The sequence below is a fragment of the Schistocerca nitens genome, chromosome 1 (genome assembly GCF_023898315.1).
Source record: "Schistocerca nitens isolate TAMUIC-IGC-003100 chromosome 1, iqSchNite1.1, whole genome shotgun sequence".
Lineage (NCBI taxonomy): Eukaryota > Metazoa > Arthropoda > Insecta > Orthoptera > Acrididae > Schistocerca > Schistocerca nitens.
In genome coordinates this window covers 236,545,229-236,617,317 of record NC_064614.1, presented here as the reverse complement: position 1 = coordinate 236,617,317, position 72,089 = coordinate 236,545,229, and positions in this window count along the sequence as shown.

Sequence of the window (72,089 nt, the reverse complement as noted above, 5' to 3'; positions counted from 1 at the left end):
CTGAGACTGATGAACAAGAGAGATTCAGCCACTGCGAACTGATTTTTTTTATAAATAAACAATATACCCTCTGCTATGTCACTGAATTTCCTGTCATGTGATCCTCCCTCTCCAGCGCAGAGACGTCAATTTTCACGTAGGGGAGGGGGAGATTGGAGGGGAGGGTTGATGGGATTACCAGAGAGGGAGGGGTTAATTAATTGATCAAATTAATTAAGTAATCAATCAAATTGATAGTGTGAGAGAGAGCTATTCGAATGAACAAAGTCTAAAAGTGTATCTGTATCAGCGAATGGGAGGGGGGAGAGTTGGTGGTTTCCTGAGGAGTTGATGGGCGGAGGGGGGAGGGGTGTGGGGAGGTTTCTCAGAAGCACAGATTATCCCCAGGGGGTCGTAATCCTGTTAGCAGAACAATAACTTAAGAACCTGTCCATCAAAAGAGAACAATAGGTTTGCCCCTGAGTGCATACTTGCCCCTGATGTAGGTAACCCAACTAACAAATTGTCCTTGGGCCACCCTTGCCCTAAAACTGTCGTTATCAGGAGAAACAAAACTGGCGTTCTACAGATCAGAGTGCGGAATGTCAGATCCCTGAATCAGGCAGCTAGATTGGAAAAAGGGAAAGGGATATGTTAAAGCAAGATATAGTGGGAGTTAGTGAAGTTTGGCTGCAGGGGGAACAGGACTTCTGGTCAGGTGAATACAGGTTTATAATTACAAAATCAGATAGGGGTAATGCAGGACTGGATTTAATAATGAATATAAAACCAGGAACGCAGATTAGCTGCTAGGAACAGCATAGTGAATGTATTATTGTAGCCAAGATAGACATGAAGCTCACCCCACAATTTTATGTGCTGACTAGCTCCGCAGATGAGGAGGAGGTAGAGGAAATGTATGATTAGATAAAAGAAATTAACAGGTAGATAAGAGAGACGAAAATTTAATAGTCATGGGTGACTGAAATTCAATAGTAGGAAAAGGAAGACAAGGAAAAGCAGTATGTGAATATGCACTGGCAGAAAGGAATGAAAGAGGAAGCCCCCTGGTGGAATTTTGCACAGAGCATAATTTAATCATAGCTAACACTTGGTTTAAGAAGCACCCCTGGAGACACCAGAAGGTTTCCGATTGATTACATTATGGTAAGACAGAGATTTCGGAACCAGGTTTTAAATTGTAAGACATTTCAAGGGGCAGATGTGGACTCTGACTACAATTTATTAGTTATGAACTGCAGATTAAAACTGAAGAAACTTCAAAAAGGCAGGAATTTAATGAGATGGGGCTTGGATAACCAGAATTTCTAGACAACCAGGAGTTCTAGACATTTTCAAAGTGAACATTAGGAAACGAATGACAAGAACAGGGGAAAGGAATACAGTAGAAGAAGAATGGGTATTTCTGAGAGCTTAAATAGTGAAGGCAGCAGAGGATAAAGTAGGTAAAAAGACTAGGGCTATTAGAAATCCTTAGGTAACAGAAGATATATTGAACTTAATCGATGAAAGGAGAAAATATAAAAGTTTGCTAAATGATGCAGGCGAAAGGGAATATAAGCATCTAAAAAATGAAATTGATTGGAAGTGTAAAATGGTTGTGCAGGAATGGTAGGGGACAAATGTAACGATGTAGAAGCATATGTCATCAGGGGTAAGATAGATGCTGCCTACAGGAAAATTACAGAGAGCTTTGGAGAAAACAGAACCACCTGTATGAATAACAAGAACTCAGATGGAAAACTAGTCCTAAGCAAAGAAGGGAAAGTAGGAAGGTGGTAGCAGTATATATAGATTCTATATAAGGGGCAATATTATGGGAACGGAAGAGGACGTAGATGAAGATGACAAGGGAGATATAACACTATGTGAAGAATTTGACAAAGCACTGAAAGACTTAAGTCAAAACAAGCCCTTGGGAGTAGACAACATTCCGTTACAGCTACTGACAGCCTTGGAAGAGACAGCCATGAAAAAGCTCTCCTAGCTGCTGAGCAAGATGTAAGAAGCAGGCGAAATACCCTAACACTTCAAGAAGAATGTAATAATTTCAAAGAAAGCAGATGTTGACAGGTGTGAAAATTACCGAACTATCAGTTTAATAAGTTACAGTTGCAAAATACTAACACAAATCCTTTACAGTAGAATGGAAGACTACAGGGAAGATCAGTTAAGATTCCAGAGAAATTCAGGAACATGCGAGGCAATACTGAGCCTACGACTTCTCACAGAAGTACAGGCAAACCTACATTTATAGCATTTGTAGACTTAGAGAAAGCTTTTGACAATGTTGACTGGAATATTCTCTTTCAAATTCTGACGGTGGCAGGAGTCAAATACAGGGAACGAAAGGATATTTACAATTTGTACAGAAACCGGATGGCAGCTGTAACAGTCGAGGGCCACGAAAGGGGAGCAGTGGTTGAGAAGGAAGTGAGACAGGGTTGTAGCCTATCCCCAATGTTATTCAGTCTGTCTATTGAGCTAGCAGTAAAGGAAACAAAAGAAGAATTTGGAGTAGGAATTAAATTCCATGGAGAAGAAACAGAAACTTTGAGGTTTGGCAATGACACTGTAATTTTGTCAGAGTCAGGAAAGGATTTCGAAGAGCAGTTGAACGGAATGGACAGTGTCTTGAAAGGAGGATATAAGATGGACATCAAAAAAAGCAAAACGAGGATAATGGAGTGTAGTCTAATTAAATCAGGTGATGCTGAGGGAATTAGACTAGGAAATGAGACACTTGAAGTAATAAATGAGTCTTACTATTTTGGAAGCAAAGTAAATGATGATAGTCGAAGTAGGGACGATACAAAATGCGGACTGGCAATGGCTCAGAAGGTTCAAATGGCTGTGAGCACTATGGGACTTAACATCTGAGGTCACCAGTCCCCTAGAACTTTAAGAACTACTTAAACCTAACTAACCTAAGGACATCACACACATCCATGCCCGAGGCAGGATTCGAACCTGCCACCGTAGCGGTCGCGCGGTTCCAGACTGAAGCGCCTAGAACCTCTCGGCCACACCGGCCGGCGACGGTAAACAGTTTAGACAAGAAGAGAATAGAAGTATCTAAAATGTGGTGCTACAGAAGAATTCTGAAGATTAGATGGGTAGACCATGTAACTAAATTGGAGGTACTGAATAGAATTGGGATGAAGAGAAATTTATGGTACAACCTGACTAGAAGAAGTAATCAGTTGATAGGACACTTTCTGAGGCATCAACGGATCACCAATTTAGTACTGGAGGTGAGCGTGTGGGGGGAGGTGGGGACGGGGGTAAAGATCTAGAGCGAGACCAAGAGATGGATACATAAGCGGATTAAGAAGAATGTAGGTTGCAGTAGTTACCTGGAGATGAAGAATTTGCACAGGATAGAGCAGAATAAAGAGCGTCATCAAACCAGTCTCTGAACTGAAGACCACTACAACACATGTTGATTGCATATTGTTTACTCTTGAGATATAAATATTTTCGATTTTTTTATTTTTGCCTCTGTGGCTGTAGATGTGGCAACATACAGTAAAACTCATTGTACTGAAGTAGGTAGTACATGAGGGGCTGAGAGTGCAACTGGTACACGTGCCCTCTAAAGCAAATTGCGTAAGTGGCTATGAAAGTTATAATGCCATTTATAAATTATGTGAGCTGCTATCGAAACATGAGGTTCTGATAGTTCGTGTATAGTTACATCTACAATTAGAGATTGTACTACCCCTGTGTTATTTTTTTAAAATGGATTAAAAATACTTACACACCTTGTGTCTTAAAAAGTTTTTGGAGTAAAACAATACAAGCACAAAAACATTTTATTTACTGCGCTTAATATGACACATGTACTACATTTCATGTACGTTATGACACAAGAGTGAATATAAAAAGAAAATAAAAACACCAAAACGAAAATGTATTGGTTAAGATCCATCATATACAAGAGATTATTCATAGTCGCTTTCTATCGTCCCCTTCTTCCACCACGTTCTCTTCTTTGTCCTCTCTCTCTTCTTGTATCCATGTTTACTACGGTCTGAGTGCGGAATACATCATTACAGAAGGTATGATAAACAGGAGAGATATAGTTCTTTATCTTCTGAAGATTATCCACTTCTTAAATTTTAATTCTGTGCCTTGTTCACGTAAAGGCTGCAGAAAAGCCATTGAAGGCCATACGTATTGTGCCTCCTAACATTCGTTTCTCGAAATCCATTGCTAGAAAATTTCCTTTGCTTCTTCGGATCCACCTCATATTCCTCCCCTGTATTTTGTTTCCTTCAGTATCTACAGCAACTTATTCCATGTAGGCTTTCACAGCCGGCGTCTTTATCAGTAAACACTTCCGGGCTAAGTTGCCGTGGTCGATCTGTAGAACTTCTTCTCCCTGACGTTTCGTTCTCAACTACGGAGAACATCTTCCGAGGTGAGTCGACGACTGGCTCCTAGGAGCTGGGGCCGCCGCTTATATAGAGATCGTAGGGGGCGCCACCACACGTCACGTGGCGTCGATGTGCAGCTATCTCTGGCTACCGTCTGTTCTCTCGATTGCAGGCAATCGATTGTCACGTGATTGATGCAACGTCGACCGCCATATCTTATCCAATTTTAATCCTTCTTCTTTACGATTAAAATTGTATTGATGTTTGTGGATTTCAATTGCCTCTCTACACATACGTGTATAATAGTGCGACGTCCTCGCTAGCACGCTTGTTTCACCAAATTTTATTTCGTGATCTCCATCCTTAAAAACATGTTCCGCTACTGCCGATTTGTCGATATGTCCCAAGCGACAGTTTCTTTTGTGCTCCGTCAACCGTGTATTGATGCTTCTTTTTGTAGTTCCTATGTAAACCCTGCCACAACTACACGGAATTTTATATACCCCTGGGGTGGCTAGGGGGTGACGAGCATCTTTTGTTGATCTTAGGCATTCACTTTCTTAGTAGGCCTAAAAATAGTCTCTACCTGAAACTTGGCTAGTACTTTTCCAATTCGATCCGTGATATTATGGATGAACGGAAGAAATACTTTTCCAGCTGATGGTTGTTGCTGTCTCCTATTTTTAGGCATTTTTCTATTTGGTTGAAGTGCTCGGTTAATCTCGTTTTTCGTATAACCATTTTTTGCAAAGGCCATTCGTAAATGATTTAGTTCTTCTTGTAAGTAGCCTGGTTCACAAATATTATTGGCCCTATCTACTAGTGTTTTAATGACCCCCCTCTTTTGCCTAGGGTGGTGGTTTGAGTTCTTATGGAGGTAGCGATCAGTATGTGTACCTTTCCTGTAGACCTTATGGTCTAAGGTCCCATCCGTCCGTTTGATAACTGATACATCCAAGACGTAGGTTGTCCATTCTTCTCCTTCTCCATAGTAAATTTAATCTTTGGGTTGACGCTATGTAAGTGTACCAGGAAATCATTCACGTCTTCTTCCCCATGATTCCATATTACAAAGGTATCATCCACATACCGATACCACTTCGAGGGGCTTTTTTTTGGCCGACTGCAGTGCTTGATGTTCAAAATATTCCATGAATAAATTTGCAATTGCGGAACTTAGGGGGCTTCCCATGGCTACCCCATCGATTTGTTCATAAAATTCACCATTGTACTGAAAATAGGTTGAGGATAGACAGTGTTGGAACAAGGCTACTATATCAGTAGGGAACATATCGGCTATATGGGAGAGAGCTTCATCAACTGGAACCATCGTGAACAAAGACACTATATCAAAACTGACAAGTATGTCATTAGGACCGACAGTAATTTCCCTCAATTTCTCAATGAAGTGTAGAGAGTTTTTAATATGACTCTCAGTTTTGCCTATGTAAGGTTGTAACAAAGAGGCAAGGTGTCTGGCTAGTTCTTGGGTAGGAGCTCCAATTGCGCTGACTTCTGGTCTCAAAGGAACATCAGGTTTATGTATCTTTGGTAATCCATATAATCTCGGAGGATAAGCCTCCGTTTTACAAAGATACTTTTTAACTTCTGTAGGAATGGAAGACTGTTTTATCAGACGATTGGTGGCATTCAGCACATTCGTTGTGGGATCCTTTTTCAACTTCTTGTATGTGCTGGATTCCAGGTGATCACTGATCTTCTTGTGATAATCCTCAGTATTCATTAAAACAGTAACATTTCCCTTGTCAGCGGCACCTATAATAACATTCTTGTCTGCATTGATCTCCCGCAATGCCTTCCTTTCCCCTTGAGACAGATTGCTGCTGGGTGGCTTAGCTTTGCGTAATATCCTGCAGGTTTCCATTCTAATTTCATCAGCAGAATATGATGGTAACTGACGAATTCCTGCCTCTATATTAGCAATAATGTCCTCCACAGGAATCTTGGATGGAGTTATTGCAAAATTCCCTCCTTTAGACGGAACAGAAAGTTCTTCCTTAGACAATTCTTTTACCGAGACCATTTTTAGACCTACTAAGAAAATTAGTGAATGCCTAAGATCAACAAAAGATGCTCGTCACCCCCTAGCCACCCCAGGGGTATATAAAATTCCGTGTAGTTGTGGCAGGGTTTACATAGGAACTACAAAAAGAAGCATCAATACACGGTTGACGGAGCACAAAAGAAACTGTCGCTTGGGACATATCGACAAATCGGCAGTAGCGGAACATGTTTTTAAGGATGGAGATCACGAAATAAAATTTGGTGAAACAAGCGTGCTAGCGAGGACGTCGCACTATTATACACGTATGTGTAGAGAGGCAATTGAAATCCACAAACATCAATACAATTTTAATCGTAAAGAAGAAGGATTAAAATTGGATAAGATATGGCGGTCGACGTTGCATCAATCACGTGACAATCGATTGCCTGCAATCGAGAGAACAGACGATAGCCAGAGATAGCTGCACATCGACGCCACGTGACGTGTGGTGGCGCCCCCTACGATCTCTATATAAGCGGCGGCCCCAGCTCCTAGGAGTCAGTCGTCGACTCACCTCGGAAGATGTTCTCCGTAGTTGAGAACGAAACGTCAGGGAGAAGAAGTTCTACAGATCGACCACGGCAACTTAGCCCGGAAGTGTTTACTGATATAGCAACTTAGTCCATTGCTACGGAATTCATAGCTGTTATTAAAAGAAGGCTTCCCATTTTCATTTCCACTACGGTAAAGTTCCTGCTAGCCTTCTTCACAGCTTCCGTCTTGTCTTGGGGAACAAGTTTAGATGTTCCTTTGCCTTTTCAGTTAGATAAAAATCTTGATCATGCTCCATATATGTATAGCCAGGTTCAAGATACTTGTGATCTATTGTCTCAATGTGTTGAATTTTCCTTAAGGTGTACATGTACGATGTTTTGACCATCGGAGCTGTCACTGTATGTAATGATATGCAATGATATGGGATACTTCACTGGCCAGTTGTTCCGAGTATCTGACCAGGCATGAACCAGTTTCTTGTGAATCCTACCCTGAGGGAAGATTCATACCACATGGACATTTTGACTTGCGAAATGGCCACCTTGTCGTCACAAGAAAATTACGATTTACTATGCAGATGATTAAAATTTAGACTCGAAATTCGAAGAATTAACCGAAGAGAGGTGCACATTTAATTGCACAACACCCTATCTGGCATTACTGGGTTCACGCAGCTATACAGTTAACTTGAGTGTGACCAGTTAGCCGGCTTTGTTGCCGAGAGGTTCTAGGCGCTTCAGTCCGGAACCGCTATGCTACTACGGTCGCAGGTTCGAATCCTGCCTCGGGCTTGGCTGTGTGTGATGTCCTTAGGTTAGTTAGGTTTAAGCAGTTCTAAGTCTAGGAGACTGATGGCCTTAGCTGTTAAGTCCCATAGTGCTTAGAGCCATTTGATCCATTTGTGATCAGTTTCCTCATATATGATCACGTAAATCTTTATTTTTTTAATAACCCTCCAAAATTAAAGATTGGTTGGGACCAAGCACTGAATATTCTGAACACATAGCTGCTAGGAGTACCAGAATCATTATTGAATTTATTCAGTTCAGCAAAGAAATGACACGAGAAATCAATATTGTTATTAAAACGTACTAATTAGTGAGAAGAGAATGGTTAATATCTACACAGTAAGGGTGGAAATAGCTTCTGTCATTCTCCCCACCCAGATGTAACGCAGAGAATTCTAATGATGTGTATCGTATCACAAGTCCATTGAAACAAATTACGTAAAGTGCTAACTGTTGATCAAATGCCGCGATTTCTATCGCGCTAGCAACATGGAGAAAGGCGCTAACCGGAGAATACGAGGCTAACCAAAGTGCGCCAGTGCTGCATATATTTACCAATAATAATTGCAGCTGTACCAGTGTTGTCGTCGATTGCCTGCATTGCTCGGCGGGTTACTGTGTAGGTCACACATAGAGCTGCAACTGCGACACTGCGCGATCGCGGTAAACAACGCGTTCCTGTCGATCCTACGGGACAGTTTAAACTACTATCTCTGTACTCTATAGCTGATAATACAAAGTAATGCGACTGCTCGCTAAGGCAGTCAGAACACGAATCTCCTTTTCCATATTACGTGTAGTGTCAGTTTCTCCAACACTGCACAAGCGGCTGCGCAAACATTCTCTTGCAACAAAGTTTCCGCCAAACTCCTGTTTTCCCCCCAAATATTGTGTACCTAGGAATCATCGCCTCAAGACACGCAATTTCAGGCAATGGCTCGCTTCTGGGAGGCGTTTTAAGTTGAAATGTTCTCGAGGTTTCTCCGTCGCTAATGGAATCGGAGTACGTCTGCAGAATCCCACACCAAGAGCAGGGTTGGAAGAGGTTTTTTAAGGAGCTCACATGGCCAACATGGCCCGTAGCGGCGCCCGACCCATCTTTTGGGTTAATACGGCGCCTTGGTCTCAAAAAACTGAGTCTGAGCCAGCTTTCCGTAATCGCTATACAAAGCCGGCTTGTCTGCTCGCTTTTTCTCCAGTCGCCTGCGGAGCCCGCTATAAACCGCCCCGACTCGGCCGTTCCCCTGCCTCATCGCGCAGGGCGCGTTGTGGCTCGCCCACAGAAGCCGAAGCTGACTAAATTATTTTCATCTACTACAAAATTTGCTATCTGCGTGAAATGCGACATTTCATCACCAATTCGCCCGCTCGATTTCTCCCGGGTGGAGATAACTAGAAATATTCAGAATGATTCCGCAAAACCATGTACAAGTTACGCAGTTCTGTATTAAAAACATAAAATGGGCAAGTGATGTGGGTCTTGCACTCATTGTGAACGGGATACATCGGTTGCCACCTTTCAGGCTTTTCCAGGTTTCATGCACACCTAGATTGTAGATCCACAGTACTCTCAGATAAAATATGTAGTTAGTAGTCAAATAAGGTGTCGGCAGTGTTTTCTGTAAATTAAATCTAAAAACAGCTGTAGTCTCGAGAAGTATTTTTAACTAACTTCTTTTCGTCCATTGCTTTCTACCCCTTTCTTAAATGAAGCTCCATCTGCCTTTCAGCTTCGGTAGCTAACGCTCTGTGTGAGGAGGCAATGTTAATCTTGAATTTGTCATACTTACTGTACGTATCACCGTGTGGATGTGAGTGCGTAGACTGAAGTCTCTATTAAAGAATTCACGCTAACACTATTCTGTAACTGCGGTATATTCAGTTCCATGCACATGGGACAATAAAGTGAATAGGCTTTGCTCAGATCCCTTTCTGAACTCAAATACTGTCTACGAGGACATTCTGCTCTACTGTAATAATTCCTGTATTTTTGGAAGGAGGCGATATGATTTGTAACTATTCTCTTTTCTCTGCTGGAATTTTTAATGCAAATTCTTTGCGACCGTTGAAATCCTGCTGTGGAATGCCTGATTCTTGCTTCTTTCTCGTAGCTGTTGTAAACCTTCCATTAATAATATCCAAAGTCTTTAGTTAAAATTCCTTACACACTCGTTTGTCCTTGAGGTGCATAATTTTATTATTTGATTTTGGATTAGGCGCACCTGGTTTATTAAGCTTGGACTGTTTTACTGCTCCACATGAACATATGAATGAAGTTTGTAAGTTCCAAGAACCAAGACCATGGAAGTCTTTAAAATAATATTTCTATCGGCTTCCGTTAAGTTTCCAGAGTAGCGGTACCTACAGCTGTGACTGAAATATTTCAGTGACCTTGCTTCCGCCGCCTTCCCCGTACGAGTAGTAGAGTGGTACACATTAGTGGTGTACATGTTCCGCTTTTAACCCGCCCATGCTTGCCCGGTGGCCAGGCGGGCAGGCCGCCGCGCGTTGTCAACAGAACGGGCAGGCTGCTTCACTCCCAGCCAAGCCAAGCAGAACCCAACCCGGGCAGGCTTCGGGAAACTTGCTTGCCTGCCCATGTTACTGCTGAGCTGCGCTACGCAGCCGTTTAGTCTGCGCGCGTCATTGTCGTATTATGAACGTTAATCAAAAGTTTTTATTTTACCTGAGCACCAAAAGACAAACCCCAACATTATATATATATATATATATATATATATATATATATATATATATTAATTTCAGGTAAAAAAATATTGGGTTTTATTTGTATATTCTTCCTTTACGCGTATATTTCGGGCTTCTTATCTATATAAATAAAAATTAATTGCCAAATGTGTTGATAAGCGTAAAACTCGAGAACGGCTGGCCCAATTCCGCTAATTTTCTTTTTTTTTTTTTTTTTGCTGTGTTCGTAATTCTCAGGACAAGGTTTTTATGAAATAAAATTTTTCGAAAATCGACCGAAAAATTGGAAAATTTGACAAAAACTGAAAGTGCGTTTTCATTGTGTCCGTGTGTTTGTATTGCATACAATCTTGATGAAATTTTGCACACTATACCTTGAAACCAAGAGGAAGGTCACAGTCTGCATAAAATTTTGTATGGTGCATGGCAGAGGTTCCTTTACATAACGGAATTCGACAAATTGTACGTATTTATTCCGATCTTGATGAAATTTGGCACACTTGATATTCAAAGCAGGATGAAGGGCGCTGTCTGTTTAAAATTCTGAATGGTGCATGGCGGAGGGTACTTTAATTACACACTTCTACGCCAACCTACAATTTTATTCCGATCTTGAAGAAATTTTGCACACTTGACCATCAAGAGGAACATCACTGCCTACATAATATTTCGGACAGTACATTGAATAGAGTACCTTACAAAAGATTTTGACATCGTTTGTGGGTTACCATGAAAGTTCACTATGTACGCATGTTTCCATGGAGAAGGTTTTTGAATATTTACATATATATATTAAACGAAATGTATATGATCTTTTTGAAATTTGAGAGCTGTCTGACACATTCACAGTCATCGTGTTTGACAATTCGCGCACAGCAAATGTCTTTTAACAGTTGCAAACCATTTTTGGTTGAGTGAACGTGTTATATTGGCTGCAAAAAACCTTGATGTTAACGAAATGAATTTTCAGATTCAAAATATGACACCTGGCGAATTGCTGACATACAAGTCGGTTTATTCCGTTACTAACCAAGATGATGTAGTCAACTATCTTACGGAATTTTTAAATTCGCTGGATTTCCCCGGATTACCGCCTCCCAATCTGTAATTAAGTCGGATCGGCAATCATTATGTTGCGAAAGGTAAACCAGCCACGTCTTTGTAATGGCACCCGGCTTGCGGGGAAGAAATTAAAGAACAACGTAATCGAAGCCACAATTTTAAAAGGAAAGTACAAAGGTGAAGACAGTTTGATTTCAGTATCACTAAGATTCCGACCGACATGCCATTCGACTTTAAACGGTTATAATTTCCAGTGCAGCTTACATTTTCCATGTCGATGGATTGTTATATGTTTGTGGCATCAATCTTGAAAACCATGTTTTTCACATGGCCATTTGTATGTCGCATATTCCCATGTCGTGACACCTTCAACTTCATTTGTTTACGCACCAGAAAACAAAACTATCAATGCTGCGTATCAAAAAGGTATTACAATAAATGCTACCTAGCAATTAACTTTGACACTGATTCACTGATTACCACAAAAGTTGACAGATATATATGAGTTTTCATAGATAGGTGAAGAGGAGATGAACTGAGGTGGCGGAATCCAACAGAGAGAGGACGAGGAGAAGGATAGAGGGTGTGGGGAGAAAAGGGGTCAAGGGATGGGTTCAAAAATGGTTCAAATGGCCCTGAGCAATATGGGACTTAACTTCTGAGGTCATCAGTCCCCTAGAACTTAGAACTACTTAAACCTAACGAACCTAAGGACATCACACACATCCATGCCCGAGGCAGGATTCGAACCTGCAACCGTAGCGGTCGCGCGGTTCCAGACTTTAGCGCCTAGAACTGCTTGGCCACTCCGGCCGGCCAAGGGATGGGGAGGGGGGGGGGAGGTGATCAGAGAGATAGTGGGAGAGGACTAAATGGATAAAGAGAAAATAGGGGAGGGAAGATGGACTACGAGAGTATGGAATAAATAAATGCCCAGGCAACACAATGCAGTCTGTGCTGCACTTTTCAACACCGAAACGGATGGATATTTATACTAAAGAAGTGAACCTCCACCCCCCAAAAAGAAGATTGGTCACCTCCCCAGAAGAATAAATTATCTACGCCCCTATTAACCACTGTACTGCAATGAGAACCAAATTAAGATTTTGGAAGTCTAGATTCTTTAACTTTAGTATGTTTCAGCCAAGTATGACACCAATTATATAAATATTTAACTACGTTTCCAGGATGTACTTTACTGGTTGTGTGAATTCATTCAAAGTTGGCAAAATCATTCTAAATTGCCAAAATGCATTTTAACAAAATCGAAGGACTTGTTTCGTATCCAGTTCGTCTAAAAACTATAGTACTGGGAATACAATGGCGACCCTGAGCCATTTTTCGCGGCGCCTACGTTTGCGTCATGAGAGTCCACACTTGTAGTCTAGGTCTGCGTCATGAGGGACCATATTTCGGACCATCATGATGCAGACTAAGACGACGAGTGTTTACTTGCATGATGCAAACCTAAACGACGACTGTAGACCCTCATAACACAGACCTAAACGACGAGTCTGAATCCTCATGACGCAGATGTAGACGCTGTGGAGAGTGGCTCAGAGTTTCCATTATATTCCTACTACAACACATTCATGGAAAAAGACGCTCTTCATTTTAGGAGCATTTGTAATGTCTAGGTCTTCAGCATCTTGACTCTGCATGTGGGATTCCCCTTAATGTAGAAATACAAGAATAAAATTACATTTTGCAATGTGTGTGGAACTCAACAAAATAAATTGTAATTTAAACTCATAATGTGTATTGCCTTAATCCACAAATGAATATTTTATTTTGCAGAACGCTTTTCAAAATAAAATATTTACAAATTTTCCTTCAGTTCCCCTGAAAGTATTATTTAGGCCAAACCAGATACTCCTAAAAATATTTGGCTACTTTTGCAAACACAAGTAACAGAAAATGGTTTACAAACAATAATAAATGTCACTTGGGATGATTGAAATCAAAAAGTTTAGTCTAAAATAAAAATGAACTGTATGCATTGCAAAATTTCTATCTCAGAAATTGACGCCCAGGAAGCACAAGAAAGAAATCTGCACTCTTAATTAGTATTATTTGCGCTCAAACTCATAGTTTCCTGTTTAAAGTTCTACTGTATTCTTAATGTGTCTGCTGATTAGTGTTTGAATTAATTATGACGAGATCATTAAGTCTGTCTGCATTAAGACGTGATCGTTTTTCGCTAATTAGGTTTCCAGCGCAACTAAAAATTCTCTCACTAGGGGCACTAGTGGCTGGTATATTTAATATTTTTCTTGCCACACACGCAAGTCGAGGAAGTCGTTGGGAGTTATTTTTCCACCCCTGTAGAATATCTCCCTCGTTCACACAGTGTTCTTGCAAGTATCTGCTGACTTCATCATGTAGGAGAGGAGGTTCTTCTGCCTAGTCCTCAAATTTCGCCATTTTCTACGGCCCTGGATTTGTTTCTTGGGTGCTTTTATTGGGCACTTTTACTGAAACTGTACAGGTTCCAATTAATATTTGCAGAATAATGTGGAGATCGTACTACAGATGGTTGAAATTATAATAGTTTTTAGATGATGCTATCATTTATCGTTCAGTAAAGTCACCAGAAGATCAAAACTAACTGCAGGACGATTTAAATAAGGTATATATTTTTGCTGTGAAAATTAGCAGTTGGCAATAAATAATGACAAGAGCGAGGTTATCCCTGTGTGTACTAAACTAAGTCCGTTAAACTTAGTTTACAAGATCAACCAGTCAAATCTAAAGGCTGTAGATTCTACTTAATGCCTCTGATTACAATTACGACCTACTTAAATAGGAATGGACACACAGAAAATGCTGTAGGCGTTTTAATGACAAAATACTCTTTTGGAGCATTGCTACGCAGTTGGAGAGCCTTACGATTGGCGGAAGAGGTCAAAAGAGTCTAAATAAGGGCAGATGGTTTGGTATTATCGTGAAACAGGGGAAAGAGTGTCGCGGAAATTACACAAGAGTTGGGGTGGGAATCATTACAACAATGGCGTTTTCTGACGTGGCGCGATCTATATATGAAATTTCGATCACCAACTTACACCTCCGAATTCGAAGATATATTGCTGAGTCCCATCTACATTGGAAGAAATGATCATCAGAATAAAGTACAACAAAGCACCGCTCAGACGGAGAGATGTAGGTGTTCTATCCCGCGCGAAATTCGAGAATAGGAGACAAATAAGTTGAAAGTGGTTCGATGAACCCTCAACCAAGCACTTGCGTGTGACTTGCAGAGTAACCATGTACATCTAGATGAAGAATATATGCATTATCTTAGGAGCTTACCTTCAGCACACATCTGTCGTGCTGCTTGGTAAACTTCAATTTTTTCATCCTCGGTTAACTTTCTTAATGTGCGGTAGTTAGCCACCATAAACGTTGCAATTTTATGCAACATACTAACGCACATTTTCTGTTCTAGGAAGGCATCGGCGGCTTGTTTCAAAGGTTTCATGTCCTGAAAATACATTTTCTCAACATACATATTTCACAAGTGGTTCTATAATATTCAGATGGAATAAAATTACAAACCTCTTCATCGTTATCCCGTACGGTACAGTGAGTTTTTAAGGCATAAAACCACGGTAGAACTAAATGTAGGGTTGGCTCCTTGTCACCCTCTAGATCAACTGTGGCTTCTTTAAACGGCTTAAGAAATTCTATAAGCTGGCCAGTTATATGGTGGTCATAACCAGCATCTTATCAGAGGCACCTTCATTATGTAAAACAGCCTTCACTGAATCAATCTGAGAATGGACTGACACAAGCATGTCAAAATAACTATTCCAACGAGTTGAAACCCACTGCTTTAAAGATGAGTTCAGTCTCACACAGAGACCTCTTCTCTTGAAGTACGAAACCGTAGCCCGCACTGTTTTAAGAATGGCTAATATATTTGGAACATTTTCTTTCAAAAACTGTTCGCTCAGAACAGACTGTGTTTATACTATGAGACATGCATGGAAGACGCTGATATATTTCGAGAGCTTTAACAATGTCACTGCCCTGGTCTGTGACAAACGTAATTTTGGCAATGTCTTCACGAGAAACACCCATAGTTTCTAAACCATCTTCCAACTCGTTTCGAATATTCGAGTCAGTTTTTGGGCAGTCAGGAAACGCAGAGCACATCAGTACATATTTATTCAAACGCCAGTCTGAATTTATGTAATGCATTGTCACGGACATGTAATGCACCCCTTTGTAATTGTCTGTCCATAGATCAATTGTACTGGCACATATACCAGAACGAATCGCATGCACTATATCTGGGAGCATTTTGCTGCGCACTTTATCAGCTAAGGTTTGAACTTTCCTAGCTACTGTCACTCGGGAAGGCATAACATTTTTAATATCAACTGAGCCATATTTTTTACCTATGTCGATCAGTGTCTGCCCTAACTTAAGAAATCCTTCTCCCTCTATATTGCTAAATGGTCTCAGGTCCTCAGCACACATTTCGACGCACTTTTCGGCCACTAAATCTTTGTCCTCTTTCAAGATATTTACGGAGTGAGGGAACTGCTTGTCAAACTTGCACACATGTCGTAACATACTCGAGGTTCCCGAATAAGTACTTAAGAGCTTTTTATATAGTTGCATTGAGACACACCTACCGATTTATTTGAAGCGGCCTCATAAACACACGAAAACGTTTCCCATGCGGCACTTGTGCTCTGTTTCGTTACCAGCATGTATTCGCCAGTTGTCAAATTTTTTTCAATCTCACTAAAGTTCGACCTATTCATTGTGCTGCCTCCACCGTTGCGATAAATGAACTGCGGGCTAACTACCTGGCTGCTCTAGTCACGGTAGCTTGACAGCGCAACCTGTTGTCAGGCGCAGCAAGCTGAGCGGGTCCCGTGAAGCTTGGCAAGCTTGCGGGAACCCAGGTACCCCGGGCTTTCGGGAGCCCGTATCGGCCGCATTACCCACTATGCCTCAGTACACGCGCACTCTTGTGTTTATGTCGCGGCAGGCTGACCTGCATGAATGGTTGCAGAGGAGCTAGGGGCAAGCAGGCTGCAAGGGGAATTTGTACACCTCTAGTACACATCTCCCCTAAATTTCTTCACTTCTCCGTAAACTCCTGTTTTCTGTACTGCTGATTTCTTGTCTACTTCCGTCCTCTATTTACATCTTCCAGTATTAAGGGCGATGGATTGGTCTTGTCTTTCAGATGTTTGTCAGGAGCATTCTCAACTACTTCCTTTCCTGCATAGATAGTTGTAACGCACTACAGCCACGTTTTTCTTAATAAACGTGTGGAATTTACTAATCATGGCTTTGATCTCACAATTTGTAAGTAGGCTGTTTAGGTTTTTGTATTGGTAACGCCACGTAGCGCTCTGTATGAAAATCACTGGCTGTGCTCTGTGCAGTCTGTGGCTAGTTTGCATTGTTGTCTGCCATTGTAGTGTTGGGCAGCTGGATGTTAACAGCGCGTAGCGTTACGCAGTTGGAGGTGAGCCGCCAGCAGTGGCGGATGTGAGGAGAGAAATGGCGGAGTTTTGAAATTTGTAAGACTGGATGTCATGAACTGCTATGTATATTATGATTTTTTGACACTATTAAGGTAAATACATTGTTTGTTCTCTATTAAAATCTTTCATTTGCTAACTATGCCTATCAGTAGTTAGTGCTTTCCGTAGTTTGAATCTTTTATTTAGCTGGCAGTAGTGGCGCTCGCTGTATTGCAGTAGTTCGAGTAACGAAGATTTTTGGTGAGGTAAGTGATTTGTGAAAGGTATAGGTTAATGTTAGTCAGGGCCATTCTTTTGTAGGGATTTTTGAAAGTCAGATTGCGTTGCGCTAAAAAATATTGTGTGTCAGTTTAAGCACAGTCTTGTATAATTTTTCTAAGGGGACGTTTCATAAATTAGAATGGAAAGACAAATTGAATGGTCCTTGTCAAATTAGTACACTTACTTCTTTTTCACTGGGGCCTGTGATTGTGGAAGTTGAACCCAATTCTGAAGGCACATAATCGTTATCACTCTAGAGTATATCATAATTCGAACTAGCATGTAGAAAAAAATTATAATATATTCCATAAAATGTGATTAAACCAACATTAAATGTACATCATACTAAATGAATTTTGTGAAATAAGCTATGATTTAACAGTATTAAATAAATTGGACTGGTGAGAAATTTTGTTAAAAGTAAACAGACCAACTGTAGTACACCGTGTTACCAGACGTCTGCGATAGTGTAGTGTTGTAGGAACTGTGACTATGGTGTATTCGAACTCTGAAAAGGCGGAGATGATACTCATCTATGGCGAGTGTCGACGAAATGCAGCTGAAGCCTGCAGGGTGTATGCAGAACGGTACCCGGACAGAGAGCATCCAACGTGCCGCACATTGCAAAACATCTACCGCCAACTGTATACAACAGGTATGGTCGTAGCACGCAAACTGGTCCGTAACAGGCCCGTCAGAGGAGAAGCGGGTGCAGTTGGTGTGTTAGCTGCTGTTGCCATGAACCCACACATGAGTACACGGGACATTGCGAGAGCCGGTGGACTGAGTCAAAGTAGTGTCATGCGCATACTGCATCGTCACCGCTTTCACCCGTTTCATGTGTCGCAACAACAGCAATTACATGGTGATGACTTTAATCATCGAGTGCAATTCTGTCAATGGGCATTAACAGAGAATGCGCTGCAGTTCTACCTGTTTACCGATGAAGCGGGTTTCACAAACCACGGGGCAGTGAATCTACGGAACATGCATTACTGGTCCGTGGACAATCCTCGCTGGCTCAGACAGGTAGAGCGACAGCGACCGTGGACTGTAAATGTATGGTGCGGAATCATTGGTGACCACCTCATTGGTCCTCACTTCATTGCAGGGGCCCAAACAGCTGCAACATACATCGCGTTTCTACAGAATGATCTGCCAACGTTGCTCGAAAATGTCCCACTTGAAACGCGTCGACGTATGTGGTATCAGCATGATGGTGCACCTGCACATTCCGCAATTAACACTAGGCTGACGCTTGACAGTATGTTCGACGTCATAGGACGTGGAGGACGCATAAATTGGCCAGCCCGTTCTCCTGATCTTACACCTCTGGACTTCTTTCTGTGGGGTACGTTAAAGGAGAATGTGTACCGTGATGTGCCTACAACCCCAGAGGATATGAAACAACGTATTGTGGCAGCCTGCAGCGACATTACACCACATGTACTGCGGCGTGTACGACATTCATTACGCCAGAGATTGCAACTGTGTGCAGCAAATGATGGCCACCACATTGAACATCTATTGGCCTGACATGTCGGGACACACTCTATTCCACTCCGTAATTGAAAACGGAAACCACGTGTGTACGTGTACCTCACCCCTCATGGTAATGTACATGTGCGTCAGTGAAAAAGACCAATAAAAAGGTGTTAGCACGTGGACGTAATGTACTGTTCCAGTCTCTTCTGTACCTAAGGTCCATCACCGTTCCCTTTGGATCCCTACGTAATTCGGTGCTCTCCGATACACACGATCGAACAGCGGAGGAGTGGTACTCAAGCGTCAACTTTAGATATCTCCGGATTTAATCAACATTTTACAGTGCAACAAACGGCACTCAAAAATGGTTCAAATGGCTCTGAGCACTATGGGACTCAACTGCTGTGGTCATTAGTCCCCTAGAACTTAGAACTACTTAAACCTAACTAACCTAAGGACATCACACACATCCATGCCCGGGGCAGGATTTGAACCTGCGACCGTAGCAGTCGCACGGTTCCTGACTGCGCGCCTAGAACCGCGAGACCACCGCGGCCGGCCAAACGGCACTGATTACGTATTTGTTTATATGTTCAGATGTGCTAACAAAACTAACGGGGTTCCATTTAAAAAACCGTAGGTTTGTGTTAAAAAAAACATACTTCCGTGCATTTTTTTATGGTTTGTATTAATCAATTACACTAGCCCCTCTCCTCACGTTCGGTCTGTGGAGTCGATTCGTCAGTATTTGATGTGGTTTACGAAATATATCCAGCGGTAATGTTAGGTGACTCACCCTGTATATATGGTCGTAGGTTGTGTTCCTAAAATGAACAGCATAGAGACAGAAGTGATGACACTTTCTGCAGGACCTAACCATCATTTTGCAGTGCAAGCTGTTACTGATTTGTTTGACTGATGGGGCTGCAAAGTGCTATACCTCCTACTGCACCCCCCTGACTTAAGCCCTCGTAAGTTCAACTCGATTTCTAAACTGAGGGAAACACCTCACGGCCTTCGCTTCAGGACTGCTACAAATTCGTCGGGTAATACACCGCGCCGCTCGAACTTTCAACACAACTGGCACTGCTAAGAGTATCCTATGACTTCTACATTGCTGGCAGCGGGTTATACACAATACTGGTGACTACTCTGAAGGTCAAAAATTTTGAAACTCGTATCTATTCTGTACGAGCTATAAGTAAATAGCTGCCATTATTAAAGTTCTATCCCTCGTATTATCACTAAAGAACTATCAATATCTTTACATTTGAAGGCGACGTAACCTGCTAAACCAAAATTTTCGCTGGAACACTCTCGCCCTTCAACGTCGATGTCCAAAAGTGGATATTCTTCCTTTCTAGTACCAGAATCAACAAAATCAATTTTTTGACGGACTTGGAAGTGCGCTGAAACAGAGCTCGCTTGAAATAAAATTGCCAGTCTCTCCTTCGGCTCCGATCATCATCTTAGCAGATGTAAGTTCACACCTTTCGTCAGCTACGGAACAACAAAAGGCGAAAAGTATTTCATTGGCATATCCTGTTAGTATTAAGAGATGCATTCTGTTCTTCTCTTCCAAAGCCTTAGGATTATTGTAGTCTACGCCGAGGCTCCGGACTAAGCAGACATTATTATCTAGCTTGGCTATCACTTTAAATGTAATAAAAAGACCAATAAGTGAATTTACTGATATTGCAAATCCTTTCCGTTCCTCTTTTATGCTCGAAATTAAATAGGTTTAAAAAAGTATTTGTGTACCTATCCGACTTTCACGATTGAGTCCATAAGCGCTGCTAAGAGGATCATTATCATCCCTTAGGAATCTCGAGTTTAGGTGACTGTGCTTTTGGCTACGTTCAGTCACCTTCAGGCTGCTGCCTCCGGGTTAAGCGGTGGCGGAGAATCTGGCGTCGTGTGGAGTACCTCAGGTGTCGCTTGTTTTGCTCACGGGCTCTGCTACTGAGGCACCCCCTAGGGCACGCGGTGGATCCCCCCTCACAGCAAGGTGAGAGGCGGGTGGTAACTCGTTCGCGTCGCTTGAGGTGGAGGGCCAGTGTGGAGACTGGGTGCCTGGCCTTGCCCATTCACCCTGTGAACGAACAGGTGGCCGCTCTTTCAGCAGGGTCCGAGCAGGCACTTGGAAGGGAGGGGTTTACTAGTTATTAGAAGCTCCAACGTTAGGCGAGTTGTAGAGTTCCTTAAGCGGATACAGTTCAGGACTGGAAAGGAAGCGAACGTGCGCTCGGTATTTCTGCCGAGAGTCTTATCCGAGATGTGGAGGCGGCCTTGCCTGTGGCTATCGAGGGTGCAGGGTGCAGTCGTCTGCATGTTATGGCTTAAGTCGGCACCAATGATGTCTGCCGCATAGGTCCTAAGGGGATCCTCAGTTCGTAGAGGCGGTTGGTGGAGGCGGTCACATGCATGGGGTGCAAGCCGAGCTCGCAATTTGAGCATCGTTCCGAGGGTTGATCGATTCCTTTGGTTTGGAGTCGAGTGGAGGGTCTCAAGCAAAGGCTTCGTCGCCTCTGTGACGGTCTTGGCTGCAAATTTCTAAAACTGTGGTACTGTGTGGGGATTTCCAAGACTCTCCGTGATAGATCAGGGGTGCATTACACAAAGGAGGCAGCTGCTGGGGTAGCAGAGTACCTGTGAAGTGCACATTATGGTGCTTTAGGTCAGACGATAATTCGACATGCTCTGGTAAACTTTCGCCAGACGATATGCAGCAACAGAAGTCAAACGGCTTTCAGAGTAAGGGCACTTCAACTGTCACAATTTTATCAGCAAACTGTCGAAGTATTCGTAATAAATTTCCAGAATTTGCTGACCTCCAGGAAAGTTTTCACGCTCGAATTATTCTTGGGATCGAGCACTTGCTGAAATCCGAAGTGAAAAGCTCTGAGATATTTAATGAGTCGTGGAATGTGTATTTTAAAGGCAGATTAGAGGCCATAGGAGGGGGACTGTTCATTGCAGTTGACAATAATATTGTCTCTATTGAGCTCGAAGTTGACTGTGACAGTAAAGTTATCCGGTCGCTTAGAACAGGTGTAGGTGAAACCAAGTTAATTGTTGGATATTTTTACCGGCAACCCGATTCTGCTGTGACAGTTATAGAATCATCAAAAGAAAGTATACGGTCAATAGCGCGTGAATACGCAGATCATGCAATACTGGTTGGAGACTTTTACCTGTCGAGTACAGACTGTCTGTCTATGCATTCATTTTGGGGAGTACAGAAGATAGTGAAGCGAAATACTTTTGGCACACGTTTTCTGAAAACTGTCATGAACAGCTAGCTCGGCAAGCCATACGCAATGGAAATATCTTAGACCTTGTAGCTGCAACTAGGCCGAATCATATCGACAATGTCAGTATAGAGAGGGGGATTGGCGATCATGATGTCATTACGGCAACTATGATTACGAAAATCAATAAATCAGTTAAGAAGGATGGGAGAGTGTTTCTGCTAGATAGGATCAATAAGCAGTTATTAGCATCTCACTTAGACAGTGAACTGGCATCACTTCTTTCCAGTAAGATGGATGTGTCGTCGTAACTGCCGCCTGCTTCACGTCTGCTGTGCAGCGAGCTACTTTAATTTAAGTATTAACTGTATTTTTCTTACTTGTCACTTCTTCTTCCGTGTGTTTTTGCTTTTAGGAAGCTTTAATTGTCGAGTGCTAGTAATTGTGTTCCATAGATTTCGTGTTTGTTTTGAATACAGCCAGAGAGAGTCCCTTTAGTTAACCACAGTGCCAGTAGTTTTCAATACAGTCCAGAGACAGGTAGTGCTATTTTCATTGTTTTCTACAAGAAGTGGCTAGCAATCACAGTTTAGTCAACAATCAGCCGCCTTTAGTGAATTAGCAGTCTAGTTAAAAGTTGATTAACTCTGTACAGTAAATTGATTCCTTAGGATGGATAGGATGTGTGACTGCTGTGTACGGACGCAGGAGGAGCTGGCCACTGTTCGCGAACAGCTGAGCGTGTTAATGGCCGCGGTCAGCCGTCTTCAGGCTGCTGCCTCGGAGTGTAGCTACAGTGGGGAGTCTGGTGCGTCGCATGGTACACTCCAGGTGTTACATGCTTCACCCACTGTCCCTGCTGTCGAGACATCTTCGCGGGTACCGGGCGCGGTTGGGCCGCCCTCTCCCCAAGGGGAGTGCCGGGTTCAGCGGCGTTCGCGGCGCACGAGGCGGAGGGTAAATGTGGAGGCTGACCGTGTGGCATCGCCCGCTCTGCCTGTGAGTGGACATGTGGCTGCTCCTTCAGCAAGGTCCGAGCAGGCACACGGGGGGAGGGGTTTATTAGTTATTGGGAGCTCCAACGTTAGGCGGGTGATGGAGCCCCTTAGGGAAATAGCGGAAAGGCCAGTGTTCACTCTGTCTGCTTGCCGGGTGGTTTCATCCGAGATGTGGAGAGGCCCTGCCGGCGGCGATAGAGAGCACTGGGTGCACCCGACTGTAAATTGTTGCTCATGTCGACACCAATGACTCCTGCCGTCTGGGTTCAGAGGTCATCCTCAGTTCGTACAGGCGGTTGGCGGAATTGGTGATGGCGGAAAGCCTCGCTCGCGGGGTGGAATCAGAGCTAACTATTTGTAACATCGTTCCCAGAACCGATCGCGGTCCTCTGGTTTGGAGCCGAGTGGAAGGCTTAAACCAGAGGCTCAGACGATTCTGCGGAGATCTGGGGTGCAAATTTCTCGACCTCCGCTATCGGGTGGAGAAATGTAGGGTCCCCCTGAATAGGTCAGGCGTGCACTACACGCCGGAAGCGGCTACAAGGGTAGCGGAGTACGTGTGGAGTGCACATGGGGGTTTTTTAGGTTAGAGAATTCCCTCCCTAGGCCCGACAAGACGCCTCCTGAGACGCGGCAAGGTAGGAGTAGGCAAAATGCAACAGGGAATAACAATATTAATGTGCTAATAGTAAACTGGGGGAGCGTCTATAGAAAGGTCCCAGAACTGCTCTTATTAATAAACGGTCACAACGCCAATATAGTACTAGGGACAGAAAGTTGGCTGAAACCAGACGTAAACAATAATGAAATCCTAAACTCAGATTGGAATGTACACCGAAGAGACAGGCTGGACAGTGAAGGGGGAGCCGTGTTTATAGCGATCAGAAGTGCAATAGTATCGAAGGAAATTGACGGAGATCCGAAATGTGAAATGATCTGGGTGAAGGTCACGGTTAAAGCAGGCTCAGACATGGTAATTGGATGTCTTTATAGGCCCCCTGGCTCAGCAGCTGTTGTGGCTGAGCACCTGAAGGATAATTTGGAAAATATTTCGAGTAGATTTCCCCACCATGTTATAGTTCTGGGTGGAGATTTTAATTTGCCGGATATAGACTGGGAGGCAGGGACAAAGGATCCAGTGAATTTTTTTTTAAGTGCTTTATCTGAAAACTACCTTGATCAGTTAAACAGGGAACCGACTCGTGGCGATAACATATTAGACCTTCTGGTGACAAACAGACCCGAACTATTTGAAGCAGTTAACGCAGAACAGGGAATCAGCTATCATAAAGCGGTTACGGCATCGATGATTTCAGCCGTAAATAGAAATATTAAAAAAGGTAGGAAGATTTTTCTGTTTAGCAAAAGGGACAAAAAGCAGATTACAGAGTACCTGACGGCTCAACACAAAAGTTTTGCCTGAAGTACAGATAGTGTTGAGGATCAGTGGACAAAGTTCAGAACCATCGTACAATATGCATTAGATGAGTATATGTCAAGCAAGATCGTAACAGATGGAAAAGAGCCATCGTGGTACAACAACCGAGTTAGAAATTTGCTGCAGAAGCAAAGGGAACTTCAGAGCAAACATAAACATAGCCAAAGCCTTGCAGACAAACAAAAATTACGTGAAGCGAAATGTAGTGTGAGGAGAGCTATGCGAAAGGCGTCTCTAAATTCGAAAGTAAAGTTCTATGTACTGACTTGGCAGAAAATCCTAAGAAATTTTGGTCTTATGTCAAAGCGGTAGGTGGATCAAAACAAAATGTCCAGACACACTGTGACCAAAATGGTACTGAAACAGAGGATGACAGACTAAAGGCCGAAATACTAAATGTCTTTTTCCAAAGCTGTTTCACAGAGGAAGACTGCACTGTAGTTCCTTCTCTAGATTGTCGCCCAGATGACAAAATGGTAGATATCGAAATAGAAGACAGAGGGATAGAGAAACAATTAAAATCGCTCAAAAGAGGAAAGGCCGCTGGACCTGATGGGATACCAGTTCGATTTTACACAGAGAACGCGAAGGAACTTGCACCCCTTCTTGCAGCGGTGTACCGTAGGTCTCTAGAAGAGCGTAGCGTTCCAAAAGAATTGGAAAAGGGCACAGGTCATCTCAATTTTCAAGAAGGGACGTCGAACAGATGTGCAGAACTATAGACCTATATCTCTAACGTCGATCAGTTGTAGAATTTTGGAACACGTATTATGTTCGAGTATAATGACTTTTTTGGAGACTAGAACTCTACTCTGTAGGAATCAGCATGGGTTTCGAAAACGACGGTCGTGCGAAACCCAGCTCGCGCTATTCGTCCACGAGACTCAGAGGGCCATAGACACGGGTTCACAGGTAGATGCCGTGTTTCTTGACTTCCGCAAGGCGTTCGGTACAGTTCCCCACAGTCGTTTAATGAACAAAGTAAGAGCATATGGACTATCAGACCAATTGTGTGATTGGATTGAAGTGTTCCTAGATAACAGAACGCAGCATGTCATTCTCAATGGAGAGAAGCCTTCCGAAGTGAGAGTGATTTCAGGTGTGCCGCAGGGGAGTGTCATAGGACCGTTGCTATTTACAATATACATAAATCACCTTGTGGATGACATCGGAAGTTCACTGAGGATTTTTGCAGATGATGCTGTGGTGTATCGAGAGGTTGTAACAATGGAAAATTGTACTGAAATACAGGAGGATCTGCAGCGAATTGACGCATGGTGCAGGGAATGGCAATTGAATCTCAATGTAGACAAGTGTAATGTGCTGCGAATACATAGAAAGATAGATCCCTTATCATTTAGCTACAAAATAGCAGGTCAGCAACTGGAAGCAGTTAATTCCATAAATTATCTGCGAGTACGCATTAGGAGTGATTTAAAATGGAATGATCATATAAAGTTGATCGTCGGTAAAGCAGATGCCAGACTGAGATTCATAGGAAGAATCCTAAGGAAATGCAATCCGAAAACAAAGGAAGTAGGTTACAGTACACTTGTTCGCCCACTGCTTGAATACTGCTCAGCAGTGTGGGATCCGTACCAGACAAGGCTGATAGAAGAGATAGAGAAGATCCAACGGAGAGCAGCGCGGTTCGTTGCAGGATCATTTAGTAATCGCGAAAGCCTTACGGAGATGATAGATAAACTCCAGTGGAAGACTCTGCAGGAGAGACGCTCAGTAGCTAGGTACGGGCTTTTGTTAAAGTTTCGAGAACATACCTTCACCGAAGAGTCAAGCAGTATATTGCTCCCTCCTACGGATATCTCGCGAAGAGACCATGAGGATATAATCAGAGAGATTAGAGCCCACACAGAAGCATACCGATAATCCTTCTTTCCACGAACAATACGAGACTGGAATAGAAAGGAGAACCGATAGAGATACTCAGGGTACCCTCCGCCACACACCGTCAGGTGGCTTGCGGAGTATGGATGTAGATGTAGATGTAGAGGAATTCTGAGCAAAGTTTAAGGAGATTGTAAATCGTGGTCTAGAGAGTTACGTGCATCCAAATGGATAAAGGATGGAAAAGACCCATAATAATTTAATAATGAAATTCGTCGTATGCTAACAAGGGGAGGCCGCCAATTGTGAAATTCATATTCAATTTATACTGCGCATAAAAAAAGCTCATGGCCAGAGGTGTATTGTGGTAAAGCACCAAGATGCACTTCTCAGCCGTTGTCGAGAAAATCGACAGTTAAAATAAACCGTTGCCGTGAAATACTCTCTACGATTAACAATTTCCTACAGCGTCGTGGTGCAGCGTAAGCGCTCGGGTTCGTAATCCGAAGGTCGGCGGATCGAATCTCGCGCCATGCAATCTTTCTTTTTTTTTAGTATTTGTTTTTTGTAATTCAAATATGTACACACACACACACACACACACCCGGCAATCAGTTGCAACAATTATGCATATAATAACTTGTTGAAAGTCGTTTCTCGTGGAAAAACTGGCGATTTCGAACATCATTATGTTTTCCGCAAACAAAGTTGTATTTCACAAATGTTATTAATTGTCTTCATAATGTTAACCCCGTATAGTTAACGGAAGACGAAGAAACGATATTCCGCAACGAATACGTATAGCGTAAGTCAAACGTTCGAATTAGAATAGAAACCCCACGAACACAAATTTGCTATGGCAGGTATGAAATATAAACTCCGTTACTCGCTCGTTACACTTGAAGAACAGACGTTGAATGGGCCGAAACGAGCCGCCGCATAACAGCGTAGTTGCCTGCTAACTTCGATAGAAGGTAGATGCGGTCCCTAGCGCTACTTATAATATCGCCGAAAATCAGTGCGGACGTGAGAGCTTTGGTACACCCTGTTAAACAAACGGAAAAATGGAGGCGGTACAATTGGAGAGCGATCCGCCTTCACCAACACGCAAAAGCAATTCATTAATAGTATATATATATATATATATATATATATATATATATATATATATATATATATGAATTACAATAAACTAATACTAAAAAAAATGTTCCATGGCGCGAGATTCGATCCGGCGACCTTCGGATTACGAACCCGAGCGCGTACCGCTGCGCCACGACGCTGTAGAAAATCAATGATCGTAGAGAGTATTTCACGGCAACGGTTTGTTTAACTGTCCATTTTCTCGACAACGGCTGAGAAGTGCATCTTGGTGCTTTGCCACATTACACCTCTGGCCATGAGCTTTTATTATGCGCAGTATGAATCGAATCTGAATTTCACAATTGGCGGCCTCCCCTCGTAAGTAAATCGGGCTTTTGCACTCTCGTTTCAAAATCGGACGCAGAAATGACGACAAGCAAATGTTCGTAGACATTCGTGCGACTGTGAATACATCTATGGGCGAGGCCACACAACAACTTCCACCGTCACACCTTAGCAAAAGATCTCACACAGAACACGAGAAATTCTGGTCTTACGTAGTCACTGAGGAGGTTTAAGTCTTCCATTCAGTCCCTTATTGACCTGTCTGGTGCGGTAGGTTGAAGATAGCAACGCGAAAGACAAATTTTTAAATTTCACGTTCAAGAAATCGTTCAGGCAGTAGAATCGTACAAATATAACACCATTTTACCATTGGACAGACTCCCATATGAACAACATAATAATAAGCATACGAGGCCTAGAGAATCAACTGAAGGATTAGAACGCAAACAAATCTCTGTTCGATTTTACAAAGAGTACTCTATGGCAGTTATAAGAGTCGAGGAGCATGAAAAGGAAGCAGTAGTTGGGAAGGGAGTGAGACAGGGTTATAGCCTCTCCCCGATGTTATTCAATATGTATATTGAGCAAGCAGTAAAGGAAACAAAAGAAAAATTCGGAGTAGGAATTAAATTCCATGGAGAAGAAATAAAAACTTGGAGGTTCGTCGATGACATTGTAATTCTGTCAGAGACAGCAAAGGACCTGGAAGAGCAGGTGAACGGAATGGACAGCGTCTTGAAAGGAGGATATAAGATGAAAATCAACAAAAGCAAAACAAGGATAATGGAATGTAGTCGAATTAAATCGGGTGATGCTGCGGGAATTAGATTAGGAAATGAGACGCTTAAAGTAGTAAATGAGTTTTGCTATTAGGGGAGCAAAATAACTGATGGTGGTCGAAGTAGAGAGGATATAAAATGTAGACTGGCAATGGCAAGGAAAGCGTTTCTGAAGAAAAGAAATTTGTTAACATCGAGTATAGATTTAAGTGTCAGGAACTCGTTTCTGAAAGTATTTGTATGGAGTGTAGCAATGTATGGAAGTGAAACGTGGACGATAAATAGTTTAGACAAGAAGAGAATAGAAGCTTTCGGAATATGGTGCTAGAGAAGAATGCTGAAGATTAGGTGGGTAGATCACATAACTAACGAGGAGGTATTAAATAGAATAGGAGAGAAGAGAAATTTGTGGCACAACTTGAGTAGACGAAGGGATCGGTTGGTAGAGCACATTCTGAGGCATCAAGTGATCCGCAATTTAGTATTGGAGGGCAGCGTGGGGGGTAAAAATCGAAGAGGGAGACCAAGAGATGAATACACTAAGCAGATTCAGAAGGATGTAGGTTGCAGTAGGTACTGGGAGATGAAGAAGCTTTCACAGGGTAGAGTAGCATGGAGAGCTGCATCAAACCAGTCTATGGACTGAAGATCACAACAACAACAACAACAACAACAACTCTATGGCATTGGCCCCTTACCTAGCTTGCATTTGTCATGAATCTCTCGCCCAGCGCAAAGTCCCAGACGACTGGAAAAATTCGCACTTGACTCCAGTAAATAAGAAGGGTAAAATAAAGGATCCGTAAAATTTAAGAACAAAATCCCTAGCTTCGGTTTGGCGCAGAACCCTTGAACATATTCTCAGTTCAAATATAATAAGTTTTTTTTCAGACTGAGAAACTTATGTCCACGAATCAGCATGATTTTAGAAAGCATCGCTCGTGGGAAACTCAGCTTACCTTTTTCTCACATGATATACTGAGAACTGTTGATAAAGGTCAACATGTAGATGCCACATTTCTAGATTTCCGGAACGCATCTGACACGGTGCCAAACTGCAGGCCGTTAACCAAAGTACGAGTGTATGGAATAAGTTCACCGATATGTGAGTGGCTCGAAGACATCTTAAATAATAGAACGCAGAAAGTTATCCTCGGCGGCGAGCTTTCATCGGAGACAAGGATATCGTCAGGAGTGCTCCAGCGAAGAGTGATAGGACCGCCATTGTTCTCTATAAACATTAATGATTTGGTGGACAGGGTGGGCAGTAACGTGAGGTTGTTTGCTGATCACGCCGGAGTCTACGAAAAGGTGCCGAAGTTGAGTCACTGTGAAACGGAACTTCTTGTCCCGTTCCATATTTTTCTCAATAAATTCCGGTGCAGGAGAATTATAGCGAGAGTGTTTTTACTCTGCAGAAGTAAATCGGTGGGTAACAAACAGGAGAGAATGGACCAAGCGGTGTTTATTTATTTATTCACTGATTTTTTTATTTCGTGTGTGCCACGTTACCTTGCATCCTTTCCCTTATGCGACCTTGGGCTGTGTGAATGAGATATTATGTTAAGTAGCAGGAAGTTTTGGTCAGACGTCGTAGCACTGCATGAGTAGAGTGGTTCTGTGGCAGTATAGTACCAACCCTCTGAACGAGAACAAGTTTGGCAAACATAGTGTGCAAGTCAGGTCAGAGAGGTCGCGAAGGCGCGAGTATTGGCTCTGTCAGGTTGGCTAACCGTTCCCTCCACCACCTTTTGAACGAACAACGGTTAGGCGAGGTGTTCGCAGGTCCACCTTGTACCTGGGTAGCGGCGGTGGACAGATGTGGAGACGCAGCTCTCGATTTTGGTAATGTTAACAAAGGTATCAGAATGTCTCAAAAGTGCTCGTTCATATGGTCCAGATGTCGAAATCAGGTGTGATATTACCACGAAAACCCCATAAGGGAGTTTATTTTCATAATTTAGTCAAATTTCAGTAGAACTTTGCGTTTGTGCCTTGGTCAGGCTACACACCATGGGCCTTAAGCTCACGGTCGCTTTATTGCTCTGCGTTTAACGGAAGTTCTCTTATTTAATGTATTTTAACGTGGTCTTCCTGTTACGCTAATATTTTGGGGGATTTTTATTTATGTTTCATATGTTTTCTTTGTGTACTTGCTTTCCCGCCACGTGGTCGGTTGGAGCTACCACCACATTGATAAACTGCAGTTTTGGTCTGAGAATGTATAGCAGTCGAGTGAATAACCATACGGTAGTGGGTGAGTTTAAGATAGAAAAGGAATAATCTTTTGTGTCCGTATTTTTTGCATTTCTGTTGGCTACCGCTTCTAGGATACGTGTGTGGAATGGTATTGATGTGATAGTAAATGTTTCTTGTGCCCCCCCCCCCCCCCCTAGCTATATGATTCGCCTACAATGAAGTGCGTTACGTAAAATACAGGGTTTAAACTCTTGTACCTAGGAAAGTTCAGATTTTAATGCCCATTGAAGGAATAAAGACTTGCAAAATTTTCCAGCCATGTTCTTCCCCCCCCCCCCCCCCCCAGCTCAGTAACGTGGTGTTGTTTCTGAAAGCAAGATTAAACCAAAATTGGCAGTTATAGTTAAGTCCACCGCTTGCTACCCTTTCTTCAGCATACGTTCTAACGAAAATTGAAATATTTAGGCAAATGCTCTTCCGCCCTGACCTAGTTCGCTTGTAGTGTCTTTGCTGAACTTGTTCTGCGTGACCTATAGTAATTGATTGTAATAAGCATGGGTTTAGGTATAATTGGATGCCTGCATAAAATTACACTGAAGCCAGGGCTGCGCTCCCCTCTCCCTTCCATAATTACCTGGCGAAAATGTGAATCGTGATAACTATAGAGACCAGTCGTGATGATATATATTCCAACAGACACACACGGCTAGTTATTGAAATGTCATCGGTATTAAATAAATGCCAATTAACCTATACGCTCGGCTGATTATTTCCTCCCTTCATCAGTACCACAGTTGGATGCTGGGTCATGCTCCCTATTAAGCCGTGCATAGGTGCTTTCTGTAGTGGTTCTAGAAAATATTGCGTTATCCGTTGCGTTCAAGTTTTTACCGGTTGGTTGAATCTTCCCGCTAGAAATTATTAATACCCGGCAATAACTCGCAGGGACCTGTAATTTCGTGGACCACACGAATTTATTAAACCAGTACTACAGAGGGTGGCTTGCAGGAGCTGTAGAACATGACAAGCGACGGTAATCTTTCTACCAGGTCGAGTTATAACGTTAACTATACCACCGCTAGTAGAAGGTTACGTTGCAACTGTAAGAAGATACAAGACGACTTAGATAAAATTTCCAATCGGTGTGATGAATGGCAGCTAGCCCTAAAAGTATAAAAATGTAAGTTAAAATGGATGAGTAGGAAGGTAAGGCACGTAATGTTCAGATGCACTATTACTAGTACCCTGCTTGACACAGTCAAGTCGTTTAAATATCTGAGCGTAACGTCGCAAAGCGATATGAGGTGGAAAGAACATGTGAGAACCGTGGTTGGGAAGGCGAATGATCGATTTCAGTTTATTGGGCAAATTTCAGGAAGGAATGGTTCACCTGTAAAGGAGACCGCATGGAGGATACCGAGAAGAACGGGCGTAGGTTAGATGTTTTAGAGGAATTGGAGATTTTCCAACATCTATCTCGTCACGATGGCCTCATTCTCAACGAACAGCTGCAGCTGCGATATAAAAAGTTTTTCGACTGTATAAAGCCGTTGCTTGATCTTTGATTCAGATTTCCTCATGCAGTTTGCCGAAATGTTATTTTCCTGTTACGTCTCTGCTAATTTCTTGTATGTCATAGCTGAGGTTTTTTACGTTACAAAATGTATCTCTGTTTAAAGCAGATAAATATGTAACTTCATCTTATTATTATTAGTGCTTACGTAATGCCTGAATCAGCTTCATTACAATTTCGTGTGTCTAATTTTGAATGTACAGTAGCCTAGTTGTTTCTGCGGCTACTAGATGGCGCTCGTAGCAACACCATGTTTACTTGCCCACACTTTCTTACGTGGGCACCTCAGTTTTGTTGCAACCCGTGTTCACTCAGGTACGAGCAGCCCTTAGCGGCTCGTCATCTTATCCTGTTTACAACTTTTCATGACGTCGCCTTTCCGGCTTACATTTTTTTTAGAATGTGGCTTGTAAGTACTGCATCTCCTTCAAGTCAGTACACACTTTAGTTTATTAATGTCTTATATACCTATTGTGTTTTAGAACAGTTAGTTTAGTTCTAAAGACGCTCATAGTAGCGTCGAAACCTGGTCAATTTTGACTTAATATTTGTGACCGAGGGCTTATTTGTTCTAATATAATTCTGACACGGTAACTGAACCTTAGCAGCTATGTTCAAAGTTTTACGATTTTTGCCTGCCCCGGTATCAAAGGCTGCTTCGAAATATATATAACTAAAAAAGAAAAATTGAAATACAAGTATGGCTATCTACTTTAACTAGCAGTGTGAAAAAAGGGGCGGTCGCAGAGGGTGGGCTTACTAGTAGTTGGGAGCTCCAACGTCAGGCGCGTAATGGGGCCCCTTAGGGATATGGCAGCAAGAGAGGGGAAGAAAACCGATGTGCACTCCGTGTGCATACCGGGGGGAGTCATTCCAGATGTGGAAAGGGTCCTTCCGGATGCCATGAAGGGTACAGGGTGCACCCATCTGCAGGTGGTCGCTCATGTCGGCACCAATGATGTGTGTCGCTATGGATCGGAGGAAATCCTCTCTGGCTTCCGGCGGCTATCTGATTTGGTGAAGACTGCCAGTCTCGCTAGTGGGATGAAAGCAGAGCTCACCATCTGCAGCATCGTCGACAGGACTGACTGCGGACCTTTGGTACAGAGCCGAGTGGAGGGTCTGAATCAGAGGCTGAGACGGTTATGCGACCGTGTGGGCTGCAGATTCCTCAACTTGCGCCATAGGGTGGTGGGGTATCGGGTTCCGCTGGATAGGGCAGGAGTCCACTACACGCAGCAAGCGGCTACACGGGTAGCAGGGGTTGTGTGGCGTGCGCTGGGCGGTTTTTTAGGTTAGATGGCCTTGGGCAAGTACAGAAAGGGTAACAGCCTCAACGGGTGCGGGGCAAAGTCAGGACTTGCGGGGGCCAAGCAGCAATCGGTATTGTAATTGTAAACTGTCGAAGCTGCGTTGGTAAAGTACCGGAACTTCAAGCGCTGATAGAAAGCACCGAAGCTGAAATCGTACAAAGGTACAGACGGTGTGTATAAAGGATAGATTGCATGCAACCGGTGGTGGAGTGTTCGTCGCTGTTAGTAGTAGTTTATGCTGTAGTGAAGTAGAAGTGGATAGTTCCTGTGAATTATTATGGGTGGAGGTTACACTCAACAACCGAGCTAGGTTAATAATTGGCTCCTTTTACCAACCTCCCGACTCAGCAGCATTAGTGACAGAACAACTGAGAGAAAATTTGGAATACATTTCACATAAATTTTCTCAGCATATTATAGTCTTAGGTGGAGATTTCAATTTACCAGATATAGACTGGGACACTCAGACGTTTAGGACGGGTGGTAGGGACAGAGCATCGAGTGACATTATACTGAGTGCACTATCTGAAAATTACCTCGAGCAATTAAACAGAGAACCGACTCGTGGAGATAACATCTTGGACCTACTGATAACAAACAGACCCGAACTTTTCGACTCTGTATGTGCAGAACAGGGAATCAGTGATCATAAGGCCGTTGCAGCATCCCTGAATATGGAAGTTAATAGGAATATAAAAAAAGGGAGGAGGGTTTGTCTGTTTGGCAAGAGTGATAGAAGGCTGCTTTCAGACTACCTAACAGATCAAAACGAAAGTTTCTGTTCCGACACTGACAATGTTGAGTGTTTATGGGAAAAGTTCAAGGCAATCGTGAAATGCGTTTTAGACAGGTACGTGCAGAGTAAAACTGTGAGGGACGGGAAGAACCCACCGTGGTACAACGGCAGAGTTGGGAAACTGCTGCAAAAGCAAAGAGAGCTTCACTCCAAGTTTAAACGCAGCCAAAACCTCTCAGACAAACAGAAGCTAAACGATGTCAAAGTTAGCGTAAGGAGGGCTATGCGTGAAGCGTTCAGTGAATTCGAAAGTGAAGTTCTGTGTATCGATTTGACAGAAGATCCTAGGAAGTTCTGGTCTTACGTTAAATCAGTAAGTGGCTCGAAGCAGCATGTCCAGACACTCTGGGATGATGATGGCATTGAAACAGAGGATGACACGCGTAAGGCTGAAATGCTAAACACCTTTTTCCAAAGCTGTTTCACAGAGGAAGACCGCACTGCAGTTCCTTCTCTAAATCCTCGCACAAACGAAAGAATGGCTGACATCGAAATAAGTGTCCAAGGAATAGAATAGCAACTGGAATCACTCAACAGAGGAAAGTCCACTGGACCTGACGGGATACCAATTCGATTCTACAAAGAGTACGCGAAAGAACTTGCCCCCCCTTCTAACAGCCGTGTACCGCAAGTGTCTAGAGGAACGGAAGGTTCCAAATGATTGGGAAAGAGCACAGGTAGTCCCAGTCTTCAAGAAGGGTCGTCGAGCAGATGCCCAAAACTATAGACCTATATCTCTGACGTCGATCTGTTGTAGAATTTTGGAACACGTTTTTTGCTCGAGTATCATGCCGTTTTTGGAAACCCAGAATCTTCTATGTAGGAATCAGCATGGATTCCGGAAACAGCGATCGTGTGAGACCCGACTCGCTTTACTTGTTCATGAGACCCAGAAAATATTAGATACAGGCTCCCAGGTAGATGCTATTTGCCGGCCGAAGTGGCCGTGCGGTTAAAGGCGCTGCAGTCTGGAACCGCAAGACCGCTACGGTCGCAGGTTCGAATCCTGCCTCGGGCATGGATGTTTGTGATGTCCTTAGGTTAGTTAGGTTTAACTAGTTCTAAGTTCTAGGGGACTAATGACCTCAGCAGTTGAGTCCCATAGTGCTCAGAGCCATTTGAACCATTTTTAGATGCTATTTTTCTTGACTTCCGGAAGGCGTTCGATACAGTTCGGCACTGTCGCCTGATAAACAAAGTAAGAGCCTACGGAATGTCAGACCAGCTGTGTGCTGGATTGAGGAGTTTTTAGCAAGCAGAGCGCAGCATGTTGTTATCAATGGAGAGACGTCTACTGACGTTAAAGTGACCTCTGGCGTGCCATAGGGGAGTGTTATAGGACCGTTGCTTTTCACAATATATATGGGTGACCTAGTGGATAGTGTCGAAAGTTCCATGCGGCTTTTCGCGGATGATGCTGTGGTATACAGAGAAGTTGCAGCATTAGAAAATTGTAGCGAAATGCAGGAGGATATGCAGCGGATGGGCACTTGGTGCAGGGATTGGCCACTGACCCTTAACATAGACAAGTGAAATGTATTGCGAATACATATAAAGAAGGATCCTTTATTGTATGATTATATGATAGCGGAACAAACACTGGTAGCAGTTACTTCTGCAAAATATCTGGGAGTATGCGTGCGGAACGATGTGAAGTGGAATGATCATATAAAGTTGATTGTTGGTGGGGCGGGTACCAGGTTGAGATTCATTGGGAGAGCCCTTAGAAAATGTAGTCAATCAACAAGGGAGGTGGCTTACAAAACACTCGTTCGACCTATACTTGAGTACTGCTCATCAGTGTGGGATCCGTGCCAGATCGGGTTGACGGAGGAGATGGAGAGGATCCAAAGAAGAGCGGCGCGTTTCGTCACAGGGTTATTTGGTAAGCGTGATACCATTACGGAGATGTTTAACAAACTCAAGTGGCAGACTCTGCAAGAGAGGCGCTCTGCATCGCGGTGTAGCTTGCTAGCCAGGTTTCGAGAGGGTGCGTTTCTGGATGAGGTATCGAATATATTGCTTCCCCCTACTTATACCTCCCGAGGAGATCACGAAGGTAAAATTAGATTAGAGCGCGCACGGAGGCTTTCAGACAGTCGTTCTTCCCGCGAACCATACGAGACTGGAACAGGAAAGGGAGGTAATGACAGTGGCACGTAAAGTGCCCTCCGCCACACACCGTTGGGTGGCTTGCGGAGTATAAATGTAGATGTAGATGTAGATGTAGACTTATACAAAAGCCACATCAATTTTTCTGTTTGTAATAAAATCCAAAATCCTTCGACCTATCATTGAGAATATTATTTGGAATAAGATAAAAGAGCTGTATGCTAAAAAAGACCGTCTTAACGAAGAAGCATACCATCTGTACTTAAATATCAGAAACACTTATCATGTTAACTATAGTTTTAATATTGACATGTGGACGCAAATTAACGAACATCTAGAGATTTCTAAAATAGGTATAATGCAGAAACACGAGAAGAAACTCAGCAATCTTTTTTGTCTACTTTCTAACGAAAAATGCCCTCAGAATACATTTCAAAAAAGCAGTCACGTCTTTCATGAAAGAATTTTAAAGAAAACTAACATCGTCTTTACTCAGAATGAAAAAGTCCTGTTAGGAAAAGGACTAAAATACAACGTCATGCCTAACCTGTCAGACAGAAATGTCAGAGAAAATATGCTTGTTAATTTAAAAATCGGTCTCGATTATGATAAGATAATGCTTCTCAAGCCAGAATTGCGAATGATGTAACACGCATGCTAGAAAAAAATACAGCTACTTTGCCAAATGCTACACATAACGACAGAATTTTAGTAACTTCCATTAATAATAAACTTAAAGCAGCAAATGCTTTAATAACTAAATCCGATAAAGGTTGTTGTCTAGTCATTGCTTATATTTTTGAGTATATTTCTAAAACTGAAAATTTCTTCATTGAAAACAACATATCGGAGCTGCATGAGGATCCGACTCCTAAATTACAGAAAGAAGTGAGGTCAGCCATTAACAATGCAAAATTTCTTATAAAACCTTTCCAAAAGAAACTACTCATTAATATGAACCCTCAGCCCCCTAAACGTCGGTCCCAGTTCAAAATTCATAAACCTAATCATCCAATACGTCCAATTTCCAATAGCATGAATAGCGCATATCACGATTTGGCCCGATTTCTACACGAAACTTTGAAAAAATCTTTCGTTTTCGAAAATAATTATTCCGTTCCCAACAGCTACGTTTTGGCCCAAAATATTAAAAACCTAGTATGCAATTCAGACACCAAGCTCTTTTCCTTAGATATTAAAAATCTTTATACCAATGTCCCAGTACATGAGACGCTCATAATTGTGGATGAAAATTTACGTCAATTTAAAAAAAAAATCTATCAGATGAACATATTACCGATTTTATGAATCTCATTAATGTCGTTGTCAAGTACAACTACTTTGAATTCAAGGGACAACTGTACCAGCAATCTGATGGCCTCGCTATGGGCAACCCTTTAGCCGGCATCCTTGCCGACATCTTTATCAATTCCTTGGAAAAAAAGCTGTTTAACCGTTTCTCAGCCGCTTCACTAGGTATCCTTCCTTACACAAGATACGTTGATGATATTCTAATCATCGGGTCCCGCCGATAGCATTGATCTTATATTTAAACTTTTAACGACCTCCACGAAAAAATTTCTTTCACTATTGAACTCGAAAACGAAAACCGCCAATTACATTATTTAGACTTGACGCTTACAATAGAAGACAATAACATCACTTTTAATATTTTTTGAAAAGAAACGAATACTAACCAAATCGTGCCTCCTTCCTCTTTTCATCCAAGTCACAAAAAATGGCCTCTTTTCATTCTGCCGTCCTCCGAGCCACCTCTATAACACTTTCAGCAGAAAAGTTTAATGAGGAGATTAATTTACTTAAAGCCATATCAGTCAATAATGAATAAACGCCTAACATAGTGGACGATATCCTCAAAAAGAAAACTGCAAGAACTACTACGCTCAACGCCTCACGCGCTGAAGTTAACCCAAAAAAACATGTTTCTGTTCCTTTCATAGGACCCATTTCCTATCAGATTCAGCGCATGCTTCGCAACAAATACAATTGCCATGTTGCCTTGTCTACTAATAACAATCTGAAGAGAAACTTCATTCATAATTTGAAATCCATTCGCTGCTCTACAGAAAGTTCAGGCGGTTATAAGATTATCTGTGATACCTGCTCCTCCTATTATATAGGGCAAGCTGGACGTGCTTTCACCATCAGATATAAGGAACATCTTTTGAAAGAAGAAACTGCACGAGTCCCCTAAATTCATCCTTTGCCGATCATCTATTAATTACTGGAGACGTGCCTAAAGCCATTGGCGATAGCAGTATTCTGCATACCGAAAAGAAGTGGCGTAGGTTAGATGTTTTAGAGGAATTGGAGATTTTGCAACATCTATCTCGTCATGATGGCCTCATTCTCAACGAACAGCTGCAGCTGCGATATAAAAACTTCTTCGACTGTATAACGCCGTTGCTTGTTCTTTGATTCAGATTTCCTCATGCAGTTTGCCGAAATGTTATTTTCCTGTTACGTCTCTGCTAATTTCTTGTATGTCATAGCTGAGGTTTTTTTACGTTACAAAATGTATCTCTGTTTAAAGCAGATAAATATGTAACTTCATCTTATTATTATTAGTGCTTACGTAATGCCTGAACAGCTTCATTACAATTTCATGTGTCTAATTTTGAATGTACAGTAGCCTAGTTGTTTCTGCGGCTACTAGATGGCGCTCGTAGCAACACCATGTTTACTTGCCCACACTTTCTTACGTGGGAACCTCAGTTCTTTTGCAACCCGTGTTCACTCAGGTACGAGCAGCCCTTAACGGCTCGTCATCTTATCTTATTTACAACTTTTCATGACGTCGCCTTTCCGGCTTACATTTTTTTTAGAATGTGGCTTGTAAGTACTGCATCTCCTTCCAGTCAGTACACACTTAAGTTCATTAATGTCTTATATACCTATTGTGTTTTAGAACAGTTAGTTTAGTTCTAAAGACGAAGCTCATAGTAGCGTCGAAACCTGGTCAATTTTGACTTAATATTTGTGAACGAGGGCTTATGTGTTCTAATATAAGATTAGATTATCTTTCGTGTCGAACCATCACTTACTTCAGATACAGTTCGAATAGTAAAAAGGGCAGCATTAAGTCTTTGAACAAGATCCTGAATGTGAGCTTTCCACGACAGTTTACTATCTATTTGAATACCTAGAAATTTGAACTGTTCAGTTTAACTAATCATGTGTCCAGTGTTTGAAATTAAAACGTAGGATTTTGTTGAATTATGTGTTAGAAACTGTAAAAACTGAGTCTTACTGTGATTTAGCATTTATTTTCTACAAGCCATGAAGTTATGCCACGAACTGTACTACTTGAAACAGAACACGTGTTGCACACAACATCCTTTACTACCGAGCTAGAGTCATCAGCAAACAGTAATATTTTAGAATTACCTATAATACTTGAGGACATATAATTTATATAAATAAGGAACAGTAGTGGCTCCACCACTGACCCCTGTGGCACCCCCCATTTGAGTGTGCCCCCCTCTGTCCCCACATCATAGCCATTCTCAAGACTGTGTATAATAACCTTTGGCTGATTTTTCTTGAACTAAGAGGTGAACCAGTTGTGAGCTTCTCCCCATATTCCATAATGGTCCAACATCTGGAGCAATATTTTGTGATCAACACAATCAAATGTCTTAGTTAAATTGAAAAAGACGCCTAGCGTTCGAAATGTTTTGCTTAATCCATCCAGTACCTCACAGAAAAAAGAGAATATAGCATTTTCAGCTGTTAAACCATTTCTAAAACCAAACCGTACAGCACAGTACTTTAACATTCTGCTAGGCACTCTGTCATATCCATGAGAGTCCTTAGTGGTCAGTGATTTAATTACTGACTAAATTTCCCCCTTTTCAGTATCACAGAGGAGTATTTCAGACTTTAATCTCGGAAACGTGTTTTCCAAGGGAGTTATATGAGTCACTGTGTAAATTAAGTTTTTATTTAATTCACTAGCAGTGCTCAGAAAATGATTGTTAAATACTGTACATAAATCTGACTTACGAGTAACAGAAATATTCTTACTACGAATTGACTTTATGTTGTCGACCTTGTGCTGCTGACCTGACACTTCCTTCACAACTAACGTTATGGTTTTAATTTTATCCTGTGAATTAGCTATTCTATTTTCGTATCGCATACTCTTTGCCTCCCTAATAACATTTTTAAGCACCTTACAATACTGTTTATAATGAGCTACTGCACTTTGATTGTGACTACTTCCAACGTTTTGATGTGATTCCCACTTTGTTCTACATGATATCCTTATCCCACTAGTCAGCCACCCAAACTGCCTTTTACTGCTGGTACCCTGTTTAGAGCGTCCTATTAGAAGGCAACTTTCAAAGAGCGTAAGAAACGTGTTAAAGAAAGCATATATCTGTCATCTATGTTATCTCCACTATATACATCCTGCCACTATTGCTCCTTAACGAAGTTTAAAAAACTCACTATTACGGCTGGATTAACTCTTCTACGTAGTTTTTGATCATGTATAACATTTGTTTGAGTACAAAAAACTTTTAGCGTTAAAATTTGTGCATCATTCACCCTTTTAATAACAAAATGCCCATGTAGTAAAGAAGCCTGAATAAAAATACTGTCTATGGCTGTACTACTGCCCACCTGTACCCTGGTTAGAAAAAGCACAGTCTGCATCAGATCATATGAATTTAGGAGATGTTGAAGCATCCATTTTCTTGAAAAACCACATACAAAATTAATATTGAAGTCACCTCATGTAACTAATTTTTGGTACTTCCTAGAAAGCGAAACAAGAACAGTCTCTCGCTCTGAAGTCAGAGTTAGATGACCCATAAGCAAAAACAATTACAAATTTAGTTCCACAAAATTCAGCTGCCCCTGCACAAATTTCAAATACCTGTTCAATGCAGTGCCGTGATACGTCTACGGAATCAAAAGGAATACTGTTTTTTTACGTACATGGCTACTCCCGCAATCACCAAAGAACTCCTCGAAAAACAGTCAGCTAATCTGAATCATGGTAAAGGAAGCCTCAGAACTGTCAAATTATTTAAGTGGTGCTCCGGTACACCAATAAAGTCAGAGTCAACATCTATAAGCAGTTCACTAACTGTATCTCTAATACCTCTTATATTTTGATAAAATATGCTAATTTCTTCTCCACGTCGATACCTGACCTCCTCTGAAGGTGATTCCTATGTTAGGACTTCCTTTAGGCAGGGATACCTATCAGTTGACTTCAATCTAAAGAAGGTGCAGCTTTAACACCAACTACAACAGGAATTTGTTCATGAGTGTTCCCACTACGCTGTGACATATAAGCTTTTCTAGTCTCCACTTCCCATACCTATTGAGTTGCACGCCATGCCTAGTGAAGCCTGAAGGACAGACTCAACGATACTACTGCAATGTGAGCCATGCCATCCGCCATCACTACCTTCTCCAGCCCCATGTTAACACGCCGAACAACAGTGTTAAGATGAGGCCAATCATGACGCTGAAACAGTTGCACGAGGGGCACATTAGAGCCACCAGTTTACCAGGTCACCACCTACATCATACTCCCCGTCCCTATCAAGACTACTCTCTGCTCCACCCACAATCACTACCTGATTCTCTTCCGTAAGATTCCTATTTAAATCCCCCATGTTAACAATCACCTGAGCCAATCCTGCACTAGGCTTCACAATGATGGTAACCTGGTACCCACTCCTAAACACTTCCTGCAACTGTTTGGCCACACCTCTGGCGGACTACCTAGCAGCAGAACCTTCTTTTTTCTGTTATTCTTCTCACTCACTAGAACAGCAATATCATCAGTGAATTTTATCATTGATATCCTTTCGCCTTGAATTTTGGTCCCAATAATGACGTCCGTCATTCCTTTTTCGATGTGTGGACTGAGCAGTATGGGCGAAAGATTTGCACCCCTGTCTTACAACCTTTTAATCCGAGCATTTTGTACTTGTTCTTCCACTCTTATTGTGACCTCTTCGCTCTTGTATATATTGTAAATTATCCGTGTTTCCCTATGGCTTATCCTGATTTCTCGGAATTTCGAACATTTTGCTCCATTTGCATTGAATATCGCCTTTTTGAGGCCAACAAATTCTATGGAATTGTCTTGATTTTTCTTTATTCTTGCTTCCACAGTCTCTCTGGGGCCTTTACCTTTCCTAAAGTCCAACTGGTCGCCATCGAACACATCCTTAATTTTCGTTTCCATTCTTCGTATGACTCATCTAATCTGCACACCAAAGCGATTAGTCGTGTAGTTAACACTACCTCCATGAGTTTAGAAATTGTGATGGAATGTTATCTTTCCCTTCTGCCTTACCTGATCTTCAGTCTTCCAAAGCTCTTTTAAATTCTGATTCGAATTCTGGAATATCGGTTCCTGTTTCTTTTTCTATCACGACATCAGACTAGTCTTTCCCCTCACATAGGCTTTCCATGTACTCTTACCACCATCTGCCTCTCCGTATTTAACAGTGGAATTCACAGTGTAGTCTTAATTTTACCACCATTGCTTTTAATTTCACCGAAGGTTGTTTTGGCTTATCTGTATGTTGAGTCAGTCCTTCGAACAATCATTTACTTTCGTTTACTTTCACATTTTCCATGCAGCCATGTAACTCTAGCTTACCTGACTTCCAATTTATTTCATTCTTAAGTGATTGGTATTTCTGTATTCTGGAATTTCCGTGAACATACCTGCACTTCCTCCTTCCATCGATCAACTGAAGTATTTCTTCTGATACCCACGCTTGCTTGGCAGTTGCCTTCTTTGTACCTACGTTTTTCTTTCCAACTTCAGTAATTACGTTTTCTAGAGATGTCCATTCCTCTTACCGACAGCCTTAGAGAACGTCAAGCGTATCTCTTCCTTTCCTTAGTTCTTCCATGTCCACTTCCTTGTGCACTGATTCTTGTGACTAGTCTCTTAAACTTCAGGTTACTCCTCATCATTACTAAATTGTGATCTGAGTCTGTATCTGCCACTGGGTATACCTTACAATCCAGTATCTTCTTCAGGAATCTCTGTGTGACCATAATGTAATCTAACTGAAATCTTTCCTTATCTCCCGGCCTTTTCGAAGTTTACCACCTCCTCTGGTGATTATTGAACATATTAGTCGGTATTACTAGCTGAATTCAGTTTTGTATTTTATTATTTCACAAATTCAGAACACAGTACAAACAGGAGTGATTGCGACTTGCTAGTTGAGAGCGCAGACCGGCATAGTTCAAGTCATCCGCAACAGCACTTAGGAACGAACTGTCCACACGGATTCAGATGTAGACCCATATAAACAGCGCTTTGCTTTTTCAGTTGTTAGTAATTTTTCAAAAACCTGATGCAAAATAGAACATTTTGAATTTTTGAGAAATATAGTTAAAAATGTCAGAAAAAAGTCAGAAAAATGTATGAGGGAAGTGAGAGTTGTGTGAAAGTGGGGAGGGAACGTACTGCATGGTTCAAGCTGGAAAATGGGCTGCGACAGGGAAGTGCACTTTCGCCTTTATTGTTTATTATTGTTATGGATGAAATCCTGCAGCAAGTATCAGATGCAATTGGAGATCATAAAATGAAAGCAGTGCTTTTTGCCGATGACCTGATGTTATGGGGAAATTGCGAGAAGGAGGTGCAAGAGCAGTTAGATGTATGGGAGGCAACGGCAGCACAATATGGAATGCATTTCTCTGCAAAGAAAAGTGAAATAATTGTCACAACAAGGAAGAAGAATAGGCCAAATGTGGATATAACTTGTGGAGGGGAAAAACTACAAGTGGTAGAGAACTTCAAGTACCTGGGAAGCATGATTGAAAGTAAGGGGGGAAACGCAACGGAAATAAATGAAAGGTGCAGAAAAGCAGGGCAGTTCTACAAATGCATTAGGGGGCTTATTTGGAGCAAGGAGGTGCCACAGAAATCCAAGGGAATTATATACCGAACCTACTTTGTCCCCATATTGACATACGGAAGTGAGACATGGGTAATGCACAAAAGCGACAACAGTAGAATACAGGCTAGTGAAATGAAGTTCCAGAGGAGCAGGTTGAGTGTAACAAGACGAGACAGATTGCGAAATGTGTATGTGAGGAAAAGACTAAAGGAGGAACCAGTACAGGACAGGATAGAAAAATCAAGACTGCAGTGGTATGGACACATGAAGAGAATGGATGAGGGAAGAATTCCAAAGAGGATGTTTGATCTGCAACTGGAGGGGAAGAGGCCCAGAGGAAGACCAAGAGATAGATGGGTGAAGGGAGTGAAGGAATGTGTGACGAGAAGAGGAGAGAATTGGACGAAGGTGGAAGAGGGGGAATGGTGGAAAGACAGAACACGATGGAGAGGCTTGTGTTCCCGACAGACCCACCCAGTGGCTGGAAACTGTCCAAGATGATGAGAAATATAGTTAACGGTGTTTTCTGCCGATAGTTCATTGCCACAAAAAGGGATATTTTGGTGTCCCGTCCTACCCTACAAAAAAGGTGGGATTGAGACTAAAAAAAAGGGACTGTCCCATCTAATATGGGGAGTCTGCTCAGCTTAAACATGAAATCCGATCGGGATTCGAATCTCGACGGCTCAGTCGGATAGAGCGTCTGACGTGTAAGCAGGAGATCCAGGCTTCGAATTCTGGTCGGGGCACACATTTCCAACTGTCTCCGTTGATATTTATCAACGCCTGTAAGCAGATCATGATCTGGATTTCACTGTAGTTTCATTCTTAGAGAGGTGCTAGATCACAAATGGTATCTGTTCTTTCGGACATATTGGAAACACACAGCTATCAGCTCTGCTGGGACATAATAGATTTGAGATCATCATGAAGGGAGCTATTCCACTGGGGTATACAAATTCTGATGAGCCAAAATTCAGATAAAATCCAGTTCCACATTTACGTTCCCCTTCCTAGAGAGAGTTCGAAACAGGGAGTCGAAGCTTGAAAATGGGGGATCTGAGTCGGGATACGCTGAACTTATAGTAAGCAGGTCTGTGGGCAGTAGCCCGGAGAGCTAGAATGACGATACAACAGAATTTAGTGAGAGGTAGTAGACATCGATCGGCATCCGAGACTTCGCAAAGCTGCAGGCAGCTCATCGGCATTTGAGACCACAAAACCGCAGTCATCGCGCCAGCAGCACAAGGCAATGCGTACTGCCGTCAACTCTGCGAGACTCCATGTTGGTTCGGGTTTGCAGCATCCCGCGAAGAAGTCACGCCTCACTGACCCAGCTCTGTGACCTGTCCAACGCGCGAGTCCGATGGGTTTCCTTGGCGCCCACCGTAGGCGACCTCGAGAACTTACATACAGTTGATGCTTTACAGCAAGCACTCACATTCTGGTATTACGCTACTTTATTTAAAAAGCACCGTTATCGGTTTCAAATTTTTCTCAGTTCATCAACATACTGTTCTTTCCCTCTTTCATCAAAACAGTCTGATGATGTGTTGTGAAAAATTCGAAACTGGTAACGGTATCTCTTAAATAAAGCAAACTAAAACCAATTTATGGCTGGTTGCTGTAAACCATTTCATGTAGCAGCCACGGTCTTCAACCATGTTTTTGACTAAATTGCACAAACAGAGCTCAGCACAAGCAGGGGCTGCATATTGTGTTTTCTGAATTTTTGATGTCAGAGATGGCAGAGCAGATTAAACAATCACCAAGCTTTTATTCGTTTGTTTATTTACAAACATGTTCCATTGCTTTATATGCAATGCTGCAAGTATGTATTGTGTGGGTTAGTGTAGTGTAGTTTAATGTTTGTGTAGTATGATGATGATGATGATGATGATGATGATGATGAGAAGGGAGAGGGTGAAACCCAGTACCAGCATATAGCTTACTCCTCGCGAAGAGCACTATGGAGTCCGCCAAGCTAAACATACCCATCCCACGGAAGGGTCGCCATCAACAGTGTCACATGCCCTCACTTCAAGAGACACTTCTGAGAGGTCTGGTGTTTAAACTAGGACATGGGCGCCAAGTTTGTTTATCATGATCCTTACGGCACCACCTCTCCTCCCCTAGCCGGCAAAATACTGGCCTGAAAATTTTTTCCTCCACCAAGCCTCGAACTGGCTTACTCCCGAGTCGGGCGTCATCGTGAAACGATACAATTTGTGCGGTTCCATAAAAGTAACAGCAATGTAAGATTGTCTGCAATAACTCAGGTACCGAGCAACCCCTTGTCGACGGATGACAATAGTCAAAAACATTGTAAAAAGGTTGTGTAGATTTAGTTATTATTATTAGGTTAGTATTGAAACAATATTTGTGTGTATACATCCCATGTCCTTCCGCTCCTATACTTGAGCGTAGTCAACGTTAGATGGGAAGCAGACGACTTTTCGTAGCAGAGAAGCTCTACAGAGTAATACCACCTTAGTTTCTTCCACTCTGGGATGAGAACAGAGAGGACACAAACAGGTAGTGACCAGAGATTGAAAAAAGCTTGGAAGTGGAGAGATTGGTCACGGCAGTTTTTTGGCGCGTTCATCCCCTACACCGAAGCCCAGTAAAAACGTTAGGTGTCCGGCAATTCGGCAGACTGGAACAGAGTGTAAGAAGACAGGTAAGGGAGCAGACGTACCTTCAGTACGTCTGTCTCTAAATTCAGAGAAAAGGTACTTGAATATTTGATAAATATACTAATTCGTTCTGTTTCTAGCACATAGTTGGATAGGGAAAGACTTCATGTCTCCTTTCTGTGAAATTTATTCAGATTTTCCATAAAATGTGAATGGAGAGTGCTCTGTTCCTTGTTCTTCGCCACATGGTAGCCTGTGCTGAGGTTCGAGCCTCTTACATTCGCCTATTACATTAACTGCAAGTCCTTACAGCGTGTGAAATGACTAGATTAACGAAGGATAAGATCTCAGTTCTGGCTAGTGAATTTCGTGACGGTTTGTTCTATGTGACCCATGAAGCTACACGTGGTCCATGTTCACAGTGCCGCTCTTAAAGCAACTGTTGCCCACTGCCGATAAAATCAGATGCCGAACGGAATCGATTCAGTAATCTTATAATGTTACTTATAATCCGTCTTGATTGCAATTTTTTTTTCATATGACCGGTTTCTGTTCATTCAGAACCATCTTCAGATCTGATATTTCAGTTACAGGAGTAACCCGTCCAAATCCAGCAAATTTCACATGCTGTGTCACATACGCATTTGTTGGATCTGGACGGGTTACCCCTGTAACTGAAATATCAGGTCTGAAGATGGTTCTGAATGAACCGAAACCGGTCATATGAATAAAAAAAAATTGCAATCAAGACGGATTATAAGTAACATTATAAAATCACTGATTGCTGTTATCCCATCAGACATTATGTCTGTTTTTGCAAAGATTCAGCAATCCTTGCCGCTTACGGCCATTTTCACACTCGCGTCAGGTCGATTTTGCAAATAGGATACCGGGTGATGTGTTTGACCAGGACCACGTGGTCATCGGCACAATAGGCGAGCACAATAAGCTAGGCGCGCACATGCGGAAGAAGTTTAGAAAGTGAAACATTTTCTTGTACGCAAAAGGTAACCTGGTGTCAGTTAAAGATCTGAGTGCGAATAGTGAAACTCTGCTCTCTTCCCAGCACTCTCTACCTTATTACATTCCTGTATTATTGCATTTGATTTCTCATTTCGTGTAGTTCAATGCATGCACACCAGACTAACGAATTACGGGTTGTAGCAAGTAGATGAAAGCAATCCCAACCACTCCCTCACATGTTCACGCAGTGTGCACTTATAGTGATTGTGTGTCAATGAAAGTTTTGTGCCCGCATCTCGTGGTCGTGCGGTAGCGTTCTCGCTTCCCCCGCCCGGGTTCCCGGGTTCGATTCCCGGCGGGGTCAGCGATTTTCTCTGCCTCGTGATAGCTGGGTGTTGTGCGCTGTCCTTAGGTTAGTTAGGTTTAAGTAGTTCTAAGTTCTAGGGGACTTATGACCACAGCAGTTGAGTCCCATAGTGCTCAGAGCCATTTGAACCATTTGAAAGTTTTGTCAAAATCGTAGTGGTGTTAATATTTGTCTTAACCGTGCTGCATATCGATGACGATGTTATGTCATTCAGTTAATAAATAATTAAATGATGAACAGAAGAATCTTTAACATGCAGACAAATATCCCCTGTAAATCAGTAGAATAAGTCAGATGCCATCAGCACAAGACGACTAGACAAAGGTGGGATGATCATTGGGTTTCATATTGGTGACCAGTAAATACGAAAGAGTAAAGACACGTTCTGCTCTGCTGTTTAGACCTCCCTCATTCTCTCCCCAGTTATCCGTTGCGCGCTTATAATATTAGGCAATATTAATTCAAATAAATATTGCCGTAAACCGCCGGTTTTCTGTCATTCTCATCCTTTCTCCCGGTTTTGGACCGGAAGTAAAGTAATTCCACGTATATCTGAGCGCTGTTCCAACAGAAAAGGGGAGTGTCTCAAGGAACAGTTTGAATAATAATAAAGAAGGGACAAATACCAGTGATCATACAGACTAGGTATAGGAAAGCAAGTAGCCGTTAAATTTCATTTGGTCTCTTCCTCTCCCAGAATTATCAATTCTCTTCTGTTTCTCATCTCTCCACACGTCTACTTTCAACCGCACAAGCGTGTCTAGCGACCTCGGCCACGGAGGCAGGTAAAACCAACACGGCCTTATGAATCCGAGCACGAGGCTAGAGAGCCCTCAAACCCCATGTCGGGTGTGGAATTGCCGACAGAGGCAAACCCATGTCATCTCGTTTTAAATTTAGTACGAGAGTTGCATTCATGGCTTGTGAATAATAGAATAAAAATTTAAGGATTTAAATTCACAATCTGAGGATAAATGATAAGAAATGGGATCGAAAATTTAAAGAACGGAGGCCTACATCATAAGATTGGCAGCATCTGTAGTACGATTTTCAGGGTTGAAAAGAAATTCCCTGACAAGTTGGAAGTAGTCGAGGGAAATTTAAAGCAGGATATGAGAGATAATAGCTGTAGTGTGACAACAGGGAGAGAGAGGTAAAATCTGCGACTTTATGCATGTGAAATCTGAGCTATAATGTACTATGGTATCCGAAACAACAGTTTTGATAATAATCTATCAGAAGTTTCAAATCGTGTCCAAGCTATGGAAACTATAAATTATGTATGCATTACGTTAATATTGTCGTGCAGAGCCCAGTGCCTAAGCCATTTTCAGATGACTTTGCGTATCATGCTTTTGACTTTTTGTGTCTGTAGAGATCATTTTGTCAATGTAATGTCAGATGAAATGAAAGTTAAGGTTCTGAGCATTACTTAAAGGGCTCTGCCCAAATTTGGGCAAACTTAGTAGATTTATTAATTATAAAGTCTTTGAAACATACTCGTATGTTCTCAGTATACTGTGTATTGGAGGCGTACTAAACAGATTAGATTGTCCGCCTTGGCAAATCACTGCGGGTGTTGCCTGAGATTTGCACTTTAAAAAGCCCTCTACCTGAGTCACACTAGCGGGATTTCACCCGCATTTCAACTGATTCAGTTGAATCGGTCTTGGAATATATGAGATCCGACACTGGTGTAATAGGCCACAACCAACAATAAACAGAAACAGAAGTAGAAACACAAACGATGGTACTAAAAATTCAAGTGTGATGGAAAAAAATAGAGGACGAGGTAGAAACGAATATGATTGGTGTGGACACCAAAGCCAGGGTAACAATCGAGAGCACCGACGGTTCCCAGATAATAGAAACTGTTCTTTTCAGGAGAAGTGACAACAAGTTGATCAACCGAATTACGAAACTTTTTATGGGAAGAAAGAGGCAGAATGTGATCACACGCGATGCTCCGCAATATGGGGAGATAGGTTGTAATCAAGCAAAATCTAGGCTTGGTCCCTTCTAAGGTCCGATTTGGGACTTCGAAATTGGCACGGAAGTGGACTGGAGGTACAAAATAATGGTTTTTGTGAGGTAAGAGGAAAAATAATTTGACATATGTTCCATCGATAGCACCCTCCGTAACACAGAGCTATGGGATAGGGTACACAAGTATAGCAGCAGGCAAAATTTTGACAAAGGTAAGAAAGGTATAAATACTGGTACGAATGATGATTCTTACATTCACAGATTACTTAATCAAGTTGAATATATGGAGAGTGACAAAGCAGTTGAGGACATCGACATCGCTAGATTCAGTGACATAAATGTATGATTTGTAGGGAACTTGAGTAAATAATAGTCTGTGCTGTGTTAACTATTATGGTAGTCTAAGGTAACGTTTCCTTAATGACAGAATAGAAGTTTGGAAAAATATCTGGACATTATAAAAACGTATGCATTGCGTTTAAGAATGGTTGGCTAAATGAAAAATAAGTTAACAGTGCGATGGTACCACGCAGTTATCAATGTAACATACATCACAGAAAAGGTGAATTACTGACTTTAACCACACTGGCGTACTTTTTATCGTACTATTCTCATCACATGATGTATCAGACTATGGCGGCTATCGTAATTCTCTATTGTTTGAAAGTATTCTTTCACCGCGACGACACTGTATTGTTTTCCGCGTAAAAAAATGTGGTGACAAATATTAGTTCGTACATGAAGAATACATGTACAGGTTCGATTTTATATATAAGTAATGTCTAAAAGACTAGATTAGACACAGCATTCTGCTCTCAAAAATGGATGCACAAAGCTGATACATATTTTTGTGAAATATGAAGAAACTGACGTAACAAATTAATGTGACCAACTAAAGAATTCTACATATGATTTCCAAACAACTTCTGAAATCGAAGTTAACAACTATTATCTAATAACTAAAAATTACACAGAGCAATTACGCTTACTTCTATTCACTAAGGAAATAGTGAATATCAGAAAAGGAAGACGATACTTCCTTATTTTAGTTTAAAAAAATGAATGACATTTGCATATTGTCTTTGGTGTTTTTCGAAATACACAATTGGTGGATTAAATCTACTCTCCTCTTAATAACATAACTTTGAACTTTGAAATTTACAAAAAGTGATATATTACATTCACCCTATAATACAGTCTTCACAGCCCCCTCCCCCCCCCCCCCTCCAATTCGGGAAATTATGGTTCACGAACATCTCAAGTCCAGAATCCAGCTGAAGTTAACTAGTGGCGATTGGGCACAGTTTTTTTAATTAAAACACAAACGTTTTATTTCGGCTGCACTCTGTTTCACAAATTGTCAGAAATGACTTGTTGTGCAGCAGAGTTTGAACGTTTGTTGGCTCGCTAAGGAGGTCCGGAATTGTACTCTGGTCTGGATAAATTTCGTTTCTTTCACCTATTCGGGAGCGGGATAGCAGGAAAACGGACCGGAAAACCCCCTTCTGAAGTTTTTGAATAAATGATGCAGTTATATAAAATTGACAAACGCTATAGAATAACTCATCAGTTTGTTAAAATACAAGTGAAGATTTTAGTGGTTAATTCGAAAAATATCGTGTACTATGTTTTGTTTAAGTTCTGTTGTCATATTTCAATATTCAAGTCTATAATTTTTAATAAATTTAATAGTTATTGTACTGAGTTCTTTTAAAATTTTCACAATCGAAGTCTGTTATTCGTTTGCGTATCAACATGACTATGATGAGAAACCTTACTTTTAGGTTTTTAGTTTCTATCTTCCAGAAGATTTTATATTTTTGTGATGTGGAGTCGAAAATCTCCAACCGCTGCCGTGAAACGAGCGCCTTGAGTAGGTGCGTTGCTGTGACGTCATCAGGGCGACGCCATGCAGTCGCGTTTCGCCGTCAACAAGACCGCTCGGTTAATCTCCCTTCACCATTCCGAACGGTCACTCATAGGGTTTGCTTGCATCCAACATTTGTACGGCGGTATAAGCTCTCTACAGCACATAGTCTGTCTTATCATAGGCACAGAAAAGTAGTGTTAATGCACGTTTTTGCTCTGAAACAGTTTCAAATAGCTTTTTACTTTGCTCTATGAACGTTAACATGCATATTAAAAGTCAATGTCCTTTGATATTTATTTTTACACCAACAGTTTATGTGTTATGGTGAGATCTTAAGTCTTTTGTTTATTAGTGTTTATACATTCAACAATCACCAACACAAACTCTTTTTATAGTGTCCTTGTATGTTCAGTTTTAATCGTAGTTCTCAGACAGATCATCATTGCACTGTTCATGCACGTAGATTTTAAAACTGACAACTGGTTGTCACTGGCGTCCGTGTGGTTGTGGCCGGTAACAGCATTCCCAAATGCGCTACGTTGCTAATCACGTATGCGATGTTTGCACTCCCGAAACGATCTCTCTTGTGATCCAAGAAGTGCTTAAATTTACTTTAAAAGTCCGTCCATAACAACATCTGACATCGGATTCGGTCCACACTTCACTGTTCATGACCGAATGAGGTAAGCAATCACTTCACGATAAATTTTTTTTTTATTGCTTGCTGTGTCACCACAATGGATCACATATTTTCAATTTTTTATTTACAGTAATTAAAGTGGTAATCTACCATCTGACTTCATTATGTAACCATAGACCCGATGCTTACAGATTTTGTCTTCGTGTTTTGTTCCCCTTTTCATTTTTAAACTGTTTTAAACACACACACACACACACACACACACACACACACACATATATATATATATATATATATATATATATATATATATATATATATATATATATATTATACTGCGTCGAGACCCTGTAGAATCACGCAAGGCACTCTGTCTCATTTGAGCATTCTTTCTGATGTTCAACGATTCTCTGATTTTTTCTCCATGGAGTCTCTTCCTACCTTCAGTTGTGTATCTTGTCCCTGTATAGATTCCTGCCTTCAGATTCCTGATGGTCTTGTATTTTGGTGTCTGACTTTTGTGTGAATGGCCATGCATTTTTTTTATTATATACATGCTGTGTCTTGTCGTGTCTTCGGTACGATTTTTTCTCCTCCTGTAGGTTCAAGGATTTCACCTAGATACTTGAAGTGTGCAACTCTGTTTATTTTGCCGTATTTAGTGTCTAATTTCGTCATGTTTAATTTTGAGCAGAAAAATTCAGATTTCTCGAAAGAGATTTGCAGCCCAAATTTTTCCACGCATTCTTTTAGTACCTCTACTTTTTTTGGTTGCTGTTGCTTCGTTGTCTGATAATATGACCATGTCGTCTGCGAAAGCTAGGTTTGATGTTTCTTTTTTGTCGCGGTATCTTCGTAGTCATGTTGGTTTCCAGAGCCCTTGAGTTTTCAGTTCTTTATCCCATTCCTTCATTACTTTGTCCAGTGGGGCTTATCCGTTACCTTGTCGCACCCCAGTTTTGATCATGAAGGGATCAGAGATTTCACCCATGAATTTAACTTTCAGTGTTGTGTTAGCTAATGTCTGTCTGGTTATTCGTTTTGTTTTTGGGTCGAGTCCCTGTTCTTGTAAGACGTTGAACAAGGATTGTCGGTAAACAGAATCATACGCTTTCTTGAAATCTATGAAGGTGCAAATGATTGGCGGATTCCTGATGGTCTTGTATTTTGGGATTATTTTCAGACTGAGGAGTTGTTCTGTGCATGAACGACATGGGCGAAGGCCTGCCTGGTATTCACACATTTTGTGTTCTTACTGTTCTTGTGTTCTCTGGAGTAAGCATGCTGATAAAATTTTGTAGGTGACTTGTAGCAGGGAGATTCTTCTGTGGTTGTTCATATTCGTCGTATCCCCTTTCTTGTGCAGTGGATGGATAAGTGTATATTTCCCGTCGTCACAGAGTTTTTCTGTTTGCCAGTGGTAGAGACTATTTGCGTAAGCTCCTTTAGTGGCTTTAGTCCAAGGTTCTTCAGTAATTCTGCAATGATGCAGTCTTCACCTGATGGTTGTTTTTTAGTTTAATTATGTGTTTGTTGATCTCCTCACATGTTGGTGGGAGTGATTCTGGCTGGGTGGAGGTACAGTTCTGTACTGGAAATCTTGTTATAGGTTCAGTGCGATTAAGGAGATCGGAGAAATAACGTGCCAGTTCTTGACAGTTCTCTTGGTTAGATAGTTCTAGTTTTCCATCTCGTTTCCTGAGGCACAAATTTTGAGGTGTCTTGTAGAATTCTCTCGTGTTGTGGTTGCGGAAGTTTACCTCTATAGTATCCAGCTGCTCCTTCACGTACTTTCGTTTCCGCCCCCGTTTTCCTAATAAGTTTTTCTGACTGTTTTCCTCATTTTTGGAAACAACATAGGCTTTCTGGGGATTTTTTACTATTGAGTGGCTTTTCACACTTTGAGTCCCACAAAGGGTGTTTAGCGTTCTTTTTCCGTGATATTAGTTCTTTTGCTTTTTGTATGATCTTTTTATGAATTCTTCCTCTGATGAATTGGTGATTGTTTTTCCCATTCCTGTCTTACGTTGGATTCCATGATCTTTTTTGTGTGAAACATTTCTATGTGTGTTGTTTACTGATGGATTTTCTTCGGTGTAAATTTGATTTTCAGTCGAGTTTATTTATTGTTCAGCTAATTCAATCTATACAAGAAGTAGCCTCATTAAGTTATTTAATACATTTTTAAGAAGTGTTTCGATACATCTCTGTCCGCTGCTGTCTTCTGCCAGTTGAAGCCCGCAACTTTCCTGATTTCCTTATCCCAGCGATCAGTTGGTCTCCCAGGTGGTCTTCGTTTCTCTCTGGTACTCCACCCTAAAAATGATTTTGTCCATCTTCCATCCTTCGTTCGTGCAATATGTCCTACCCACTGCCATTTTAGTCTTAACCCGTTCTATAACATCTTTTACTCCTGTTATTGCTCGTATGTCTTCACTTTTTTGTCAATATTTCTTAGTGAGACCTAACATCGACCTTTCCACAGCTCTATGAACAGTTCTAAGTTTCCTTTTGAAAAATTTATTTAATATCCAAGTTTCACACCTATACGCTAAAACTGGTAGGACGCACTGATCAAAAACTGTCTTCTTTGAGTAGACTGGCATGTTAGATTTGAAAACTGTCGTATTCCTCCCCAAAGACCTCTAACCCACTCTAATTCAGCGAAAATTTTCAGCTTTCAAATCCCCTTTTGTGTCAATTGCGCCAGATAAACGTACTGTGTGATGTTGTTTCGGATGTTGCCCTTCAGTTTTACTTGTCCTGCAGCTACTCATTTATTATGCTTAACTTTAGATTTTGAGTGATATATTTTAAGTCGAACTTCCTGACAACAATCTGTTAAGTCTTTTATAGAGGACTCCATTTCCAGAACCACTATATTATCAGCAAATATCAGGTTGGTGAGCCTTTTACCATTTATTCTTATTCATCTGTTGTTCCAAGTAATTTTGGACGTAGCCATCTCGAAACTGCTGTCAATAACTTCGGAGATATAGGATCGACCTGCTTTACTCCTTTTCCAAAGGGAAATTCGCACTTGTTTTTTCGTATGTTGATAGATGCTATAGACGTGCCCTAAATGTAGCACAATATGTTTATATATTTTGTTTCCACTTCTTGCTCGGCCATTGCTTGTGGGACTGCAGTGTGGCTGACAGAATCAAAGGCTTTTTCGAAGTCAATGAAGGCTACGCATGGTAGATTTCATACTCATTGGCTCGACTAATTACCTCACGCAGTGCGTTTATATGGTCAATTGTACTGAAACCACTGCGGAATCCAGCTTGTTCTATGGGCTGTGTAGTCTCCACTAGCATTTTAATGCGATTTATCAGGACTTTAGTGAACACTTTATATATAAGAGAAAATAAGCTAACGGGGCTGTAGTTGTTCAGATCGTGATTACTTCCCTTCCTATGTAATAAGGTTGTTTTCTTTGTTCCAGCAGGTATGCTGCCATTCTGTATTCACGAAGTAAAGACTTCAGCCAGATGTTTCTCTGTTTCCTCCCCTGTAAGTCCAGAAATTCTGACCCCAATACAGTGTGCTATAATGAACTCACCAGCGCCAACATTCAGTCCGAAAAGAAGTACTTTGAATTGGTAACTCAGACCTCCGAAAAGAAAAGCTGTATATTTATGGGAATTCTCTGTTAATAAAATTTGCAAATATGAAACTCCGAGCTCTGCACTAGTTAAATATCGTACTCCATATTTTTTTTTATTCTTCAAGCATTTCAGGCGTCACTCATACTGGAAGAATTATTTTCTTTATTTTTGATGTGTCAGCAATCAAGCACACTTGTCATTAGGTTCGATTACTGCCGGCAAAGGACTACTGTGTTGTGAAGAACATGTCTCGATTACTTGCCAATTCAGCATTTCTCGTATCTCTTGCCTCATGGCTTCGCGCTTTGTGCTTTCGGGTTATGTAGTAGTGCAGTAGATTTTGTGCGGAACTATCTCCATATTGCATTGGTATCTGTCGATTATCCCAGGTTTGTCTGAAGAGACTTGACTGTACTTCGTCTACAATTGGGCCAATTCGGCGTGTTGTGTTGCGCTGAGTCACTGCAATTGTCACTTTGTTATGAATCCAAATTTCCTATATGCAATTCTCATTCTATTACCATGACAGTATCTGCCATGCAATGCTTTCGTTTTTAACAGATACACAATTACTTCTTTACCATTAACTGTCAAAATCCACTTTCCACAAGAGAGGTCAATGACACTGTTCCCCTCATATAAAAAAATCTAGCTTGTGTATGCAGGACGCAGATAATGTCTCTTCAGATTTTATAACGACCCAGAAGGGATGGAAATTATGTGCTGACAGTTGCGGCATTTTTCTCTTTTTTACATTTTTATAAAGTAGTACTATACATCGCTCGTAATTCTTCCAGGGGAAGCAATATGGTTAACATTGTTGTTGCCGCGCGGGATTAGCCGAGCGGTCTAGCCGCTCCAGTCATGGACTGTGCGGCTGCTCCCGGCGGAAGTTCGAGTCCTCCCTCGGGCATGGGTGTGTGTGTTTGTCCTTAGGATAATTTAGGTTAAGTAGGGTGTAAGCTTAGTGACTGATGACTTCAGCAGTTACGTCCCATAATATTTCACACATTTTTGAACACATTGTTGTTAAATTTGTCTTTCTTCCATTTCTCGTTTACCAACCCTTTAGCAGATCATTGATGTTAGTTGTCATTAACAATACTAGCGGTACTAATACTCCCTGTACCACTCTTTAATTTGTTAATGCTACTGTGAGGGTTGTCCAGAAAGTAAGTTCCGATCGCTCGCGAAAAGCAAACCACAGTGAAAACCAGAAACGTTTTATTTGCAACAGTTAGGTACACCTTCCACCTGCTTCTCTACATAGTCGCCACTCCAGCTTCGAGTGTTGTCGTAGTGTTGTATCAATTTTCCAATATCCTCGTCATAGAAAGCAGCCTCCTGTGCTTTCGGTCAGTTATCTGCATTGCTCTGCAGCTCGTTGTTTGTGGAAAAATTATGTCTTCATATCCAGCGGTTCTTGTGAACAGAGATGAGACTCGGGGGAGCCAATTACGGACTGTGTTGTGGGTGATGAAACACTTCTCATCGGAAGTGCAGAAGCGTCTTCATTGCCCCTGTAGTGTGCGGCCGCGAATTGGCATGTAGAAGGAACTGATCGACAGTTGTGTTATGTGGGCTGCATGACACAGGCGAAATCTCTAACCAGGCCGTCATACTTGGCAGCTGACGCTATTCCTTACACATATTTACGTTCTTACTGGTCACTGAAAACTGAAAAGAGCGACGCGACACGATCGAAGGGCATACTAGAGACACTGCCCAACACATCTCTGCAAAGCTTTACCGGGTTTTCCCAGTGGTTTCCATTTCGGGACAGATCGGAACTTACTTTCTGGACAACCCTCGTATTACATACAGATTATTTGTACTCTTATCGAGATTCGTTTCCCCCACCTCCGCTTCCCTTGTCACACGATTGCTGCAAAACCAGCTGACCTTGGTCGAACTACCTCCCTTCCGTTCTTCTGTGACTGCTCCGGTCTGCCCTACTTCCGTCTCCCACGTCCCCTCCGCATTCCTCATGCTCCTTTTATCGGGCGAGCGGAACAGGCTCTGAGCACTATGGGACTCAACTGCTGTGGTCATAAGTCCCCTAGAACTTAGAACTACTTAAACCTAACTAACCTAAGGACATCACACACATCCATGCCCGAGGCAGGATTCGAACCTGCGACCGTAGCGGTCGTGCGGTTCCAGACTGTAGCGCCTTTAACCGCTCGGCCACTCCGGCCGGCACGAGCGGAACAGACACGCCCACGCCCACAATCACGTTTTCTCCTCCGATTGCGAAAACATTCTGTTGGCACCCACCTACATAGGGAGAAATGATCATCACGATAAAATAAGAGAAATCAGGGCTCGCACGGAAAAATGTAAGTGCTCGTTTTTCCTGCGTGCCGTTCGTGACTGGTACGGTAGAGAGACAGCATGAAGATGGTTCATTGAACCCTCTTCTAGGCACTTTATTGTAAATAGTAGAGTAATCACGTAGATGTAGACAGCCGCACGTCATATTTGCCAGCCATATCCTGGCTCCTTCTACAACGAAACGCACAATACTTCATATCGTTCACGTAAAGGTTCACTCACTTTCAACTCATTTCGATGAACTCTGTCATGCATTTCAAAATATCAGCGTCGGTGTAACATTTCCAACGCACGTAGACGTTTTTCTCAGGCCAAGTATGCTCTCTAGTTCCTTAAATATAGGCTTCACTGTCTTAAGACATGACAGAAGAAACAGATGAGGAGACGCTCTAGCGGTATACAAACGCCTTGACTTATTATCGACCACGCTACACACATTCAGTAGTTAGTAATGAACACAAACAGGCAGAATATATGTTCGTAAATCTCGAATCCCTTAACAAAATGTGCCTAATCAGCCTCCTCTACAGATATCCGAAAATAGGCGGGATAGCATGTTTCAAAACTGACCTTTCGCAATTCGATTCGACATAGTGTTACTACCGTTATTTGTACGCTCCTAACATAAATATTCCGCCTCTCCAATGCCAAATTCAAGTGTGTCCTTTCTTCTTCATCCTATTTCAGCCTGCAACTACTCATAATGCAGCTTGTAGCCACATTATCCTACATGTATTAGCCACGAAATCCACAAGCAAAGTAATTCGTATCTGGAATATCAACTCACAACATCATATTCATAAGATACTCTAAAATACCCAAGGAATAAACTGTAACTGGCCGCACACAGAGACTTTAAGTCTATCAGTGTACCTGAACTTGCAGTGGAGGCAAAAGAGATAACTGTGGAAACGGCTTCCATTCCATTCCTGGACATGAAAAAAAATCCATGGATTTACTACTAAACTAACTCGATTACGTAGTTAATATTTTCCTTCAAAGACCGAAAACCTGAAGGGAAAACCTGCACCTTGGCTAACGGAAGAGCTAAAATAGTTTATGAATCTCAGAGACATCGAAAATCTTACTTACAAACGACCTAATCTTTAAAATAAAATTGATTCCGAGCAGAAAGCAGAGTCAATTAATCTGATAGAAACGATAACTAAGGCATAGCAGTACATTAATCATTATATATTATAAAACTGTACAATGTGCGTGACGCTAAAACTTAGAAACGAGTCCCGGTACGGTCAGGGGAGTAGTATTGTGTGGTAGCCCTCTGTCCTCAGTCCATGAAGGAGTTTCCTAACATTACTTGAAGGGCGTGCTTAGGGAGATGTAAGGCCTGGGAAGTTTCGTCCTCTAGAAATTTCTAGAACATTAGAGAGTATTCGAGAGCATTCCACAGCATTCCATAACGTCCCACAACGATCCGGGATATTCCGGAGCGTTCAGGGATAATCTGGAATATTCAGGAAGCTTCCAGAATGTGCGGGAACACCTCAGATATAGCCTACACAAAAAATATGTGGTCTAATGTGTATGAAAGTGAATTCACATACGTGTGAACAAAGCAATAAGCAACGTGCCTACGTCACTGTCAGTCCCAGTAACTGAGAGGGATTAGTACAAATGTAATGCATTTTCTCACCTGTCTTCCTCCGTGATTGTGCAGTCACTGAAACAGGGTCCTTACTGACTTAGATAAGGATGTGACAGGGAGCATTACATGGCTATATCAAAGACATCATATTAATTCACGTGAAACGATTTAAATAATTGCAGCCTGTCGAGAATTTCGACTACAATTTACATGACTGAGACTAGCGTCAGAGCCACTGCAACACCTCGTTCGGTCAGGTGCCCTCAAAGGAACAATTCCGGCATTTGCCTGAAGTGATTTAGGGACATCACGTAAATTCTAAAACAGAACGACGGGACACTGGTTAGAACCGTCGTCCTCCCGAATGCGTGTCATGTGTGCTAACCACTACGTCACCTTCTCAGTCGTATTGTACGTTGACGATATAGTGATTGATAAAGCTCACAATTATTGAGCATAAATTACTTTCACATAGTAACGTTTCATCGAAAAGAAATTCACTGTGAGGGACTTGCGGCAGCGCGGTTCCTTCCGTCCCTTTACGACGTACCTGCACCTACCTGTGAACATTGTCGCAGCATATCATCAGTAGGGAAGCCGAGCAAAACCTACTTTACTTCGACGTGAACCAGGCTGCAATTAAAGTCACTAATCTACGTTTCGGGAGGAAGTTTTCACACGAAATGAAAGGTTGGAAACTTTTTCCTTAAGTAATATATCCTGAAACTTAAGTGAACAAGTATCACTGCCAAGCCCATGCTAGTCTTAACACAGTCACTCACAATCCCTTTTATCCCCCTGCGGGTCCGGGGTAAGAATAGGCCCGAGGTATTCCTGCCTGTCGTAGGAGGCGACTAAAAGCAGTTTCAACCGTTTCTGCCTCCTAGTAGTAGGTCCCCCTTGGGGTTTGACCTCCATTTTTCAAAATTCTACATAAGTACGAGCCTTTTGTGGAAGGATGCCTTACGTGGTGTATCACTGGTCCTCAGTGCACTAAGACCTTGGCACTCAGCATTGTAACGGCGTTGTAACCACACCCACTATTCCTCAAATTGGGCCTAAACTCCTGAAGGGTTGCACAAGTTAAGCCCATAGTGCGTCCCCATCTGCACCTAAGATCATGATGGACTTTCCATGGCACCCGAAATCCAGCACGGTAGCCAGCCCGTTGTGGTGGGGTCGTCATGTACCCTCTAGGTTGTAGCCCCCTGACAACACAGGGATCGTACTGCCGATACCTGATCTGTACCCTCCCCGCGTCGGCCAAGGAGTAGATGCCCGTCTCCTTGGAGCATCAGGACTCCCGGCAACGGTTATCCTGCCAGGTGGCCCTTGCTGAGGGTGGGTGGCGCCCGTGGGGAGAGCCCCTGGTCGGAGTGGGTGGTATCGGGGCGGACGTTTCGCAGATGAAACGTCAACATGTATCAGGTCGATCTACGGCCGAGTCTTTTGAAAAGAAAGGTACTGTCTCTGGTTCTGGTTCTCCTGCCCTTTCCCCCTTGGCCACTCCCTGGGAGGAAGGACAGGCCCGCCGGCTTGGGGCGAAGTACTTCCCCCGCTATTTAGTCTGTTCTCGGACCGATGGGGGGACGTTAGCCACCTCCAAGCCCATGTTCTTTGTCCAGCACATCGAGGACATCCTCGGGGATATCGAGGCTCTCAGTAAAATGCGTTCGGGGTCCGTTCTTATAAAGACCACCTCCGCCACACAGTCGGCGGCGCTTCAGGCGTGCGACCGACTAGGGGACATCACAGTGTCCATTGTCCCGCATCTGGCCCTGAATAGGACGCAGGGGGTTATTTTTCATCGGGACCTCCTGCTGCAATCTGATGAGGAGCTCAGGGCCAACCTGGAGCGCCGAGGCGTGCATTTCGTTCGGCGAGTCCAGCGCGGCTCCAAAGACCGTCGCATCGACACCGGGGCCTTTATCCTCGCCTTCGAGGGGGACGTTCTCCCGGAGAAGGTAAAGGGGATGTGCTAGTCTGGCGTGAGGTCAGTCACTTGACGGCGCGTTTCGGCGCGGGCCCGCCCGTTGCCGGCGCGCCGTAAGGCACGGAAGCTCGCACTGGGGCGTATCGCTTTTCAGTCGGGTGTGCCGTGGCAGTCCTCACAGGGGAAGTGACGCGTCTCTTATAGCCTCTCCTTCCCAAGTGGCTCTTTCCGCCTTCCCGTGGTGCCAGATGTTAAGCTTGGCATTCTGCCTTGCGACAAAAGGGAGAGCTGCGACCCAACCCGATGCGAAAGCGAAGGGTGCGTGGCACAGGGGGAGCTGTGTCGAGGGACCGAACACCAGTCCCTTTCTGTTCGCAGGGCACAGACCAGCAGGTGCTCTGCATGCCGGCGACTTCGTTTGTCGGCGTGGGATCACGGCGCGAATCGGCAAGGGTGCTTCGCCGCGCCCCTGGGTAACCGGGGCGTGTTCTGCCAAACCCAGGAGGTGGTGACATCGCCTGGGCCAGGTTAGATGGGCCCAGACCGCTGAACGACTGGGGGACCGACCCACCACCTGAGTAGGAGTGGGTCCTTGGCCTTCTGGTGGAAGCTCGGGCAAGTAGGCGGCGAAGGGCGTGGGGTGCATCCGCCTCTCCGGAGTGCGGGGTGCAGTTGCCGAGGAGCGTCGTGTGAAATCGTCGACGACGGGGCCATCGATGGGGACCAGTGCGCTGGAGACGGCGCGCTGAACCCGGTAGCTCTGGAATGCCCTTGACCTAGGGGCGAGGTCGGTGGGCGAGCTGCAGAAGTCCCCCCCCCCCCCCCCCCCCCCCATGCCAGAGGAGCCGGTCCGGGGCAAGAGACGGGCTCCCACCTCTTTTTATCACTCGTTCAAATATGGAGACATCAGAAACGAGTGATTCGAGTGCGCTATCGCGAGCTTCCTTGATGCTTGTACCTGCTCCCCAGGACGAGACGGGACAGGCAAATGATGAAAACGTCATGCAAAGACACTCAAGGATCACATCGCTCCTTGAGCAAAACATTAAAAATGGGAAAATCAGTCAGGCGGCACTGCTAACAATTAAAAATGAGTTGGCGGCGTGGGCTATCGCCAACGCCAAACTTGAGGGCCGCATAGAAGAACTGGAGAAAGAAAATGAGAGACTACGGAAACAACCTATTAAGACCTGGGCGGGAGTGGTCGCACAAGCGCCACCTAAAACACAGACAACTAAGGACACTATTGCTAAAGTCTCTAAAAGAGCAGACACAACGGTCTTTCTAAGGACCCTGCCCGGTCAGGACACAAGTGTGAAAAGAATCCAAGAGCTGCTCACCACTACCATTAATCCAGTAAAGGACAAAATCAGAATTAATAAGGTTAAGCCTAGTAAAAATTCCGTCATTGTAGAAGTTGCCTCCGAAGAAGACAAAGTAAAATTATTAAATAACCCTAAATTAAACTCGGTGGTCAAATGCGAGCCACCGAGGAAAAGAAACCCGCTGGTCATCTTGTATGATGTACCAACTGTCATGACTAACGAGGAGATACATAACACCATAAGAGCTCAGAACTTTGAGGAAATGACAGAGGACGATTTTAAAGAAAACTTTAAGTTGAAATTCAAAACGGGGCCTCGGGACCGTGATGTGGTTCACCACGTCGCTGAGGTCTCCGCTCAAATGTGGAGAAAGATAACTACAATGGGCAAACTATACATAGGCTTCCATGCTGTAAATGCACGGGATTATCTTGTGGTACCGCGTTGCCACAACTGCGGAGATCTCGACCACGTTCTGAGGCATTGTACCGGGGGGTCGGCCTGCTCAAAATGTGGTGAAGATGGACACGTACGAAGGGACTGCAGGGCTGCAGCAGTCTGCATCCCTTGTAAGAGAAGGGGTAAGAAACCTTGTGGCACCACTGGGCGAAACTGCCCCACCTATAGATTCCTTGAACAGAGGCTAATTTCAAGGATAGATTATGGCTGAACTGGTCAAAGCGAACAGGATGCCCAAAAGAAAATCCCCGAGCAAAAGGAGGAGGGATGCCTTGAGGGCAAGTGCCTTTAAATTGTTTCTGAAGTCACTCGCTGACCCCATAATCAATACAAAGGATGCGAGTACCCAAACATATTCTAATACAACTGACAGAGGAACTCAAACCGTGCCTTTCACAGTTAAGTCTCCCTCCTCCCAAAGCCGGGAGACAAGGCCGACCAAAGATCAACGGCAATGGCATCCTGAAATAGAGACTGTGGCAATCTCAATAAAGGAAAACAAAAGCATAAACGAGCCAGTCCAGGAAAACAAGATAACTAGCTCTAGTGAACCACCCACAATAGATCCTGTCGTGAGGTTGCCACCCATCGACCCAGTCAGGGTCTATCCAAACCTGGAATTGACTATGCAACTTGCAAGATTGGAGCAGCCGACTACCCTGACCACTGCCTTAAGACACGTGGTCCGGGTGGGACATGAAAATGGTAGGAAAGTCACCTTCTCGGTAATGGAGGCTGTAGACAGGATCCAACTCAAGTCAGTGAATCTCCCCACCGACTTCGGAGCCCTGCGGGACTTACTTAAGAAAGTCTTCAACAGACGTGGAGAAAAATTTGACCTGAATGACATCTATGAACAAGCAGTTTTGGCAAATGGACGCATCACATTCGACTGGAGCAAGACTTGGCCCAACGACAGAATTCATACTTATTTTCCATAAAACCACATGACGAAAATCACCATCGGCCAACTAAACGCCCATAACAGCAGACTTGTGATGCAGGAGCTACGTAAGGAAGTGGAGGAGAGGAGACTGGATCTGGTCTGTCTGCAAGAGCCGTAATCCCTAAATGGAAAATTAGTTCTCACAGCTGCAACCTGGCAAGTCATAAGTAAAGGAGAAGACCCCAGATCGGCAATAATCATAACAAATAAACTACTAAGAGCCATAGTTCTAACACAGTTCACTACCAGCCACTGCAACGTCGTGGAGCTGCAGTCTCCATCTGGAACCATTATCCTCATCAACATGTATTTTCAATATGGAGATGACATTGAAAGACATCTGGCACATCTTACCACAGTTATCACGGCGTTGCGGGGGCGAAAAGTAATTATTACTGCGGACATAAACGCTAAATCCCCTATGGTACAGCGGCACCAGGGACTCAAATGGAGAAAAGGCAGAAGAGGTCATTATGGCCTTGCAGCTGGTAGTGGTAAACATGCCTGGCAACCCTCCGACCTACGTGGCGGGAGGAGGCCAAGGCACAAATATTGATGTGACCTTGGTTACGCCTAATGCTGCGCATTTAATCCATCAGTGGGAAGTGGTTGAGAACGCTACCACGAGCGATCACAATCTTATCACTTTCAGCGTGGGAGATGAGGAGAGCCGCTGGGCCATGGGGTGGGAGGTGCAATATAACTACAGAAGAGCCGACTGGGAGAAACTTACTAGGGAGTGCGACATTCCTGCACTACCAGAAGGTGACGGACACCTGGACATTGACGTTGACAACAGAGCTGAGGAACTGACGACAGCATTAACTCGAGCGGTAAAGGCTGCTGTACCTACTAGGAGGAAGGCCGTGGCGGCCTCTCCGTCACCATGGTCAGCTGAACTAGAGGAGATGCGCCGGTCTGTTAGACGGCTCAGGAGGCACTACCAGCGCAGTGTCGTCTGGCTAGAAAGACAGCGATGGCTGCAGCTATACCGGGAAGCGAAAGACAATTTTCACAAGCACTTACGTGAAGTAAGAACTAAAAGCTGGGAACACTTTGTTCTAAACCAACTTGCCTTAGACCCCTGGGGAGTTCCCTATAAGCTTGTCCGGGAAAAAATCCGCTCTCCGATGGAGCTCTCAACCGTCAGGCGGGGGGATGGGATGACGGAGTCTTGGCAGGAAACTGCTGAGGTCCTTCTCCAGTCCCTGCTGCCTGATGACACAGCGGATGGGGAGACAGATGAACAACGGCAGCTGCGAGAGAACTATAACAATAATGAGTATGAAAACGATACGGCAGTCTACCCTTTCTCCGAAGAAGAGGTGGCTGCCCACATGAAATCCCTGAAGATAGGGAAAGCTCCCGGGCCAGATGGCATTGTGGCGGAGGTGGTGCAATTTCTGGCCCCCCAGATAGTTGCCCCTCTGACTCACCTATATAACGAGTGTCTCAGACAGCAGAAGTTCCCTCGAATCTGGAAGAGGGCAAATGTAGTAATTATCAAGAAAGGAACGGATAAAGACCCAGCAGAAGCAAAATCCTACCGACCAATCTGCTTGCTTGATCTGCTTGGGAAGGTTTTGGAGAGACTGCTGGCTAACAGACTGGCTGCGCACCGAGTGCTGTGCGGGATGAGTAGCAGGCAGTTCGGCTTTAGGCCTGGGCGATCGGCATCTGATGCAATTGCCCTGGCCGCCGAGGTCTGTGGCTCTACCCCGCACAAGTACGTTGTCGGCATCATGGTGGACATAAGTGGCGCCTTCGACAACCTGTGGTGGCCTTCGCTCTTCTCCTGTTTACGGGAGAAGGAGTGTCCAGGGCCGCTATATAGCTGTCTGAGGAGCTATTGTGAGGATCGGGAGGTCTGGCTGTCATCCCCTAGCACAAGGGTTAGGAAAACAATCACTAAGGGATGTCCCCAGGGCTCCGTACTAGGTCCCCTGTTTTGGGACATCCACATGGAACCCTTATTAGACCAATTACAGCAAAGTGATGAAGTGCTAGAGGTGATAGCCTACGCTGATGACCTCCTCCTACTGGTCGGCGGCCGAAGCCGAGAAGACTTAGAGCCTAGGATTGAACGAACAATAGAAACACTGCAACTTTCGTGCCGTAATACAAAAATGACGATTTCACCAGCAAATTCAACATATCTCCTTCTAAAGGGACAACTTGTTCGAAATCCAACAGTCAGAATAGAGGGCTCACCAGTTCTTAGGCGACGTGAGACTCGATACCTCGGCATCATCATTGATGAAAGGTGGTCATTTGGCAGGCACATTGAAACTGTAACTCAGAGAGCTATACAAGTACTCAACAACCTCATCTCCATCGGACACAAACGTTTCCATCTCCCACCACATCTTATCAAACTATATCACAACAGCATACTCACCTCCATAGTGGGTTACGGTTCGGGAATTTGGGCACACAGGCTCACGAGGGTGGTGCCCGCCATGACAGTGAGAAGAGTGCAGAGGAACATGATTATGAGATCAGTGGGGGCATACAGAACCACGCCGGGAGGAGCCCTGTTAGTAATAATGGGGCTCTGCCCCTTAGACATCAAAATTCGGGAGCAAGCCGCTTGGTTTTGGGCAAAAAAGGGGAACTTGCAGAAAATAGAGGAAATTCTAGGAAGTAGGAGTGAAAACAAAATTGAGATTAGGCTAAGAGGGGATCAGTTGTGGCAGCAGTCATGGGAAGGCGAAGAAACAGGACGTAGAACCTATGACTTATTGCCAGATGTGAGGGAAAGAATGGGAATGCCATATTTCGAACCAACCAGGGGACTGATTCACTTTCTCACTGGACATGGACCCTACTCGACATATCTATGTCGATTTGGGATAAAGGCGACACCTGCGTGTGACTGTGGTGTTCCGGAGGGTACTCCTGATCATGTAGTCTACGAGTGCCCCCTTTTCAATGATGTGGCCTCAGACTTACGTGACCAACTACCTCATACAGACACGTACAGACTGCTGAGACAACAAGACACGTTTCAGACTATTAAGAACCTGGCTAACGCGGTATCACAGAAAGTCTTAAAGGACTACCTGAGAGAACCAAATTAGCATTCATTAAAGACCCAATCAAACACTGATAGAGTCAAGCACCCTATTCCCAAACCGCCTGGGTGCGGACAGGCCGACCTTGTAGTCTGGAATCCGCCGTGACTCGGGATAGGGGGAGTGGGGTGCAATCCCACGGATTAGACAACGCACCTAAATTGACCTTAGGATAAGTTAGTTGTAGGACCTAGATTATAGATACTAACCTTAGAAACCTGCAGCGACTAACTCCATGGCCAGCCCAGTGTCAGGGGCATGCTCATTGGGGTTAGCTCAATGAGCAAGGCCTTATAGTAGGTTTATATTTTTCAGCTGACGCATCTGTAAGCTGCAGGCTTTAGTGACTAGTTTAAAGTTAATTAGTTAGGTTACCACATAGTACTCACACACCATACTAATTTGCCCATTGTAGATTCACATAGTTTGCCTACTAACTAGTTACTAATTACACTTAGAATAGCTGCAACCCGCATAAATGTAACATACCTTGGCCCACTAATCATATAAGGCAGTGGGCTACTTTGTATAATTAATATGTATTTTGGAATAAAGAATTTTTTTAAAAAAAAAAAAAAAAAAAAGGGGATGTGCTACCGGTGCGACGTGCGACCTTACGTCCCGCCTCCTATGCGCTGCTTTCGGTGTTTGCGCTTTGGGCACATGTCGTCATGGTGTGAGGCTGAGCCCCTTTGTGGCGATTGTGTACGTCCTCTTCGTGAGGAACATACATGCACCCCACCACCTCGGTGCGTCAATTGTCCTGGCATCCACTCGCCTAGATCTTTAGACTGTCCTGCGTATCAGATGGAGAAGAAGATTCAAGAATTAAAAACTTTGGATCGTCTCTCTTATCCTGAGGCCAGGAAGAAGTATGACCACTTCCATCCCGTGACGTTGACAACTTCGTTTGCCTCAGTCGTGTCCACTCCTTCCACAGTATCTTCACCCCTATCCTGTCCCCCCTCCACCTCCTCACCCCATCCAGGGTCTATGCCTCCACCTCCCAAATCCCTCCCTTCCAAATCCTCCTCCCTCGTGGCCCCTGCCCCTCTGCCCCAGGGGCCACCCTTCCTCCTCCTTCCCCTCCGCCGCCTGAGAAGCGATGCTCTTCTCAGGCGTCCATCGGGGAAACGTTCTGGACCCCAGCTTCCGAGGTCCGGCATTCCAAAACGGACCACGCGCGTGAGGACCTTCTTCGGGTCCAGCCCACCATCCCCGTGCCTCATCGGACTTCCAAGAAGGCCTCCAAGAAGAAGTCTTTATCCCCCTCTCCATCCCGGCGCGTTTCGTCTGACGCTCCATCCGTGAGTCGCTGCTCCCGGCCGTCCTCCGTTTCACCGGGACGCTCTGCTGCCAAGCGCTCAGCTGGCCTCTCGTCGGCGAATGATGCTGCCCCTCCTACGCAACCCGGGAAAGCGGCCGCAGCTGGCGACGACTCGATGGAACAGGATCAGCCTCCCGCCGGTTGTAGCGTTGTTCCCTCGAAACCTGGCCCTCCGCGGACTTCGAGGTGACCAGCTCTTCCCCCGTTTCGTTCCCCCTTTTTTCTGACTAGCAATGGCTTTGTTACATTGGAACATAAGAGGTATTCGATCTAATCGGGAGGAATTACAACTGCTCCTCCGCCTGCACTGTCCGCTCGTCCTTGGTCTCCAGAAAACGAAGTTGCGCCCAACTGACCGTATTGCTTTTACCCACTACATCTCGGAGCGGTCTGACCTCACCCTTGTGGACGTTATTCCAGCTCATGGTGGGGTCATGTTGCTCGTTTGGGACGATGTCTATTACCATCCCATCCCATTGACCACCCCACTCCAAGCCATAGCTGTCCGTATTACTCTTTCTGCCTTTACTTTTTCTGTTTGTACCGTCTACACTCCATCGTCATCCGCAGTTAGTCGGGCTGATATGATGCACCTGATTGCTCAGCTTCCTCCGCCGTTTTTATTGTTTGGCGACTACAATGCCCATCATCCCCTTTGGGGCTCTCCTGCATCCTGTCAGAGAGGCTCTCTCTTGGCGGATGTCTTCAACCATCTCAATCTTGTCTGCCTCAATACTGGCGCCCCGACTTTCCTCTCGGACTCTACTCATACCTACTCCCACTTGGACCTCTCGATCTGTTCTACCACTCTTGCCCGTAGGTTCGAGTGGTATGTCCTTTCTGACACCTATTCGATCGACCACTTCCCCTGTGTCGTTCGTCTCCTGCACCACACCCCATCCCCACGTCCTTCGAGCTGGCACATACCGAAAGCTGACTGGGGACCTCCCTGGCGACCTTTCCGGACCACGATTTTCTCAGTTGTGTCAGTCAGGTCGAATACCTCACGGCTGTTATAATCAGTGCTGCCGAACGTTCCATTCCTCGTACTGCCTCTTCTTCTCGTCGCGTTTCCGTCACCTGGTGGAATGAGGCTTGTAGAGACGCTATCCGTGCTCGACGACGTGCTTTACGCACCTTTCGCCGCCATCCTACGTTGGCGAATTGTATTGGATACAAACGACTCCGAGCGCAATGCCGTAGAGTCATCAAAGACAGCAAAAAAGCTTGTTGGGCCTCTTTCACCAGCTCCTTTAACAGTTTTACTCCCTCTTCTGTCGTCTGGGGTGGCCTGCGCCGGCTGTCGGGCATTAAGGCCCACTCCTCGGTACCTGGCCTGACCTCAGGTAATGAGGTCCTTGTTGATCCTGTGGATGTCTCCAACGCCTTCGGCCGCTTTTTCGCGGAGGTTTCAAGCTCCGCCCATTACCACCCAGCCTTTCTTCCCAGGAAAGAGGCAGAAGAGGCTCGGCGACCTTCCTTCCACTCGCTGAATCTGGAAAATTATAATGCCCCCTTTACTATGCGGGAACTCGAACGTGCACTTGCACTGTCCCGTTCCTCTGCTCCGGGGCCAGATGCCATTCACGTTCAGATGCTGGCACACCTTTCTCCGGCAGGCAAAAGCTTCCTTCTTCGTACCTACAATCTCGTCTGGACCGAAGGTCAAGACCCCATGCGTTGGCGTGGCGCCGTTGTTGTTCCTATACCCAAACCCGGGAAGGATACACACCTTCCTTCTAGTTACCGTCCCATTTCTCTTACTAGCTGTGTCTGTAAGGTGATGGAGCGCATGGTTAACGCTCGGTTAGTTTGGATTCTTGAATCTCGACGGCTACTTACCAATGTTCAGTGCGGCTTTCGTCGCCGCCGCTCCGCTGTTGACCACCTTGTGACCTTGTCGACATTCATCATGACCAACTTTTTGCGAAAGCGCCAAACGGTAGCCGTGTTCTTCGATTTGGAGAAGGCTTATGATACCTGTTGGAGAGGAGGTATCCTCCGCACTATGCACAGGTGGGGTCTACGCGGTCGCCTGCCCCTTTTTATTGATTCCTTTTTAACAGATCGAAAGTTTAGGGTACGTGTGGTTTCCGTATTGTCCGACGTCTTCCTCCAGGAGAACGGAGTGCCTCAGGGCTCCGTCTAGAGCGTAGCCCTTTTTGCCATTGCGATCAATCCAATTATGGATTGCATTCCACCTAATGTCTCAGGCTCTCGTTTTGTCGATGACTTCGCGATCTACTGCAGTGCCCAGAGAACATGTCTCCTGGAGCGCTGCCTTCAGCGTTGTCTAGACAGCCTATACTCGTGGAGTGTGGCAAATGGCTTCCGGTTCTCTGAAGAGAAGACGGTTTGCATCAACTTTTGGCGATATAAAGCGTTCCTTCCGCCATCCTTACATCTCGGTCCCGTTGTTCTCCCATTCGTGGAAACAACTAAGTTTCTAGGGCTCACACTGGACAGGAAACTTTGTTGGTCTCCGCACGTCTCTTATTTGGCTGCCCGTTGTACGCGTTCCCTTAATGTCCTCAGAGTTCTTAGTGGTTCATCTTGGGGAGCGGATCGCACTGTCCTGCTTCGCTTGTATCGGTCCATAGTCCTATCAAAGCTGAA